Source organism: Lontra canadensis, unplaced genomic scaffold (assembly GCF_010015895.1).
Source record: "Lontra canadensis isolate GAN:19392208 unplaced genomic scaffold, GSC_riverotter_1.0 scaffold110, whole genome shotgun sequence".
NCBI lineage: Eukaryota > Metazoa > Chordata > Mammalia > Carnivora > Mustelidae > Lontra > Lontra canadensis.
In genome coordinates this window covers 1,985,375-2,054,628 of record NW_022631104.1, presented here as the reverse complement: position 1 = coordinate 2,054,628, position 69,254 = coordinate 1,985,375, and the positions used below count along the sequence as shown (strand labels likewise).

At 52.8% G+C, this 69,254-nt stretch overlaps 3 protein-coding genes across 3 annotated transcripts; all 3 read left to right on the top strand.

Annotated features, from left to right (window-relative positions):
- Positions 1–1,986: 1,986 nt before the first annotated feature.
- On the top strand, positions 1,987–5,315 carry LOC116856509 (asialoglycoprotein receptor 1-like). Its single transcript, XM_032839938.1, is given in 10 exon segments — positions 1,987–2,194; positions 2,408–2,491; positions 3,910–4,026; positions 4,147–4,160; positions 4,162–4,243; positions 4,323–4,394; positions 4,498–4,584; positions 4,674–4,825; positions 4,900–5,006; positions 5,108–5,315. Coding segments are annotated over 9 exon segments (855 nt in total). The 5' UTR covers positions 1,987–2,194; positions 2,408–2,424; the 3' UTR covers positions 5,265–5,315.
- A 24,989-nt stretch (positions 5,316–30,304) lies between these two features.
- Positions 30,305–39,997, top strand: ASGR2 (asialoglycoprotein receptor 2). Its single transcript, XM_032839939.1, has 8 exons — positions 30,305–30,426; positions 34,388–34,500; positions 34,703–34,798; positions 35,366–35,437; positions 35,570–35,656; positions 35,744–35,889; positions 39,489–39,595; positions 39,816–39,997. The coding sequence occupies exons 1-8, from the start codon at positions 30,308–30,310 to the stop codon at positions 39,970–39,972; spliced, it is 897 nt and encodes a 298-aa protein (XP_032695830.1). The 5' UTR covers positions 30,305–30,307; the 3' UTR covers positions 39,973–39,997.
- A 14,429-nt stretch (positions 39,998–54,426) lies between these two features.
- Positions 54,427–57,126, top strand: LOC116856508 (asialoglycoprotein receptor 1-like). The gene is made up of 9 exons (XM_032839936.1): positions 54,427–54,493; positions 55,090–55,206; positions 55,517–55,612; positions 55,705–55,776; positions 55,884–55,955; positions 56,122–56,208; positions 56,306–56,460; positions 56,713–56,816; positions 56,961–57,126. Exons 1-9 carry the CDS (start codon positions 54,427–54,429, stop codon positions 57,124–57,126), a joined length of 936 nt encoding a protein of 311 aa, XP_032695827.1.
- Positions 57,127–69,254: the final 12,128 nt, after the last annotated feature.

The window sequence follows — 69,254 nt, the reverse complement described above, 5'->3', positions numbered from 1 at the left end:
CTTTGCCTCCATTAAGAAGCCAGTCCTGCCAGCCCCATGATCTCAGCTGTGTGAGATCGGAGCAGAGGACACAGAGGGACTGTGAGCTAATAAACGAGTGTTGTTTTAAGCCCCCAAGTCTGTGCTCCTTAGTTACTCAGCAGCAGAGAATTAACACACGAGGCCCTAGGTCCCTGAACAACTTGCGTAATTTAAGTAAGATCCACAGTCTCTTTTCTTCAAAGCAGGCTCTGCACCCAACGTGGGGCTCGAACCCTCAGATCAAGAGTCACGTGCTCTATGGACTGAGCCAGCCAGGAGCGCCCAAAATAGATATTATTAAAGGAATAAATGTAAGGGGTGGTGAATTCTCGGCATAAACACACCACCACTGTGGCAGAGTTTTCCTTTCTGGCTATTTTGTACTTTCTGCGGACTGCATCTCTGGTGTCTTGCAGGAGGCTGGCTTGTAAATCAGGGGCCTGGTCGGTCAGCGCATTGTGTGGTTCGTCTGGCTTTCTTCATACTGTGTTACCACCTCGCACCTCTGTTCTAACACTGTTTCTCTGGAACGCATTTGCCAGCACCGATCTGTGTGTCTGGCTCCCTGTCCGTCGGTTTGGGGCTTGTGGTTATAGGTAAAAAACAGATTTCGGAAACATTGTATTCCAGGGTAACTTGCAAGCAGAGGGATGCACAAGTCCTAAGTGCACAGCTTTCCTCAGTTTCACCAATGGAACCCACCCATGCAACCGGGGTCCAGACAGAGAAGCAGAACGTTTCCGTTACCCAGAAGCCCCCTCCAGCGGCCTCCCAGTCACTGCTTCCACAAGAGAAGCCACTATGGCGCCTTAAACATCAAAGGTCTGTTGGCCTGAATAAACCAGATTGCGACTGATGATAGCAGAGAATGTCAAACTCACAGCCCCGTGGTCCCCAGGGGAACTGGTGACAGCCCCAGGCATGCAAACCACAGGGGGCTTTTCAGGACACAGACGAGGGTGCGCCCAGGCCTTTCGTATTTCATGCAAGGACTGTGTTCCCGAAGGTCTCATGTAACCTAAGACTCTCATGATAAAGTCTAGTTCTGTCCTCGAAGTGACTGTAACATCGGGTTTGCATACCTCTTCCTGTGGGGCCTAAAGCGAGACTAATTAACATCTTTAATATAGCCCAATTTCTAATTTAGCGTAATTTGAACCCGCATGCTCATCCCCGAATGCCCTGTGGGGCCGTAAGGGTCTGTACTTCAGCTTCCTGGGGACCCCAGGGCCCAGCCACGGTGATGGACAGGGTCCGGGTTCTTTGGGGCCAGAGTACAGGTCCTGGAGTCGGGACGCTTACCTTCCAGACCTCCCTCTGATCCTTCCTGGCACTTTATAACCCTGGGTAAGCTCTGACCTGCTGGGCCTGTTCCCTCATCAGCAAACGGGACTGTGCTCTGGGGTTCATGAGAGGAGTTCACGGGTGAGAAGCCCGGGCATACAGTAGGAGCCAATGGGAGCGTATTGGCACAAGTCCCAGCTGGGGCGGGAAAACCTGCTCTCCTGCCTCTCCCCCCCACCGCCCCCATACTGTCTGGAGGACTTTGCTCCCTGGGAGAGTGAAGCCAGTGAGTTCCAAACCGGAGAGCCTGGCCGCTGGGCCTCCACGGGAGGCTGGGTCCCAGGCTCGGATACCAGGGTCAGAGCCCGGATTGGGCAAAAGCAGAGTGTGGGGCTCCCTGATCCTGGCCAGGGATATTTGGAAACACCGACAATTCTGGGAAATGTAGCAGCAGGAAATGAAAGGAGGGAGGGGCCGATGGAAATGACAGGGTGCACCCCTGGCCTGGCTCCCCATCCCAAACCCTGCAGAAATTAGTGAGGTGACTGGCAGGGGCGTGAGGGGGAGGGGGACAGATCAGGAGAGTCCCCCTCCCTGGGGATGAGGGCAGGGGTGACCCATCCCCCACTCCCACTCCACACATCTCCAGAGTTCCAAATCCCTTTCCCCCTCTGTTTACTGTCCAAAGTCCCGGGCACTGGGGATGCCAGGTTCTGAGTGTTGGGACACACAGACACGCAGACACGCAGTGCTCGGGGCCCTCATATGGACCCTGCTCCGTCCCCTCCCATCGTCCAGGGCTGTCCGTGCACCCCAAGGCTCCAGGCTCTAGCTCCCTTCTTAGCCTAGGACCTGCACAACCGGGAGCCAACCTCAAGACTGTCAGCAAGTAAAAGGGGAAGAAAGTCAGGGGGACCTCAGAGTGGGGCAGAGGATGCCGGGTGGGAAGACTTCAGAGGATCAAGTTCAGATGTCAGGCCTGGGAGGGGACTGGAGAAAGTTTTCCTAGAGCCACCGATCATTTCGAAGCAGACTGGATGCCCCAGGCCGGCTCCATTCGGCTCCAGCCCCAGCCCTAACCCCCGCCTTGTCCTGGGCCCAGGTCCAGTCAGCCCTACCATGACAAATGACTATCAAGATCTTCAGCATCTGGACAGCGAGGACAATGACCATCAGCTCCGACAAGGTAAGGGGACGCCTCCTTCCGGTTCTGAAAGGTGAGCATCAGGTGGCCTTGGCCCCTTTGCCTCGGCTCCCGCTTCCTTCGGGGACCCCGGACCCTGTCTCTGGGTGTGCCCCACTCACCAGAAGCTGGTCTGAGCCGCCCTTCTTGGGGTGGGGGTGTCAGCTGTGGGGCTGGAGTCCCTTTCTTGGTGACAGGACTCCCAGGCCTCCAGAGGCCTCCGGATCCTCGCCGTGTCACCCACAGCCCAGTGGCGTGGGGGCGGGGGTGCAGATCCAGAGGTCCAGGAGTAACCGGGAAACCTCAGATCCCCCCTTCTTCCTTCTAACACCTGGAGAGCGTGTGTGAGCAGGAGTGCCGGGGTCCCTGGGACCATTGGGTCCAGGGGTCAGACTTCTGTGAGGAGGCTGTGGGACCAAGTACTCAAGGAGGGTGAGGCCCCTGGCCAACAAAGACATCCCCCTATTTCTCCTGCCAGCAGGGATGTCCTTTGGGCTGAGCAGGAGGGTCCTTGGGGATGGGTGTGGGGAAAGGCTGCCGGGGTCCTCTGCTTGGGGGGCTCTTTACTCGGTCTTCTCTCCCTGCGCGCAACCAGAAGAGTGGGGTTCGTGGGGAGAGGAATAAACCTCCTTATTCCCAGCCTTCCCGGGCTGGGGGCGCGGCCAGGGACCCCAGCCAGGCGCTCCTCCTGCTTCTCCAGCTGCAACCTGTTGGCGGGGCCGGGGTTCATTGGCGTCAGTGACACAGTTCGGCCACTAGGTGTCAGCAAAGGCTCAGGGCCCCGGCGGGCTGAGGCAGGACCAGGCTGGGTGCTCCCTCATCCTGCGGCCTCTGGCCCCTCAGGTCCCGGACCACCCAGATTTTTCTTTCTTTATTTCCTTTTTTTTTTTTTTTAAGATTTTATGTATTTATTTGACACACAGAGAGAGATCACAAGTAGGCAGAGAGGCAGGCAGAGAGAGAGAGGAGGAAGCAGGCTCCCTGCTGAGCAGAGAGCCCGATGCGGGGCTCGATCCCAGGATCCTGGGATCATGACCTGAGCCGAAGGCAGAGGCTTTAACCCACTGAGCCAACCAGGGGCCCCCGACCCAGATTTCTTTTTTTTTTTTTTAAGATTTTATTTATCCATTTGACAGAGATCACAGGTAGGCAGAGAGGCAGGCAGAGAGAGAGAGAGAAGCAGGCTCCCTGCTGAGCAGAAAGCCCGATGCGGGGCTCGATCCCAGGATCTGAGATCACGACCTGAGCCGAAGGCAGCGGCTTAACCCACTGAGCCACCCAGGCGCCCCTCGACCCAGATTTCTTAACCCATACGCTTCCTCGGAGCCCCGGAGAGGAGCCTTAGCCCGCTCTGCTCCTGCGACCCCAGAGCGGCCCAGGTGCCCCTGTGTCCCCGAGACCCTGCTGCCCTCTCTTGCTAGTGCCACGGCCCCCGCAGCCGCTGTTCCGGAGGTTCTGCTCGGGACCCTGCCTCCTCCTGCTCTCCCTGGGCCTCGGCCTCCTGCTGCTGGTGGTCGTCTGTGTCATCGGATCCCAGAGTGGGTGCCCGGGCAGGGGGCCGAGGGTGGACGGGGGTGGCAGGGGTGGGAGAGGGCAGGCTTCTGTGCTGGGGGGCGCGGGCCCCTCATTTTGGTCTCTGCACACCCTCTCCCGCCCAGACTCCAAGCTGCGGGGGGGAGCTGCAGGCCCTGAGAGAGACTTTCAGCAACTTCACGGCAACCACAGAGGTCGAGGTCAAGGCCTTGAGCAGCCAGGGTGAGGGGGCGGGGGCTGGGGCTGGGGGGCGGGCGGTGGGCGCTAGGGACGCGGGGGCGCTGAGCAGGTGTCTCCCCAGGAGGAAATGTGGGCAGGAAGATGAAGTCGCTCGAGTCCCAGCTGGAGAAGCAGCAGCAGGATCTTAGCGAAGGTCAGACACTAGAATGTGGGACTCGGGGTCCCTCGGGCCCACGCCGGGGTCTCGCGGCGCGCGCGTGAGCGACGTCGCGACCCCCGCCCTCGCTCCCCCCCAGATCACTCGGGCCTCCTGTTCCACGTGAAGCAGTTCGTGTCGGACCTGCGCAGCCTGAGCTGTCAGATGGCCGTCCTGCAGGGCAACGGTGAGGAGCGCGCGGGGGTGCCGGCGCGCTCGGCCGTCCCCCTCCCCGCGGGCCGCGCCTCAGCGCCTCCCCATTCCCCTGCTCCCCAGGCTCGGCGAGGACCTGCTGCCCCGTCAACTGGCTGGAGTACGAGGGCAGCTGCTACTGGTTCTCCCGCTCCGGGAAGCCCTGGCCGGACGCGGACCGGTACTGCCAGCTGGAGAGCGCCCACTTGGTGGTCGTCAACTCCCGGGAGGAGCAGGTGAGCGGCCCGGGGCTCGCGCTCAGGGTGGGGGTGGGGTCCGGGGAGGGCTCACCGCCCCTCCCCCTCCGCAGAAGTTTGTCCAGCACCACATGGGGCCCGTGAACACCTGGATGGGCCTCACGGACCAGAGCGGGCTCTGGAAGTGGGTGGACGGGACGGACTACGAGACGGGCTTCAAGTGAGTGTGCGCGCCCCCGGGCGCCGCGCGTCCCAGGGGCTCGGCTGGAGGGGGCCGGGGCGGGGGGGCGGTGGGGGGCGCACAGCAGCTGGTCTCCGCAGGAACTGGAGGCCTGAGCAGCCGGACGACTGGTACGGGCACGGGCTCGGGGGAGGTGAGGACTGCGCGCACTTCACCGACGACGGCCGCTGGAACGACGACGTGTGCCAGAGGCCCTACCGCTGGGTGTGCGAGACGCCGCGCGAGCCGGCCAGCTAGGAGCCGCCCCTCCCCTAATTTATTTCCTCAATGCCTCTGCCGGCCGCGTGACCCTCCTGTGTGGGGGGCCTCCTCCACCTACTTGTGGGGGGGGGGGCGATCTAGGGTTGCAAGGGAAAGGGAAAGGCGACTTCCGAGGAGCATACAGTCACCTTTGGAGGGGCGGGGAGATGGAAACTCTGTCACCAGCGGCAACCTGCTGGGTATGGCCAATCTTTTTTAGAGTAAAAAGAACAGAAATATTCTAAACGCGCCCTGAGTCGTCTGGTTATTGGGCGTTGGGAATCGGGAGTGGGCTGGTGGGTGGGAAGCCTGGGGCAGGCCGCGGGGTCTGGTGGGAACCCCTTGGGCTTTGGTGCTTACAGGTGTGGGAGGTAGGGCTCCTGTTCGGAGTCTCCCCTGTAAAGGTGACCCGTTGCTGGGGACCGCTGCACTTGCAGCAGTCCCCCAGGACCAGAATCCCACCCCCAACCCCCGCCCCCAATGTGTCCACCGCTTCAAGGGCTTTGAATGAAATTCATTGGTGTCTGCTGTGTGCATTTCAGTGGGTAGAGGCAGTGTCCACACACAGGCGACAAACACGGTGCATGCAAAGATGAATCCAGCACCAAGAACCACCAAAACTTCGAAGAAAGCCATAAAACCAGGAGGGTGGCTGAGAGGCCCCCCAAATAAGCAGAATCCACAGCCCAGGATGGGATTCCCGGAAACCTACAAGGGCAGAGGCGGGGTGATCAGCAAATATGAAACAGATGCAAAAGTAGAGACAAGAAGATCTATCGGTATATAGACAGCTCACCATCTTTCCAGATCATTTTGAGTATAAGAGAAGATAAAAATGAAACCGTCAGGCACTTGAGAAATGAACAAGGAGAGCACTGTGTGCATGGGACGGGTGTAAGGTGGTTCTCAGGAGGAAAGCTGTACAGACAGAAGCATGTTTGTTAAAAAAAAAAAAAAAAACAAGGTTGAATGGAAATAAGCTCAGTTTCAACTCCAGGGACTCGAAATAAGCTCAGTTTCAACTCCAGGGACTCGAAAAAAAGCCCCTCAGAATGGAAGGCAGGGATTTACCAACAAATCATCAACCATAGGGTATGTATTCTACTCAAGAGCTTGGAACATTTTGAAAAAAAAAAAAAATTTGAGCCAATACTGGCCCATCAAGGAGCTTTCACAAATTTCACATAGAGAATTTCTACTATAATGACCAGAGAGGTAAGATTCCTATCTACATGACTAGCAAACCCCACAAATGATATGGTAAAAAGATAACATGCTGGGGTGCCTGGGTGGCTCAGTCAGTTAAGCATCCTGCTCTGGATTTCAGCTCAGATCATGAACTTGGGGTCATGAGATCAAGCCCAGAATCAGGCTCTTTGCTCAGTGGGGAGTCTGCTTGAGATTCTCTCTCCTTCCCTCCTGCCCCTCTCAAATAAATAATTAGGAGCCCCTGCATGGATCAGTTGGTTACGTGTCTGCCTTCCACTCAGGTCTCGATCCCGGGGTTCTGGGATCGAGCCCCACATCAGGCTGCCTGCTCAGCAGAGAGCCTGCTTCTCCCTCTCTCTCTGCCTGCTGCTCTCCCTGCTTGTGCTCTCTCTCTCTTAAATAAATAAAATCTCAAAAAAATAAATCTTAAGGGGCGCCTGGGTGGCTCAGTGGGTTAAGCCGCTGCCTTCAGCTCAGGTCATGATCTCAGGGTCCTGGGATCGAGTCCCGCATCGGGCTCTCTGCTCAGCAGGAAGCCTGCTTGCTTCCCTCTCTCTCTCTGCCTGAATCTCCGTCTACTTGTGATCTCTGTCTGTCAAATAAATAAATAAAATCTTTAAAAAAAAAAAAAAATAAATCTTAAAACAAAAGATAACATGTTTCTCAAAGAAAGACAAATACCAAATGATTTCACTCCCATGCAGAATTTAGAAATGGAACAAATGAGCAAAGGGAGAAAAAGAGAGAGAGACAAACCGAGAACCAGACTCTGAACTTCCGAGAAGAAACTGAGGGCAATGGGGGGGGGGGTGACGGGGGTGGGTAAAACAGGTGATGGGTATTAAGGAGGGTGCTTGTGACGTATGGAGGCGATAAATCACGGAATTCTGCCCCCGAGACCAATACTGCACTGTAAGTTAGCCAGTTGGAATTTAAATAGAAACTTGCAGAGGCAAAAAAAGAATTCAAAGATGGTTTAACATCAGAAAAACCTATTAATAAAATAGACTTAGGGAGTACAGAAGACCCAGAGAGTACAAAAGGGAAAGTCACGTAATGTGGAAAAAGCATTCGGCAACATTTTTAAGGACTTTCTGTTGATCTACAATCTCGCTATATAGTTTCCATCAGTCTTCCAAGATATCTGCCTCGCTCCAGCCATGACGCCTTTTAGGCAAGAGAAGGGAGAAAAAAGGCAGAGAAAAGGACCTCTCTGGGAGGACACTTCTGGAAGCCGTGTGCACTTCCGCTTATATCTCTTTGACGGGGACTGGTCCCAGGGCAACAGCCCCAAATGGGGCTGAGAAGCGGACTCTATATTCTAGGTGTTCTGCTTTCAGGTAAAAGCAAGGGGATTGGGGCACCTGGGTGGCTCAGTGGGTTGGGTTTCTGCCTTTGGCTCAGGTCATGATCCCAGGGTCTTGGGATGGAGCCCCACATCAAGAGCCTGCTTCCCCCACTCTATCTGCCTGCCTCTCTGCCTACTTGTGATCTCTGTCTGTCAAATAAATAAATAAAATCTAAAAAAAAAAAAGCAAGGAGATTTTATCGATGTGGAGCAGAAGTCTGCAAATCCTGGCCCTCACCTGTTTTTGTAAATTAGTTTTTTTTTTAATTTGACAGAGAGAGTGGGAATCATTTCTGGATGTATATGTGTATGAAATTACCCCACTGCATGCTTAAAAAACACACTGTACCACCAAAACATAAATAATTTCTGTTTGTCGATCATACCTCAATAAAGTTGGAAAAAAATCACAAAAGTATATTTCATGGAAAAAACCAATAGTGACTACACGTATGCACAGCAGTGTGAAGAGCCCTCACATCAGCACTGAATGGAAAAAAGCAAAAAGCCAGAATGCAGTCTAGAGCACAATCGCATCAATAAAAAGCAACAACAGCCCACACAGTCCCAACAGCACTACACGATTTTCAAGGATCCTTACGTATTCAAGGACACGTGAAACCCATTCGAGTGTTTGCTTGAAGAAGGGAGGAGAAAAGGAGGTGCAGCCAGGGCGAAGGAAGGTGTACGGGGGACAGTGGGGACAGTGTACAGACTGGAGCTGAGCGCGGCGCTTAGGTGAGGGCTAGAAGCTGCAACCTCGCCTTTGGTCCAGAAGGAAAAGTGTGTAAGGCCCTCGCAGCCTCCATGCCACCAGGATCCTTAACGCAGACAGATGAGAACAATCCTCTGGTGCCAGGACCTAGACCATTTGGGCTACTTAGGGAGGTGGATTCAGAGTGAGTAATGACAATAAAAGTATTAGAAAGGAGAAGGTCAGTTTCTAAAAAAAAAAATTGCAGACACAAGGCATCTCCCATTGTGAGGCCGTGGGGGCCACCCAGCATCATCTGTGAAGTGCTCTTCTCAGGGATCCTTGAACCTGAAGCGTATTGAACTTCTAGCACCATCTATGGGTTTAGGGGACATTCTGCGGGGCAGGGAATGCACACACAGGCGTGCATTCCTTCAAATCCAGAAAGTGGGATTTTATCACATGCACGTCTGGTTTCTTCAACAAATAAATGAGCAGGAAAACAGACAAATGAGGTGGGGTGGGGGAGAATTTTTCTAGATTAAAAGGACCTTAAGAGACATACTTCGTACGTGCAAAGCAGGGACTTTGAATCCTGATTTGAACAAGCCAATTGTAAAAAGACTTTCTGGGAAAGTCTGGTGAACTTGCACTACTAATAGATAAGGCATTATTGTCAATGATTTCTGGTCTGATAATAGTATCGGGGTTAATTAAGAACAGGAGGCTCTATTTTAGAAATCCCTATGTCAAAAGACTTCTAGGTAAAATGGTGCATCTGGGATTTGCTCTGAGCTACATGAGTGGGCTGCAGGGTGGGGAGGTGGGGAGGGGACAGAAGACACGTCTGGCCACACGCTGGTGATTGCTGAGGCCAGCGGCACCTACGTGGGTGTTCGTCATACGAGTCTCTCCACTTTTGGACCTACTTTGTTCACTAGAGCGGAATAAAAAATGGCAGGGCCTAAAGATAGGACTTACCTGGAAAATAGGACATAATAGATTTGTCATAAGCGCCGTATGGGGGCAATCAGGTTTTGTTTCTACAGAAAAGAGGGACAGATTTGGGGGTGCCTGGCTGGCTCAGTGGGTGGAGCATGGGACTCTTAATCTCGGGGTTGGGAGTTCAAGCCCCATGTTGGGTGTAGAGAGGACCTAACAATAAAGTCTTGAGGGCGCCTGGGTGGCTCAGTGGGTTAGGTTTCTGCCTTTGACTCAGGTCATGATCCCAGGGTCTTGGGATGGAGCCCCACATCTGGGCTCTCTGCTCAGCAGGGAGCCTGCTTCCCCCTCCCCCTCTTCTGGCCTCTCTGCCTACTTGTGATCTCTCTCTCTGTCAAATAAGTAAATAAATAAAAATCTTAAAAAAAATTTAAGTATTAAAAAAAAAAAAGAGGGCAGGGGTCCCTGGGTGGCTCAGTCGGTTGAGCAATGGGACTGTTGGTTTCCACTCAGGTGGTGATCTCAGGGTGCTGGGACAGAGCCTCCTTTGGCCTCGGGGCTTAGGCTCGGGGGTCTGCTTGAGATTCTCTCCCTCTGCCTCTGCCCCCACTGGCGCTTGCTCTCTCTCTAAAGCAAATAAATAAATCTTAAGAAAAGAAAGAGCTTGACTTCATTAAAGTTAGAAACAAGCAGAAGACTTGGATGCAATATTTGCAACATTTATAACAAGTAATTAACATCCAGAATATAAAGAACTCCACAAAATAACAAGAAAAAAAAAACAACAATGCAACAGTGAAAGAGGATATTATAGTAAATATTTGTCCTCTCTGTCTTAGGGAGTCCATCGCGTGCAAACTTGGGGTGCAAGTAGCGAGAGGGGCCGCATCCTTCCTCCCTGCCCCCCTCCTTGTAGCTGGCGGTGGGTGTGGCCTGAGCCTTACAGCAGAGTGGAGGCTGCAGAGGGGTGGGGGGGGTGACAGCTGGAGCGCCCAGGCGAGCATCATGCTTTTAAGGTCTTCAAGGAACGAAGCTGAAAAGATTCAGCCCGCAACATAATATATACAATGTAATCCCATCTATGGCGCTTCCCCCTCAAAACCGCCCACGAGTGCTATATATTTCCTTAACTCGCACGCAGAGATGGTTGCTTTCTCCAGTGTGTTCAGCCTCTCCTTTCCCCTCCTTGCAGCTTCTCCGCGTTGGAAGACTTTCCTATCCAGAAAACCCCCGCTTGATCCTCTGGCCCCTCTCCAGCCGCTGGTCGAGGCTCACTACTGCCTCAAGCTAACAGTTTTTGGGAATTGGGGGGGGGTGCTCTGGGGCTGGATCGCGGGGCGGGAGGCGGGCGGGGGTGGGCTGCGGTGCTGGAGGTGGGGAGTTACGCGCTTATTAGAGTATTTCCGAGGGGGCGAGGCGCCAGAGGCTGGAGAACCCGGCGGCGGGGTTCGAGCGCGCGCACACCCGCGCTCACGGCCACCCGGAGTTGTGACCTCCCCAGCGAGGCTCTCGGGCCGTTCGTCACCCCTGGCCCAGGGCGGTGCTCACTCCCGCCTGCCTGCCGGGGCGCCCCTCTGTACCTCCGCCCCGGGCCCAGCTCTGCGGTCCGTGCCGCGTGCAGGTGGACGGGAGGCGCGGCTCCCAGCAGCAGAGAAAGCGACCGCCGGCCCCAGGGACTCTCCCCTAAACGTCGACTGGTCACAATGAGTCAGAATCCCCTAGGGACCTGTCTCGGCTTGAGGGTCCCCAAAGCAGAGCCTAGGAGGAAGGCTGGAGGGAAGGGGTTCTCCCGGCGCCTGGCGCGGGAAAGCAGTGATGCGTGCGAGCAGGGGGACGGGGCGCGCTTCTCCCGCAGCGGCTCGGGGCTGGTCTGTGCTGGTCCCCGGCCCCCGCGGGCCCTGGGCTGGACGAGTCCGGTCAGAAGGCGCAGAAGGCGAGCGGGTGGCTGGGGCCGACGCCGCCAGCCGGAGCAGGAAGGGGCACGGGTTGGGGAGCAACCGGAGGGGTCCACCTGGAGGCCCCGCGCCGACCTCCAAAAAGGAGGCTGGGAACACGTGGTAGCGGCCGGTACAAGGGACACCGAGGAACGACCTTGGGAGAGGCGGGAGACTGTGGATGAAGACGAAAACCTCCCCAAGGTTGTACAGGGACTTGAATGGGACTGACTTACTCCTGGCGACTGAGTCCCAATTGTGCGGCCATGGCCCTTCTCCCCAGGTTAATCTACAAATGCAAGGTTATCGGAATCAAAATTCCTATGCAATTTTTCTTTTCTCTTCTGGAATTGGACACCTGGATTCCAAATTTATCCGGAAGGACAGAATGTGTGGGAATAGCCAGCGAAAATTTTAAGGAGAACATTAATGGGATGGGGAGAGGTGCTTGTCCTATCACATATTAAAATATAAAGTAGGGGCACCTGGGGGGCTTGTCCTTAAGCGATTGCCTTGGGCTCAGGTCATGATCCTGGGGTCCTGGGATCCAGCCCTGCACAGGGCTCCCTGCTCAGCGACAAGCCTGCTTCTCCCTCTCCCACTCCCCCTGCTTGTGCTCCCTCTCTCACTGTGTCTCTCTCTGTCAAATAAATAAATAAAATCTTAAAAATATATATAAAGCAGGTAATGAGAGCATTCCTGGCCTAGGAGTGAGCGGACGGATCAGAGACACGAAACAGCCTAGAAGTGGATGCAGAGTTATCCGGGGGCTGCTTTGTTTGTGATGGAAATCCAGGATGATCCAGCGCAAGCAAAGGGAGGAGCATCTCAGCGTGGTGGAGTAGCTCACGGGCTCTCTGGGCATGGTGCAGAGATCAGCTGGGCCTCATGAGTCCGCACGCGGGGCTAGTGCCCTGCAGGCCAGTTGGAGGGCCTCTGTGTGCATCAGCTCTACTCCGTCTGGGGCTCCAGCCTCACTGTCTTCTCTCTGCAGACAGCTTCTCTGTGTTTCAGTTCCCAGTCCTACAACCCTTGCCTGGGTCTCATGGCTTCTCTCCCTGTCTCTCTCTCTCTCTCCCTCTCTCGCCTTCTCCAAACTCTCATGGATGGAAGAAACCGATTGGCTCTCTCTGGCTCAGCTAACGCTAGGCCAATAAACAGGAGAGCCAAGGACCAGGTCACGTCCTGGTGGCTGCCACAGGGACCCGTGGAAAGGAGAGGGAGAGATCACAGAAATATGGGGACTTGGGAGAATGGGGGTGGAGGTGGGCTTGGGCCAACCATACGACAGATAGCTATTACATCAAAATACAGATTCAGTGTAGTAGCTAGTTGGGTCATAATCAGAAATACGTTTTTGGTCTCCGTCCCCAGTTCCTGATGCCAAGCTCCTAAATCCTCTGGCATTTCCTGGGTGACAGGAGCATCTTTTATTCTCAGTGAGGTGACCTGGGTGGTCTCCCAGAGAGTTTCAGGGTGGGGGCTGGTCACCCCCAAGACCTAGGCACGTTTAGAAGCTTGGGGCTTCCAACTCACCACCATCCTCTGGGGAGGGGACAGGGGCCGGGGACCGAGTTCATAACTGACCACGGAGTTCGGAGAGCTTCTGGGTCCGTGGACGCCTTCACCTGCCAGGACAATGGTACCACTGGAAGCACGTGTGCTTGGAACCTTCCAGGACTTTTCCTTCTGTACCTCTTCCTCTCGCTGCTTATCTTTGTCCTCAGCCATATCCATTGTAACAAAGCAGTGCATGTAAGTGCTTCCCTGAGGGTCGTGAGCCATTAGAGCGAATGTCAAATCTGGGGAGGGCTCGTGGGCACCCCTGATTTACAGCTGACCGGTCCCACGTGCAGGTGACAATCTGGGACTGCAGGAGGCATCCAAGCGGGAGGGATGGGGCGCTGTGGGTCTGCACCGACTCTGGTAGTTACAGTCATAATGGAACCATAGGATGTCTGCAGAGTTGGAGAATCGGTTGGCGTGCGATCCCCCCTCCCGCTCCCCAAACATTTGGCGTCAGAAGTGCTGCAAGTAGAGGAAACGAGAGTTTCCTTTTAATAATGAAGGAGGAGTTTCAAACCCGAGAAGAAATGATGCCGCAAATGGTGGTGGGACAGGAGTTACCCCACCCACTGACTTCGTCAACTTAAAAAAATATTGGATGATGGACAGCATTTATTTTTTATGTTATTTTTCTCCATTCTTCATGGCTGGAATGATACTTCTCAAAAAGTCTGGATCAAATGAGACATTTCTTTCTTTCTTTCTTTTTAAAGATTTTATTTATTTATTTGAGGGAGACAGTGAGAGAGCACGAGAGGGGAGAAGGTCAGAGAGAGAAGCAGATTTTCCATGGAGCAGGGAGCCGGATGCGGGACTCCATCCTGGGACTCCCGGGTCATGACCTGAGCTGAAGGCAGTTGTTCAACCAACCGAGCCACCCAGGCGCCCCTCTTTTTTCCTCTTTTTTAATAAAATATTTTATTCATTTATTTGAGAGAGAGAGCGAGCAAACACGAGCAAGGGGGAGGGGCAGAGGGAGAAGCAGGCTCCCTGCTGAGGGGGGCTCAATCCTGGGACCCAGGGGTCATGACCTGAGCGGGAGGCTGACGGTTCTCCAACTGAGCACCCCCAGACGCCCCCTACTGGTGAACTTGAAACATCGGCGTGGAAATTAAAAGCCCAGGGAGGACAAAAGTCAAGCGGCCCAATGGTCACTTATGGAAATCGACCAAGATCTCTAAAACAGGAGCCTCGGTGCGGGGAGGTGGCCCAGCTCTTTATCTCACGGTGGGGCTAGCCACGTGTTTATTCGGGAAAGCCCTCTTTGAAGTGGATGCTTCTTTGCGGTGGGTTACTCCTTGAGTCGGGCCTCACCCCATCCCCTTCCCTCCCTTGAATGCCTTTTCTGCAGACCCAGCGTCCCTCTGAGAGCGTGGAGGCTGCCTTGGGCACGGCCTGGAAATGGGCCTGGAAATATCGCAGACAGGGAGGGAGCACAGGGCAGAGGGGATGCCGTGGGGAAGACAGGATCACTGGCCGGCCAGCCGGTCCTCATGTCCTGCTTATGAGCTGCCAGCCCCTTGCAGAGGCCTTTTTCCGCCCCTGTTGCGGGACAAGAGCCACTTTGTGTGAGGTGCTGGGCTGGGGCAGCGGGACCAGGAGACGCCAGGCAAGGTTAGGACCTTGACACAAGGACAAGGTTACCAGAGAGTGTGGTTATTTCCTGCGTTAGTCAGAACTCCCAGCTGGAGAGGAGAGAGTGACAGAAGCAACAAGAATTTATTGACTCATAAAACCAAAGCCCAGCAGGGCAGGGAGGGAGCTAATCCTCGCCACTCCTGGGAGGAATGGCAGGCGGCTGGGACCCTCCCTGTCCTCTGCATGTTGGCATCGGTCCCCCAGGCCTGCCTGGCCACGAGCCCGCCGTCACTGCACCCTGTGAACCTCTGGACGTCTCCAGCAGGAACACGTCTGCATAAGTCAGCTTTAAACTTGATGCCTGAAAAGCATATAAAAGGAGTAAACAGCATGGAAAAAAAAAAAAAGAAAAGAGATTCCATTTTCGGTGAAACTGGAAACTAGACATATGCTTGGACTCCAAAATCAGACAAGGCAGAAGCTGGGGTTAGGAGGAAGGGAAGGGGGCATGGCAAGAGGGCGTGGGGCCTGCAGCTTTCGGGGTGTCTGAAACCCGTCCTGGTCCCTTCCTCTCTCTCTGTCTGCCTCTCTGCCTACTTGTGATCTCTGTCTGTCAAATAAATAAATAAAAATCTTAAAAAAAAAAAAAAAGGACTTCTGAAACCCCTCCGGGGGGTGGGGGGTGGTGGGTCATTCTGGCATCTCCCTGGGGTAAAGCAAGAAGCCAGAGTTGCAGAAGCAAGCTCACTAAGGGGAGGGGTTTGGGGCCCCAGAAAAAATCCCACAGTTGAGGGGCGCCTGGGTGGCTCAGTCGGTTAAGCATCCGGCTCAGGTCATGATCTCAGGGTCGTGAGTTCAAGCCCTGGGTCAGGCTCCCCACCCAGCAGAGTTGGCTTCTCTTCCTCTCCCTCTGCCCCTCTCCCTGCACACACACACACACACACACATACACACACACACACACACACACACACTTACTTTCTCTCTCTCTCAAAATAAATAAACAAAATATTTTTAAAAATCGCACTGTTCAGTCTTATCTGGAAGAAATAGCCTAGGAGAGCGCCCCTGGGCTATGACGCTGGGGGCCGCTGTGCCATGAGCTGGCCCAGGACCATCCAACCCATTCTGTCCAAGCAAGTAGCTGGCATGGCCTTGCTAAGAGATGCCCGGACAGTCAGATGTGGAAAACGACCGTAAGACTCTCGAATAGATGAAGAATGCCTTCCGGAGAAAATGCGGGCTTGGAGCCGTTGAAGACGGCGACTAGATGTTTTGCTCTGAATTAGGAACAGGAGTTAAGCGAGCTGGCTGATGAGGGGAGGTCACTGGGCCGAAATGCAAGGGCTCAGAGAAGAGATTATGGGACTGTGGGAGCTACCAACTTGCTGAAAGATGTGGGAGACAAACATCACAAACAGCAAAGGAATAAAAATGCAGCTGGAGGAAGCATGAGGGGGGACAGACCTTGCAGAATATACCACAGGACTTAACGAACAGAGGGGATAAAAGTAAGCAAATGAAGTGGGAATGAAGGTAGAGCTAAAAGGAATGAGAGAGAAATTATATATATGTAATTACACAGATATGGAATATGTGTACTATATCTCTATATGATACACACATGTCCTATATTCCATACATGACATGTAAAGAGGTCTCATAAACACAGAGTTGGGCTCTCTGAGAAAGAAACTCCAACCGACTGATAGAACATACATACAGTTCAATAATTATTCAAGAAAGTCTTCCTCAGGTGATGCTATGTATTGAAAGAGAAAATCATATGCCGGGGAAAACTGATCACTGTTTTTTGAAATTCAAAACTGTTGAATTTCAAAATTAAAGAACTTTTTGAACAGCCAGGGGGGATTAAAAGGGGGGTCAAACCCCTTACCAGGGAATAAAGATCATGCCAGACCTGCCCGTCTACGGACCCACACGCTAGAAGAGCTGACACAAGTTTCTCAAGGAAGCAAGGGGAGTCAGGACTTTACAAAAAGTCCACTGTTTTCTGTCCTCCTCGCCCCCCCTGCTTCTGGCAAACGCTGATGTTTGTTCCATCTTAAAGTAGTTCTGCTTTTTCTAAAATATCATATAGTTGGAGTCCTGGGTGTGTAGGTTTTCCAGAATGCCTTCTTTCTCTTAGCAATATGTATTTAAATTTCTTCCATGGCCTTTGGTTGCTTAATATCTTTTTTTTATTATTATTATTCCATTGTGTGAAAGCTCTCCAGTTTGCTTATCCATTCACCTCTTGAGGGATATTTTGCTTGCTTCCTATTTGGGGAAATTATGAATAAAGCTGCTATAGATAGTCACGGGCAGGTTTTTGTGTGGACATCAGTTCTCTGCTCATTTGGATAAATACATAGGAGTGTGATTTCTGAATTGTATGGTAAGTCTACATTTAGTTTTGTAAGAAACGGCCAAATTATCTTCTAAGGTGGGGGGCATTCCCAGCAGCAGTGAACGGAACTTCTGTTGTCAGTGCTCTGGATTTTAGGCATTCTAATAGGTGTGCCACGGTGTCCCACTGGTGTTTTAATTTTAAGTGCCCTCATGATATAGGATGTGAGCATCTTTTCATACGCTTACCTGCCATTTGCTTGTCTTTCGGGAGGTGACTGTTCAGATGTTTTGTCCATTTCCCAATTGGGTTGTTTGTTTTCTTAAGTTGAATTTTTAGAGCTCTTCACGAAATTTTTAAAAATATTTTATTTTTAAGTAATCTCTACACCCAATGGGGGGGGCTCAAACTTACAACCCCAAGATCAAGAGTCACACGCTCCACTGACTGATCCAGCTGGGTATCCCAACTCTGTAAATTTTGAATAGAAGTAATTTATTAGATATATATCATTTATTAGATATATATTTTACAAATTCTCTCCCCTAGTCTGAAGCTTGTCTTTTAATTCTCTAAGCCATAGACACTTGTGGACATGCATGATTTGAGAACAGCCTCATGAGCTCTCCTTGAAGAAATCACTAGAGGATGAACTCGGGCCAACCACGGAATAACTGAGTGCATTTTAGTAAAAGGAAGGTAGTGGCAAATATATTTATCACACAACTAACACGAAAGTTTGGTGGTAGGGTCAGGAGACAGAAGGAAGGAAGGTGAAGATATAGGCTAATTCATTCATCTTCATTAAAAAACTTTTTTTGAGATCGATCATTTTCTGGGAAAATGTTGCCAGAAAGATCCCAGAAGAGAGAAAAATGGAAACGGGGGCTCTTATAAAAGAAACACAAAAGTTTTCAACAAGTCACTAGCTTCCCCCGAAGGATCCATATTCTGACCATTTCACAACAAATTCTCACAGAGGAGATTTTGGCATAGTGGTCCAGGGCATGGAAAAAGAAGAAAAATCTCCAAATTATTTTAATTAAGTCAGTACAATTCCAATGCTTGATAAAAATCACACAAATATTGCCTTTCTGTCGCCCACCTGGCTGAACTTCAGCTGGGTGGAGGGACGTTTGGACACAGATGCACAGGGGTAAAGACGATGTGAAGACATGAGGGGAGACCACCGCCTGTGAGCCAGGGAGACAGGCCTGGGACAGAGCCTTCCTCACGGCCTCCCCGGACCTGCCAATGACATGACACCTTGACCTTGGACTTCCAGCTTCTAGGACTGTGAAGAGTTACATTTCTTTCTTTCTTTCTTCCTTTCTTTCTTTCTTTCTTTCTTTCTTTTATTTAAGATTTTACTTATTTATTTGAGTTAGAGAGAGAGCATGCACAAGCAGGGGAAGCAGCAGAGAGAGCTGCTGAGCAGAGAGCCCCATCCGGGGCTTGATCCCAGGACCCTGAGATCATGACCTGAGCCGAAGGCTGACTTCACAGACTGAACCCCCAGATGCCCAGGAATTAAACTTCTGCTGTTCAAGCCCCCCAATCTGTGCTACTCGCTTAGGGCAGCCCTAGCAAATAGAGATTGCTCCCCTCGGGCATGGATGCCCATAAAATACGCCGCGAAATAACCAAACCCACCAACAAACATTCCTGTGCGCACAAATTAGGACGAATTCGCAAAACCCCACAAGGGAGGACCGCTTCCCGCAAGAGCCGTAGTAACGAATTCCGGTTTTGGCAGACAAGGCCAGGGTGCGACAGGATCACTGCTTTGAACAGTGACACGCACTGAGTGATGGCCGTGAACTTGCCCCTCCCAGGACCCCTCTGGACCACCCCTGCAGCTTCTGAGCCGAGAAATTCCTTCTTTCCTGCTGCTGGAGACCCCATCCCGTAGGGACCACTCTGCCCCGGCCAGAAGGCGGAGGAGGGCCTTTCCCATCAAACGAGCTTTTGTTGTATTTTTAGCGGCTTGTTTCTCTGTCCCCGAAAGGCCTGGGTGAAAGGAGCAAAAGTTCACGGGGTGGCTTTCAACTTTCGCTTGGATTTTGTCACCTCTTTCTTCTTTTCCAGGCCTTTTTCTGCCCGCTGGGGGCTGAAGGCTTCTCTGCCACGGGTGACCATGACCGCTGGGCGTTCCCACTGGCATCCTCAGCAGGGGCCTCCATTTCTGCTTTTGTGCGGGGAAAGAGAACAATTCACAAACATGAAACGCCAAATGAGTTCTTTCAAATTCAATCCAATTGACAATGACCTTTTTTTTTTGATTTTTTTTTTTTTTTGATCTTGCAACTGGCGTTCTTTGTCTTGGATCCTGTTCAGGAATGAAATGAAGACATTCTCATGTCCTTCACAAGAGGACGGTTGTGATGAAACAATATGGTTTGTTGTTCAAGGGAGGTGCTAAATCCTTAAACAAACAGGCCATTTTGGTTCGCCGATTAATTGTATTTTTATTGCAAACACCGAAGGACCTCAAAAAAACGGAAGGTCATGTTCCCACTGGTAGAATAAAACCTTAGGTTTGTTTTAGGAACAGATTAAATCTTCCTTATCAGCACTTTCTGGTTTGGGGGAGGGGCCGGTGAGGAACACGTTTAAACCCAAATTAGCCTGTTACAACCTGTTAGAATCACTTAAATTCCACATCAGAATAACAAACCTACCGTGGTTTCCAACGGGGACATTTGTATTTTTCTTTTTCTTTCTTTCTTTCTTTTTTTTTTTTTTTTAAGATTTTATTTATTTGAGAGAGAGAGAGAGAGAGAGCACAAGCAGGGGCATCAGCAGAGGGAGAAGCAGGCTCCCCGCCAAGCAGAGAGCCCGAGGCGGGGCTCGATCCCAGGACCCTGGGACCATGACCTGAGCTGAAGGCAGATGCTTAACCGACTGAGCCACCCAGACATTTGTATTTTTCATAAGTTATGCAGCTGCGTGTTTAAAAGAAAGTCATTTCCTCAAATCAATTGTAATGGCCAAGTTTTTGTGTCCGGAAGACCACTAAGGAGCCAACACCGATGCAATCACACGAGGGTTTATTTGACAAGCTTAAGCTTGGGCCCAAGTATACCCGACACAGCGGAGTAGGGACTTGGACCCCTAGGCTAGTTAAGGCAGGGTTTTTATGGGTCATTACAAGAGGCTTGGGGGGCGGGAGGAGGAGAAGTTTCAGACTTTTCTGCAGTAAGCTGATTAGCTATTGCCGGGGTGCTGCAGGGTGGGGTACTTTCTTGGAACTAAAGCAGGGTGGGGGTTCCTGGAACTAAAGTAAAGTAGGCGTAAGTTCAGCCCTTGGGTCTGAGATGGCTGCCAGAGCTAAGATGGCTGTACTCGTGCTAATGCTAAACTCGAGGTGGGATGGCCTTAATTTTCTCGGCCTCCACACAATGAAGACTTTTGGTCTTGCCATTTGTGAAAACACAGCTGGACCTTGAAGGCATTATGCTTAGTGGAAGAAGCCAGACGGAGAAAGGCAAATACAAAAAAAGTACTTTTCCTAAGAGAAAGGAAGCAAAGGTCTGGCAGGAGCTGCAGGGTGCATTGGGTCCTTTCGTGGGAAGGAAAGCCCAAGGGACCTCTTTCTACCAAGTTTTTACAAGCTCAGGATTTAGAAACCCCACTGTCCTGGTTTCTGACCCCAAGGTCCACAGATCCCGGGATTGAACGGGGGAGAGAAACTATCACCCTAACCCTAACCCTTTTGATATCACATGACCTGACATCTTCGGGTCTTTGCAAACTTTTCACTCATCGGTGATCCGTCTGTCCCAGAGGAACCGGAAAGTGCAGGATTCCAGCTAGAGCAAGTGAACGCAAATGAAGAAACACAAACAATGATCAGAGGGAAAAAGTTGCCAGTGATTGAAACCTTGTAGCTCTAAGAATGACCACGGACTGTTTATGAAGTCTGGCTTCCCTTCTTGGGTGGGAGACATGGTCTTAAAGAGTAGGTGGGCAGCAGGAGAGTCTGGGTCCCCGCAGGAGCCTCCCGCGGCTGTGACCATGAGGTGGCGCTGTCATCCCACGTCTTGGGAGCTGAGAGCCCCAGGAAAGAGAGACCCAGTTTCTTCACCGGTGAGAGTCCTGCCCCCCCACCTCCAAGGGACCTGAGTTGCCTCCAACAGGGTTGGAAAGAAGTTTTACAGAAACGCAGGGGAAACCCCAGTTCTTCTGATACTCCTGGTCCCCAGGTGGGTGGAGATGTCTTGTCCCCCCCCCCAGCAAATCTGTGACACCTGCTGGGTGTCTACATGGAGGTGGCATCAGACCCTACAGGTCAGGGGCTCAGTCCCTCGAGGCTGCCCGTTCCTTCCTCCAGATCCAGCCCAAGCCCAGGACCACCCGTACCTCTGACCCCGGGCTCGAGATCCAAGGTTCCCACCACCCCCCTGCCTGGGTTCGGCTGGTGTGTGACCGTGGCTCACAGGACTCAGGGAAACCCTTGCTCACAGTTCCCGGCTTATTAAAGGATGCGATGAAGGCCACGGGTGAGCAGCTGGAGGAGGAGGTGCACAGGGCGAGGTCTGGCAGGGTCCCGAGCACGGGAGCTTCTGTCCCCATGGAGCTGGGGTGTGTCACCTGCCCTCCACCCTGGTGGATGTGTTCCCCAGCCCGGAAGCCCCCAGTCCCCGACTATTGTGGTTTTATGGAGGCGTCCCGCGTGGGCAGGATCGATTTTAATTGTTTCCGGCTCCTCTCCCCTCTCTGGGGAACGGGGGGGTCAGGGCTGAAAACTCCAAGCTTCCAGTCCCGTCCGTCCGTCTGCGGGTCAGCCCCAGCCGGGAGCCGGCCAGGAGCCCACCCAGAGTCACCTCGACAGGACGAACGAGGCTTCTTGTGTTCTGGCCACTCGGGGGTTTACAAGGGTTTCAGGAGCCTTGTGTCAGGAATCGGGAACAGGGGGGGAAAATATATATATATATAATATCTCTATGATCTCACACATGCATATCCAATTGCACAAATTGAACACACGTGCAACAAGAAACCCAATCTGGGAAGATCATTACCAGCCCCCGGAGCCCCGTTCAATCAGGGCTGCCATCTGGGACTTCGAGCGGGATAGGTTAGTGTTGCCCCTTTTTGTCCCTGAGTAAATGGAACCTCCTGTTCGTGCTCCTTGACTCTGGCTTCTCCCATTCTTTGCCCAGGGTGACAGTCCCCCAAATGTGTTGCCCACGGTGTCCCACCATGTGAAGACACCCCAGATTGTTATCCCTGGGCTGCCCGAGGGCGTGTGTGGGGGGTTTCTTGCTTTCGGCTGCCGGGTATAGCGCCGCCATGGACACTGAACATGTGACTGGTGGGAACGGGGGCGCATTGGGTTTACCCCTTGGCCTGGCATTCCTGGCTCATGTGTCCGGATTTAGCAGATGCTGTGGAGTAGACGGCCGCATTCCAGCGCCCCCGGCAGGGTGGGGGAGCTCCGGGGCTCTTCCTACCACGATCACGCAAGAATGTCTCCTCTAACTGAAGTCCTTAGATCAACTAACATTTCTTGAAGGCCTCCTGGGTACCCGGTGCTGTTCCAAGTGGTGGAAACCCAGCACGGAGCAAGACCGCCAAAGGTCCTACGTCTCTGTGGTTTGGGATCTCAAGGGTCCTGTGGGGTCCTGTCCACACAGCGTGTTGGGTGTGTGCCCGGGACAAGAGGGAGCCGGGGAGGGGGAGATGTGGCTCGTGTGGTCTCCCCAGGGCCTCTCAGGCTGGAATTCTGCCTCCCCTTCTCCACCCATGATTTCTGCCCAAGTCCCCACAGGGCAGGGTGGAGCAAGCTAACAAAGGATAGGGACACTGGTGGACGGACGCACCCCTGCACCCCACGCCCCAGCCCCACACCCCAGGGGTGCATAAGCCGAGGGCATCGCGTACTGCACCCTGACTCTGCCGCCGGCTTGTGAGTGACTATAGGGAAGTCGTTCGACTTCTCCAAACCTCAGTTTGCTCATCTGGGAAATGGGGATGATGGCAGGACCTTCTCCCCAGGCCATTATTAGGCTCTACTGAAGTCCTGGGCGCAGGGGATGTCCTCCAAGGCCTGGCGCATGACGAGCTCCCGACAGACATTAAGCTATTACGACTGTGTTATTACGTAGTAATGCGTCAGGTGCATTCTTTTCCTCCTGGAGACTCCATCTGACTCAGTAATATTTACGGTGACTTTTATATTAAAATAACGCAAGGGGCGCCTGGGTGGCTCAGTGGGTTAAAGCCTTTCCCTTTGGCTCAGGTCATGATCTCAGGGTTCTGGGATCAAGCCCCACATCAGGCTCTCTGCTCCGCAGGAAGCCTGCTTCCTCCTCTCTCTGCACCTACCTCTCTGCCTACTTGTGATTTCTGTCTGTCAAATAAACAAATAAAATCTTAAAAAAAAATAAAACAAACGCAAATGCATGACAATGGACACTAGACAGTGTGGCAAGAGATCCAGAGTCTGCTCGGCTCTGACATCCGCGGAAAGCCGGGAGGCTGAGGTTTCAGACTGGAGGTTCCCAAGGGCAGCCAAGCTGCTGAGCCACCAGCTTCTCCAGAAAACCTGTCCTGAATGTCCTCCTTCATTGTGAAGGGAGTGTGTGTGTCTCTGACAGGCCTGTCCCCATTTGTTCCTGTACTCCCTGCACGAGGGCTGAGCTGCACGCCTCGGGCACCCGACGTCATCACCGGGACCCTCTCGGTGCATTTGGCCCACGGGATCTTGTGGCCACGTCGAGAAGACAGAAAGCACCATGGTTCGAAGACTCCAGGGAGGTTCCCGGGGGATGGTCATCCATCTTTAATACCCCAAGGGGGTAGGCAATTCCAACCATTCCGGTTCCCGGTGCCCTTGTGACCTTGTGAGAGTGTCTGTGTCCCCTTAGCAATGCTCACCCTCTCTCCCCGTCCTCAGGTGGAGGTGGTGAGTCAGGCAGGGGTGTCCTGATCCCGGGGGACAGTCCAAACCGCTGGGGGTTTCTGGCATGGAGGGGCTCTTTTGGAGGTTGTAGGGGCAGATTCCTATCTGAACTCCTTGTTGCAGTGCCCTCAGCCCCCGAAATGCAGAGGCCTGGGAAGGAGACCCAGCCCGGGCCAGGAGGGCCAGTGTCCAGGGAGGGGCTGGCCTGGCAGGAGCTCTCGGGGACCAGGGTGAGTGTGAGTCACCCTAAACCCCATCTACACCTCGGGGCCCAATAGGCACCTCGCACCGTGTCCCAGGTTGGGCTTTTTCCTGTTCCTTCTTCCCTGCTGATGAATCCACACCCCTTCTGTCTCCATGCCTTACCCAACCTACCCACTTTTCCGGCCACACCCAAGGTCCCCTTGTTCTGCCCTCAGTCAAGGTCTTCCTCTGAGACCTACCTGCGGTCCACTTCTCCCCACTGTCACTGCCTCCTACTAGTTCTCCCCCATCACGTGCTTGTGCACCCTAATGTCGATGTGAATTGCTTTTAAAACATTTAATTAATTAATTGATTGATTGATTTGACAGAGAGAGGAGAAGAGAGCAAGTGAGCACAAGCAGGGGTAGGAGAGAATCTGCAGCAGACTATGATGAGCACAGGTCCTGACACAGGGCTCGATCTCATGACCCTGAGATCACGACCGGAGCTGAAACCAAGAGCTGGACGCTCAGCCGACCGAGCGACCCGAGTGCCTCTCAAGGTGAATTTTTTTTTAAAGATTTTATTTATTATTGTGTCAGAGAGAGAGAGAGAGAGAGAGAGAGAGCTCGAGTTTGCATAAGAGTGCAGCAGGCAGAGGGAGAAGCAGACTCTGTGCTGAGCAGGGAGTCCAATGAGGGACTCGATCTCAGGACCCTGGGATAACGACCTCAGGCGAATGAGCCAAAGGCAGACGTCTAACCCACTGAGCCACCCAGGTGCCCCCTCAGAAACATTTTAAACACTTTATTTAAAATACATTAAATAATTTAAATAATAATTTAAATATTTTAAACTTCAGGTATTGTATTTAAAAGTGCCTGACCCAGTAAGCACGACTAAGCCCATACGTTAAATTATTAAATATTCATAATGAGTCTCCAGGTCTCTTAAACAATTCCAAGACTGTGACAGAGACCATCAGATTATTTTAGACCTTCTGACTGAAGCCACAAGTCTAAACTCAAGTATTTGATTTTAGATTTTATCTTGATATCCCAAGGCTCACTTCAAATTCTTTGGTGTACAAAATTCCCTCACACACTATAACACCAAATGCAGACGGTTCTCACATTTAACACAGAACCGTTCGTAGCACGTGTTTGGTTTACTTTGTCATTTATGCCTGAGTTTCAAATCTTCCTGGGTTTCCAGTGTACTTCCCTGGAGGAGAGCCTCGCCGTGCCGTGTCGCCCGGGGTGGAGGCTTCTTACTGGTCGGAGCTCTGAGGCTGGGAGAAGGGGCCTGGAGCCGCAGGGAGAAGTTCTGAGCCCCTGCTCTAGCTGCCAAAGTGGGATTTGAGTCCCAGCTCCCATGCCCTGGATCTCATGTAATCCAGTGCACATTTTACACGGCCGGATTTGAGTAGATGGAATTCTGCACAATGGAAGGGTTGAGAAGACCTTCTTTCACTTGGCTGCTGGGGTGAAGGCGGATTCCTTTACCTTTCATTCCTCTCATTCATTCATTTCAGACCCAGCCCTGCCAGGAACCCGCTCAGTGCTTGACAGACTTGGCCACCGCTGACCCCATGTTCCTCAGGACGACTTGCATGTTCAAGGACAGGCCCTTGAATTTCACTGGTCTGTGTTCACCCGTAGGCAGACAGTCAGAAAGAGTTGTGGAAGACTTTCTCTGAGAATAATGGAAAAGTCTGAAATGGAGATGGTAAATGCTCTGGCATAGACAGGTCTGGAAGTGGCTGATTCTACTCTCTGACCCTGATGGTCATTTGACTCTGCCGTTCTTGGATGAAGGCAATTTCCACCGGAAGCTGGAGCGCGTGCACCACTGCAGTGGCATCCCCCCGGGTTGAATGTAACAGCTGATGAGCGCGTTCCGTGCTCATCCTTGTTTCTTTGTAGCTGACTTTTCTCCCTCTCCAGCAGCTTCCGGAACCTTCTCCCCGTCCCCAGGATTCTGAAATTTCACGACGGTGCGTGCTGGGTCATTCTTTAGTGGAGAGCTGAGCCATTCGTAGCTTATCTGAATTTGGAGCATTTTGATTTTGATTAACATTTTTTAATGTTAACTAAAAAATTAAAAAAAACATTTAATTTAACATTTTAATTCGAATGAACTTTCTTGCATTATTTCTTTGGTAACTTTCCTGCTTCAACTTCCTGCTTTTCCTACTAGAACTCCCATGAGGGGGAGGTTGGCTCCCACGCTGGTCCTTTATGTTACCTTTGGAGGTCCTACAGGGCTAATGACAGAAGAGCCTGTTCTCCTGCGAAGCTTGAAACCAGCGGAGAGTGTTGGCTTTATTGCTGATCAGCAGTGAAAGGTAGATTTGGCTTAAAACCTAAAATCAAAACCAATGAACCAACAAAACAAAGCAAACCTTAAATCAAAAGGACTATTTAAGATTTCATCCAAGAACTACGTAGCGCTGTTGGCCCTGTGGCCAGGTGCCCCCACCCCCGCCGCCCCGGGCAGAGGGCAGATTACACAGTGGGTGGAAAGCAGCTCCCCAAGGCAGGCTTTCTCCCTGGCATGGGAGTGAGGGGCTGGGGGAGGCGCAGAGACTTTCCCTGCTGAGAAATAACCACAGAAGCATGAAGCCAAGGAAAAAAGTCTCCCAGTTTAGCTGTTTCCTCATTTTTTCTTTTTGTCTTTGTCCTTTTGGTCATTCTCGCTCCCTCTCTCTCCCTCTCTTTTTCTGGAACTTTCTGAAAATGTATCTTCCAAAGCTCCTACTGACTTTTTAGTTAGTAGCAATATTATTATCTTTTTTTTTTTTAAATTTTCGAAAGATCTTTCTTGCTCTCTGAACAAGTATCTGGAATAGAAGTTACCAGAAATTCTGGTTAATCCACAATGTGGGTTCAAGAGGAACCCAAGAGGAAAATAGGTATGAGACAGTGACACACACAAGGGGAAACCCAAGTGACTAACGCAAAGATGAGGAAGTGTCCAAGCCCTCTCTTCTCTAGAAATGTGGAATAAGGAAGCAGGGGGACAGCAGAAGACTGGCAGCAGCTGGGAAGTTGTGATTCGTTAACTTGACCCTGGGTGTACTTTGCTGGGAAGGTCTCCTCCAGAGCCGCCCAGGAACATGATGAAGCCTTTATAGCAGAGAGAAGACAGAAAGATAACTTCTGGCTTATTAATATTCTCATAGAAGGAACAGGGATGGACGATGCTCTGAGGGGATGTGTAAGGGAGGCAGAGGACCAGGCAAGCAAAGAAAGAAAGGGAGCAAAGACTACTACTACTACAAAAAAAAAAATACTGTGGATACGATCTCATAAATGCAAAAATGTGCCTGTGCTTGGAACGAGGCGGAGGAATTGTCTGGGACCCAGTGATTTCATTCTTGGATATGGTTCCAGGAGAACTTCTCGTGTAGGTCTTCATGGGAGCATTATGAGAACCTTCACCGCAGTGTTAATCGTGGTGGCCGGGGGTTGGTGACATCTTAGGGTTCACGGCTGGGGCATCGTGGAAATAAACCATGATGGATCCGTGCCAGCGCCTACTACGCATGGGTTCCTGGCAACAAGCCAGATGTACAAATAGCAACACGGACAGATCTTAGACATTTGTTGCTGGGTGAAGAAGGTTAGGAACAAAAGGTTTATGGGAGGTCCTATTACATCTAGAGCAGAGACACACAAAAGCCACCCCATGTTTTAGAATGATTCTTACTGAGACATAGAAACACTTTGTGTTACCTACGGATATATAACACACCAGCCCCAACGTCAGTGGCTTAAAATAAAGGACTATGCATCATTTCTTAAGATTCTCGGAGGCCAGAAATTTGAGCAGAGCGAGGCCTGGTGGCCCACGTTGTATTGGCCTGGGGTTACATGCTTGGGGGCACTCAGTGGTTGGCGGGGCTGGGCTGGGAGCTCCCAGAAGTCCCCGGGCCTCAGGGCTCCTCTGTGTGGTCTCTCTCTGTCTCTCTGTCTCTGTCTAGCAGGAGAGCGGGACTTCCTTAAAGCCTGTGGCTGGTGTCCAAGACTGAAAGCTGGACCTTCTGGGTCTCTGAAGGCTGGGCCCAGAACTGGTAGAGTGTCCCTTCTAGCACTTTCTACTGGCCACGGCAAGTCATGCCGTTAGCTCAGATGCAAGGGGAGGGAAAACAGACTCTAGCTATGGATGGGTGGTGGGACTTGCATATATAGTGGGGTAGGAAGCTGATGGCCACCCTCTTCGGACACTGTCACATAAGCAAGCATGCCATTTTGGCTGCTTGTGGAGAGTAGAATTGGTTTGGGAAACTGGATGGAGGAAGGAAAGTAGGACGGGAGATGGGAGACTATGGCGTATCATGAACTCAGGAGTAATAAAACAGGATTCCATAACCCAAATCAGAAAAACCCAACCAAAAAAATGACAAGACCATATGAAACCTTCAGAAAGTTTACGTCGACTTTTGGTAAATTAAGATGCTGCCTTTCAAACAGGAAGAAAGAGAAGGAGGCAGAGGATGTCTCTCATGGTCCTTGCCCTCTCTCCCCAGGAGGGGGTACGGGGATCGAACCCCGCAACTCGGAATCAGTTCCATTGAAGTGTGTGGCCAGTGAGGAACCCTCCATGCCCACATGGCCTTCAGTCAACCTTGGCCTGCAACAGGAAATCCACTTGGTGTGTTCTTACCTAAATCTTGGAACATGGGGCGCCTGAGTGGCTCAGTGGGTTAAGCCTCTGCCTTCGGCTCAGGTCATGATCCTGGGGTCCTGGAATTGAGCCCCGCATCGGGTTCTCTGTTCATCAGGGAGCTCGCTTCCCCCCTCTCTCTGCCTCCCTCTCTGCCTACTTGTGATCTCTGTCTGTCAAATAAATAAATAAAATCTTAAAAGAAAAAAAAAAAAAGATTTGGAATGAAAACCACATCCCGCTAAGACCGGGGCCTCCTAGCAGTGTTTTCCAGACTTCGAGTAGTGGCCCATGAGTGGACTGGGAAACTCGCTTCGGCTGGTCATGAACTAGGACTCAAGGAGCAAAGGTGACATTGCTGGACGGACCCCTCCTGTCAATAACGTGAGACTCCGTTCTCTCCCTCATTCCTGCCGTAAGTACTCGTAAGTACTCGTTGAGTGCCCACCGTGCACCAGGAGCCCGGGATTCAGAAGAAAGTAAAACACACAAGTGCGTGTGCCTGTGTTCCTCACGGAGGGTTACTGTGTGTGTCAGAAAGTTACCACCAGAACACACAGGCCTCTCATTCCCTTTTCAGCATGAAGGCTTTGTTGAACAGGAGAAACTCTGCCCTTGGCCAGCAGCCGTTGGGCGAGGGTCAGAAGGTTCATGTTGCCAGAGCCACGGAAAGGGCTTGCTTGGTGAGGTCGGATCCCTAGGCCCAGGGAAGGATGCCTCCCGCCTCCTCCCCCACAAGCTCCGGGCCCTCGAGGAGCTTTATTCTCGGGAGAGCGAGGTGACCCCGCCCAGAGCCCGGCTGGGAGCCTGGCTGCAGACCCCGCACGCACGCTGGGCAAGAGCAGAGAACCGACTCCTCGGATCCCTGCCGGGGACATCTGGAGACACCAGCAATAATGGCAAATCCGGGGGCAGAGAGGGAGAGCGGGGGAGGGGCAGGGGGACGGGTGACCTGCATCCCAGCCCCTCCTGGCCTGGACCGCTCCGAACTGTGAGGTGAGGAGCGAGGTGGCCGGCACGTGGGGGTGGCCGGGGCAGGCCAGGAGACCCCTTTCCCTGGGAAGAACAGAGACCGTCGTGTCCCCCGCCCCCGCCATGCTTTGCCCGAGTTCCAACCCCGTTTCCACTTCTGTTTACTGTCCAAAGTCCTGGGGGCGGGAGACGCCAGGACACACAGGCTCAGGGACCTCACGGGGACGGCCCCTCCTGGTGCCACCTGCTCCACTTCTCGCCTTAGCCCCTCCTCGCCCTGGGGCCCGGGCCACCCGAGGGACCCGGGAGTCAGTCCTCCGCACCTCTTCCAGGTAACCCCTGCTGGGCAGCCGGTGGGGCTGGGGATACCGGGTAACGAGGAGACCCTAGTTCGGGGACGGCGGGGCTGGGTGCAGGAGGGGTTGGTTCAGTCCGTGGGAGTATGGGGGGGGGGGTCCTGGCCATGTCAAGGCCCGAGCAGTCTCCTGAGGAACGACCGGTCCCAGCTGTATTTCCGCCCCAAACTGACCTCCCCCTTTTGGCCCAGCCCAGGTGGTGGCCTCGGCCTGCTCGCCTCCAGCCCCATCATCGGCCTCTTCCCGAAGCAGCCTCTTAGCACAGGCCTCAGCCCCGAGCTCAGCCCCTGCCCCAAGAGAGCGTCCGACTCCGCTCCAGCTCCGGGCGCGGCATGGCCATGCGGCAGCCGGACGCCGAGGACGATGACCAGCAGCTTCCTGGAGGGGAGGGCCCGGGCCCGCGTGCGCACAACCCCAGGAGAGGAGACCAGTTCTACGGAGGTGAGTGTCCGTTTCTGGGGCTTCGCTCCCCTCCGTCTGGCTGTAGATCGCTCTCTGTCCCTCTGAGGTCACATTGAGCCGAGACAAGGCACCAGGCTTCTCTAGGTGGAGGAGGCCTGTCTCCTCTGCGGGTCCCCTGTCCTCACCTTCCTCTCCCTCGGGGATCCGAGGGAAGGAGGGAAGGGTGTTTGCCCTGAGGGTCAGGGCACACTGGAAGCTGGAGATGACTCTGTCCTCCTTCCTCCCAGCCTGAGCAGTGTGTGTGCATGCGTGTGTGCACGTGTGTGCCATGTGTGTGCATGTCTGTGTGTGTGAGGAAAGCACATGCAGGCAGGACAGTGTGTATGTGGGAAGGTTGGTGGACGGGGGGAGGGGCACCGAGAGTTCCCAGAAGACCCCCACTCCCCTAAGCGCCCTGCCTAGATCCTTCCCTAGCAAGTCCCGAAGGAAGGCTCCAAGTGTCTAGGAAATGTTTTCCGGCAAGAGAGATCTGGGCTGAGGGGCAGGAGCCAGGAGCCTGGGAGGGGGTCTGGTGATGGGGTGAGGCTCCGTGGAGACCGGAGGGTTGGGGCTCCGAGCTCAGGGCGGGGGGTTGGTTACCCTAGGTTGGTAAGGGGGCCCTCATGCCCGAGGCTGGCACACAGCAGGAGGGTTGGTACTGCTGTAGGGGCAGGTGGGCGCTGATTAGGGCGAGGGCAGCAGCGGGGACAGGCATTCCCACCCACAGCTTCTCCTTTCCCAGGGAGTGAGCTGGGGGTGGCCAGGGGCCACATGAGTCACTCCCTATGTGTCCTCAGTGCCCATGTGATGCCAGGTGTGTGGTTAACTCTCGGAATGATGTCGGATGCTATCGGATCTTCTGAGGGCAAGAGGATTCACGGTTTAAGCAGGAGGCTTGGACAGAGTCAAGAGGTTTTGGATTTCACAGAGAGGGGGAGCTCACCCCAAAAGACCCGATGGGCCGCGAGGCAGGAGACCGAGGCACCTGCTTTTCCAAGACAGGCTTCTGCTCTTCCCAGCGCTCCAGAAGCCCGGGGCTTTCCGCCAATATGGAAATGTTTCAGACACTGTTTCCTCAAAACCCCCTTTTTTGCCCTCCACCCTGCTCCTTCTCCTTCCAGAAATGTAGTTATGCTGGGATCCATGGCCCCAGAGTTCACGGATGCTCCCTCTGTTGTTTTTTTTTAATTCTTTTCTCTTTCAGTGTTTCTTTTTAGATAGTTGCTATTGCTGTGTCTATACTGACGTCTAACCGTCCACTAATTCTACCCCATGTATTTTCCATTTCAGACATTGTAGTTTTCAAGCCTAGAAGTTCAACCTGGGACTTTCAATATCTTCCTTGACTTGTACATATGTTTCTGAACAACATACAGTTACAATGTCTGTTGTAAAGTCCCATGTCTGTTAATTCTCACACCTGTGTCCATTCTGGGTCTGTTTTGATACATTTATTAACCTTCCCAGTACGAGTTGGGTTTTCCTGTCTCATTGCATGCACGGTAATCTTCGACTGTGGGTTAGACATTGTGAATTTTACCGCTCTGTGTGCTAGATATGTTTGTATCCCTCTAGATATTCTCCAGCTTTGTTCTGGGATGCCGTCAAGCAACATGGAATCAGGTTGATCCTTTTTGTTTTGCTTTTGTGACTTTTTTTTTTTTAAAGAAAAGCTGTTACTTTTTTTTTTTAAGTTTATTTAACTTTTTAAGTAATCTCTACACCCAAATTGGGGCTTGAACTCATAACCCCGAGATCAAGAGCTGCACGCTCTTCTGACTGAGCGAACCAGGCGCCCCCGTTTTTATGATTTGTTAGGCGGCCCGAAGCTCCCCCATAGCACCGTTCCCCAACCTGTATGAGTGCGAGGCTCTGTTCCCCAGCCCTTCTGGGTTGGTTTTTGTCCTGCCTGCAATAATTTTCCCGACATGTTGGTCAGTACTCAGCGGTTCCTTGGGATGGGGGGAACCCTCTGCAGACCTCCACGATTCTATGGGCAGCTCTCTCCTCTCTGACACCCTGTCCCATGACCTCTGCCACCATGGTCTCCCCTTACTTTCAGTTCCATTTCCTCAGCTCGGGGAGTCTGCTGGGCTCTGCTTGGATTTCCCTCCCACTGCCCGGCTGGAAACTCCCCTAGCAGTGGCCGGGGGACCATCGGGCTCATCCGGTTGTCCCCCATCTCTCAGGGATCCATGCCCTTTGTTGCCTGCGGTTCAGGTGTCTTGAAAAAGATGGCTTCTCATAGTTGTCTGGGTTTTTTGTTGTTCTTGTTTTTTTGTTTTGTTTTGTTTTTGTTTTTGTTTTGGTCTCAGTTGTTTCTGGTGGCGAGGGGGATCTAGCCTCCATGTTTCCATGTCTGGCAGACCCTTTTACCTTCCAACCTGCCTGGCCAGCGCTTTTTATGTGTGACCTCATTTTGTTCTCCAGACAGTCCAATCAGGTCGTTACTCTTTTACCCCCGTTTTGAAAAGCTGTGGTAAGAATTACCCAGCATGAGTCCTGCCACCTTCACCAGCGTCTCCATGTGCCATAGCACCTGGTTAGAGACAATGCGGGCGTAAGGATGGAACGGCAGATGTCTGGACCTACCTCGTCTTGCATAACCAAAACTTCATACCCATTGAACGACTCCTGTTTTCCCAGACCCTGTCTGTGAGTCTGGCTATTTTATTATTTATTTATTTATTTTATTTTTTAAAAAGATTTTATTTATTTATTTGACAGACAGAGATCACAAGGAGGCAGAGCGGCAGGCAGAGAGAGAGGAGGAAGCAGGCTCCCTGCCCAGCAGAGAGCCCGATGTGGGACTCGATCCCAGGATCCTGGGATCATGACCTGAGCCGAAAGCAGAGGCTTTAACCCACTGAGCCAGCCAGGTGCCCCCAGTCTGGCTATTTTAGATACTAGAAGTGGACATGAGAAAATCTGAGGCACCAAATGGTTGAGTGACTTGCCCATGATCTCAGAGCCAGTTGGTGGCACGGCTGGACTCAACCAGAGGAGGTCTGGCTTCAGAGTGGAGGTGCGGGCGGCCCGGAATTGGGGTTTATAGATCATAGGTCAGGTTGGGAAGCAGGGCAGTGGCAGTGGGACACAGCTGAGAGAACGGTCGGGACTCAGCCATGGGGTCCTAGCTGGGTGGGGAAGACCGTGGTCAGGCAGGGCTTCTGCATGGAGAGATGCCTGGGGAGGAGAGGGTGTGTGGTCTCTCTGAGTCAACGTGGGGTCCGGCTGTGTGATCGGGTCCCAAAGCGAAGGTGGCAGAGGCCGTTTTGGGGGCCACGAGTGTGCCTCAGTGAGTGTGTGCACAGCACTGAGCGTGACAGTGAGATGAGAGAAGCATGTGCACGTGTGTGGGGGGGTCGGGGTTCCAGTGGCCGAGGGCAGGGAGAGGCTTCTGTGAGGAGGCTGAGGCTAGAGGCGAGAGCTGGCCACGGAGCTGGGGGTTCTGGTGGCCCCAGGGCAGAAGGAAGTGAGGGGAGACAGAGCGGGGCTGGGAGGGCGGATCCTGGGGAGCCATGCGCAGCCGCGGTGGAGTGAGCCGCACAAAAGGAATGAGGAGTGTGTTGTGCTTTGGGACGTGTCTGAGGGGCCCTGGCATGGACCGCAAGAAGAACACGGTGCTGGCCTCCAGGGCCCCCAGGTGCGGCTGCGGGCTTTGCACACAGATGATGTGAGTATTGTGGGCCATGAACTTTGTGTTGCGCACACCTGTGTTGGTGTGTGTGCATGTCTGTGTGTGTTCATGGGGGCAGCGAGTGTGCAAATGCATGTGTGTGCGATGCCTGACCCCTGGGGTCAAAGCACCGGGACTCTGCCACAAGTAGCACCTCTCCCAGTCTACTTTCCTGCTGCCCGCGCGGGCTGTGCTTCCTCAGACTTCTGGTCCCCTGGGTGCTCCTATATGTCCCCTCTCCAGATTCCCCACACCCCAGGCCCCTCTTCTGAAACCCCTTCCCCGCAGGGAGGCCTCAGAACCCCGCCCTTCTGCAGCACGTCTGCTCCACGTTCCGACTCAGTCTGCTCGTCCTCGGCTTCAACGTCCTGCTGCTGGTGGCCATCTGTGTGATTGGGTCCCAAAGTGAGGGTCGCAGGGGCCAGCAGGGGCGGGGGGGAGCACAGGGTCCAAGAGCTCGCAGAGCTCAGAGAGGGGCAGAAAGGGGCAGCGCTGGGACAGCTGGGGGCAGTGATGGGGCTGGGGGGGGTGCGGGCGTGGACAGGCTGGGGCTGTCCGGCAGAACGCAGCTCTCCTCGCTTTGTCCTGTTCCCTGCCTCCTGGCCAGGAGCACAGCTGCAAGAGGAGCTGCGGGTCCTAAAAGAAAACTTCACCCACTTCTCCAATGGGGTCCTGTCGGAGATCAGCACCCTCCTCTTCCACGGTGCGTGGGGCTTCCATGCCGCAGCGGCTGCGGCTTCTCCGCGCGCGTGGGTTTGCCACGCTGCGCGCTGGGTGCCCGCTCGCGGGGTCTGCAGGAGGGGCTTGTGCGGGCTGCCCGGGCCATCGGGAACCCAGCCTGAGAAGCGCGCCGAGGCTTCCAGGGACGCTGACCACTGGGCGGACGGAGCCGGAAGGATGACTAGGCGGGTGAAAACCATGGGGGTTGGTGCCAGGTAAAGGGAACAGAATCCGCAAAGCTAGGAGGTGAGAAAGCCCACCCTCCATTTCAGGAGTGTGACCCCTTGCGGCATGGCAGGGGCGAAGGGGTGAGGGCTGGGCAGAGAGGCGGGTGAGGGCCGGTTTCCCCGGCGGGCACTGCGCTAAGCAAGGAAGCAAGGCTCTGTACCAAGAACACGGGGACCTGCTGCAGAGGCCTCCGTGGGGTGGGGGCGAGTGGGGAGGCCGGGGGCGGAGGGAGGGGCAGCCTCCTTGGGTGCTCCGGTGGGCAGGATGCAGGGGAGTGAAGGAGGCAGAGGGAGGAGAATGGCTGAGCCTTCATCCTCCTCAGGGGGCAGCGCGGGTCAGCAGCTGACCTCTCTGGAGGCCAAGCTGGAGAAGCAGCAGAAGGATCTGAAAGCAGGTCAGAGACCCCCCCCCCCATGTGTGCACCCCGCGTGTCCCCAGCCCGAGGCCGGCTCGCCCTGTGGGGTGGGGTCCCGGCTGGTGGGTCCCGCAGCGCCAGCATCCCGCCCCCCACCGTGCGGTGCCCTAGATCACGCCGCCCTGCTGCTGCACATGAAGCACTTCCCCGTGGACCTCCGCATCCTCACCTGTCAGATGGCCTTCGTGCGCAGCAACGGTAGGGACGGAGGGGACCCCCTCCGCAGCAGGCCTGCGCCCGCCACCGCTGTGTCTCACCTCCCTGTCCCCCCCCCCCGACCCCCAGGCACACAGTGCTGTCCTGTCAACTGGCTGGAGTACGAGGGCAGCTGCTACTGGTTCTCCCGCTCCGGGAAGACGTGGGCCGACGCCGACCGGTACTGCCGGCTGGAGAGCGCGCACCTGGTGGTCATCAACTCTCGGGAGGAGCAGGTGGGCGGGGCTCAGGCTGCTTTCTTCCTGGTCTCTAACCAAAGGGAGAGTCGGGAGGCAGAGGCCTTGGAGAGCCCCAGGAAGTTCATGGTGAAGCCGCCGCTGATTCTAGCACGTGGGACATTGTTAAGGCCAAGAGCTCAGGGCAAAGGGGCAGGAGCCAGGTGAGCAGGTGACCCGAGGCAGGCGAGGGGACAGAATTCCAGAAGCAACGAGCTGCAGGGTGACGGGCTTGGGTGGAGAGCTCAGTCTCTTCGTGTTGGATGTGGGCTGAGTGGTCCCTGGGAGCAAGGGACGCAGTGGGCATGGTTCCCAGGGACACACCTGCTGCAGATTACTGGGTGCCTCCAAGGCGTTCCAGGTCTCCCCCGCCCATGGCCACCACCGGCCACAAGCCTGAACACCAGAGCTCACAGGGGACAGCCAAGCTGTTAGGATAAGGGGGGGACATTTTTTCAGAAAAGGAAGATGTGATGGTAACAGTGGCTGAGGCTTTGCTCTGTGCCAGGCACTTTCGTAAAATAACCCGTAACCCTCACGGCCCCATGGGGGCGGCCACTCTTACCCCTTCGAGGGAGGGAGACATGAGGGGACCAAGGAAACTGTGTGTGTGTGTGTGTGTGTGTTTTCTCCTATGGGTTGTGAATACATTTGGTTTCTGATTTTTTTAAAAACCGAAGAAGTGTCTTCTCCTCTTTTAATAGAGGTGTCTCTCATTTGCATTTGTTTTTAACAGGCATGTTTCATCTCCAGCCTGTCTTTTTTTTTTTTTCCCTGTCGATATTCTTCTCTTTTCTCGCCTTTGCTGTGTGAGATGTGTTCTATTTGTTTTGTCCCCTACGGTATGTTGAACTAGATGTAGCTTGTTTTGGGCCATACTAGCGATTACTTCTATCATTTTAAAGGATGGGCTGAAATGTATCGGCTTCTGAAAATCAAAGAGTTCATACAACTTTCCGTATGAAAGACGAGGAAACTGGTCCTCCTGTGTTCTTCACGGGTCTCCTGTTTTTTGTTTGTTGGTAAGGCGGCTCCAGGCCCAGTCTAGGGCTGGAACTCATGACCCTGAGATCAAGAGTGGCTCGCTCTAGTGACTGAGCCAGCCAGGCGCCCTGCCTTGTTCTTTTTTAAAAACGGAGATGTGACTGACATAGAACACAGAAGTTCGAGGACACAATGTGTTGGTTTGATACTCATGTTGCAACAGAATCACTCCAGCACCATCCGCTAACACCCTTAGCCCATCTCAGAACTCTCACTTTTTTAGTGCAGAAAGCAATGGAGATCTAGTTTCTTAGCAACTTTGAAGTTTATCGTGCCTCCTTCTCTTCTCTGAGATTCCGCAAGCGTTTCGCTGGAGTAGTTGGAGTCTTTTCTGTCTCTGAATCTCATTAGCCTCGCCCAGATATATCTCCGTGTTGCGCCTTCTCTCAGCGGTTTCCCTCCAGGGCCAGGAGCAGCCTCTAAATTTGTAAATGTAGGTTTTCTAAATTCTCAAATACAATTTTATTTATTTTATTTTTTTTAAAGATTTTATTTATTTATTTGACACACAGAGAGAGATCACCAGTAGGCAGAGAGGCAGGCAGAGAGAGAGGAGGAAGCAGGCTCCCTGCTGAGCAGAGAGCCCGATGCGGGGCTCGATCCCAGAACCCTGGGATCATGACCTGAGCCCAATACAGCAGCTTTAACCCACTGAGCCACCCAGGTGCCCCTATTTATTTTATTTTTTAAAGAATTTATTTATTTATTTGACAGAGAGATCATAAGCAGGCAGAGAGGCAGGCAGAGAGAGAGGAGGTAGCAGGCTTCCCGCCGAGCAGAGAGCCCGATGTGGGGCTCCATCCCAGGACCCTGGGATCATGACCTGAGCTGAAGGCAGAGGCTTTAACCCACTGAGCCACCCAGGCGCCCCTCAAATATAATTTTAAATACTTGAACATTTTTCTCTTATGCGGTCTCTTCGATGAACGGGTCATCCAGATGTCGCTCTGCCGTGTCCTGTCCACAGCCACCAGCCTGTGCTTCTTTCTCTGTCCCTCTGCGCTGCGGTCCTGTTCTCCAGCCTGTCGTCCACGCCCCAGACTCTGCTTTCTGCTGAGTCCCTGGGCTTTTTCGAGTGGCTCAAAGCTTTCTCTTGGGTTTTGCTTCCCTTCCCTTATCATTGTGTTCTCTTTCTTCTTGGATGTCTTCTTTGATATTTTCTATCATCCGTCTCCTCTTTGATTTTGCATAAGTTTCCTGATTATTTCTGCCCCCCCCATGCCACCATTTTATAAATGGGCACAATTCTTTCTTGCCTGTTACTTACCTAGGAATAGGGAAGATGAATTCTCCTGGGCCATCTTCTCCAATCACCTGGCACTGTTTGATCCCTCCCCTCCGTCTTCACCACAGAGGGCTGGATAGCCCCCGGAAGTTTGGTGATTTGTACTCTGTTCAGCTCATCAGCTGCACAGGTGACAGGAAGAGGGGGCAGGGGCAGCAGGTGGCAGCAAACAGAATATCTGGTCTCCGGCACTTTCCCTCTGGCTCTGTTGAGTCCTCTGAATTTGTGAGGCAGGCCCGCCAGCCTCTGAGGGTCGCTCCTCAGGCACAGGACACTGTCCTGTTGGCAGGATTCTAGAATTCGAGGGTGTTGCCATACCTGTGCTCCAGTGAGGTTGTCCGCAATCATGATCGGATCTCTAGGAAGTGAATGGAATTGGGAAATTTCCCCCCAAATGGGACTGTAGACCCTGCACATCAAGGGAAGGGCTTGGCGTGTATGTTAGCCGAGCCAAGCCTGTGTTTCCTCTATACCCTCCCACTGTTATCCTCCCAAACCCTGGGACGTCAGTCCCTTCTGTAAGAGAAAGCCACGTGGGGGTCTGTTGTCCTTGGGGGTGTGTGTGAGTCCCGGGGGACTGTCTCAGACACCACCTCCTCCCCCCCCTGCCCTGCCCTCACACATTGCCAGCAGACTGTGGACCCCAATGTAGCCAAGTCATAATGGGGCTCTGGGCAGTGGGTCCAAGCTTAGAAGCCCCCGCCCAGGAAAACTCCAGAGAGCACAGCTACCCAGAGAAGCCAGACCAGGGGCACCTGCCCTTGAGAGGCGAGTGAAGTTGAGATCCACAATGGGTTCTGGAGTCCATGGGGGCAGCAGGGGCCAGAGTCAGGATTCTGAGAGTCCAAGGTCATGGGCAGAAGATGTCAGAAGATGGGAGTCCGGGGTAGCAGCTCTGCGCTGGGAATGAAGTGGGGCGCCAGGTCAGGGGACAGCGGTCACGAACCCCGGTACTGGGATTCCTGGGCTCGACCAACTGCCTCGAGTTCCCTAACCTCACCCGTGAAGTGCAAATCGCCAGGCACCCAATGTAGAGAGCTCTCGAAGGATCGAAAAAGACAACCTTCCCAAAGCACTTAGCACAAGGTGTGGCCCCGCCAAGTTCCACTCAGCGGTGGCTCCAGTTCCAGGAGAAAAAGCAAGAATAGTTGTGTTGGGAGCGGACTCCTCAGCCGGGGGCAGAGGGAGCTCGACAAGGCGGAGGCAGCCGTAGCTGCTGCCTGCACAGACATTCAGTGTACCAGAACCTTCCTCCTCGCCTGTTTTCCAGAAGTTCATTATGCAACACACGAACCCCTTCGATGCCTGGATAGGTCTCACGGACAGCGACGGCTCCTGGAAATGGGTGGATGGCACCGACTATGAGCAGAGCTACAAGTGAGTGGCCTCCTTCTGTCTTGTTGGTTTGGCCTGGGGCCAGCCCCCTGGTCTTTCGCCCCAAGACACTGCCACCCCCCCACCCGCGACCGGCTCCCCGACCCTCTCCCTCCTAGGCTGCTGCCTCTGCTCCCTGAACCCCTCCTCCTCCGCTGTGCTTTTCTGAGGTGGGGGTGGCAGGGTTAGGGCTGGGAGCTTGAGCTCCGTCCTGCCTTCCTAGGAACTGGGCGGCCACTCAGCCTGATGACTGGCAGGGGCACGAGGTGGGTGGAGGCGAAGACTGCGCGGAACTCCGGGCCAACGGCCGCTGGAACGACAACTTCTGCAAGCAGGTGCAGCGCTGGGTGTGCGAGATGAGGCGGAACATCACGGCCTAGGGGTCCGCCCCACCCCTGCCCCGCCCCCTGCCCCGCCCCCAGCTCTCTGCAGCCGGACTGGGGATTTTGAAGAAAGGAAAAATAGAGGGAAGGGGTCCAGACGGATCGGAGGGGGAGCTGTAAGCATCCCGGACCCCCAGAGACACTACCTTCTCTAGGATAACCACACTATGACATTCTGGAAAAGGCGAAACTCAGGAGACAGACGAGTGGGTCCAGGGGGTTCCAAGCGAGGAAGGGAGGGATGAGTATGTGGCACTCGGGGGATTTTTAGGGAGTGAAACGATCCTATAGGATACTCTACTAATGGATACATGTCATTACACATGAGTCAAAACCCACAGGATTGGGGCGCCGGGGGGGCGCTAAATTGGTAAAGCATCCGCCTTCAGCTCAGGTTATGATCTTGGGGTCCTGGGATTGAGTACCGCATCGGGCTCCCCACTCAGCCAAGATCCTGCTTCTCCCTCTGCCGCTCCCCCTGTTGTGCTCTCTCTCACAGTGACCCATAAAGCAAACCACAGACTTTAGTTAATAACAACATATCAAGGGGCCTCCCCCTGGTTCACGCGGTAGAGCATGTGACTCTTGATCTCGGGGTCTTGAGTTCGAAACGGTGAAGATTTCTTTAAATCAAAAAAAGAGGGGCGCCTGGGTGGCTCAGTGGGTTAAAGCCTCTGCCTTCAGCTCAGGTCATGATCCCAGGGTCCTGGGATCGAGCTCCGCATCAGGCTCTCTGCTCAGCGGGGAGCCTGCTTCCTCCTCTCTCTCTCTCTCTCTGCCTGCCTCCCTGCCTACTTGTGATCTCCATCTGTCAAATAAATAAATAAAATCTTTAAAAAAAACCAAAAAAAACACCAAAAAAAGAGTCAATATTGGTTCATCAGGGTTATCAAAATCACCTTTATATTAAAGGCAAGATGGGAAAGTAAAGGAAGACAAAAATAAAACGGAAACGGCCACACACAGAATCTTCTGTTCTTTTGAGTTATTAGGATGACTCCTTGTGGAGAGAGTAAACCCGAGCGTGTTTCAGTTGTGAGCGGAACTCTCGTACGTAGAACCGTCTCTGAGAGATGCGCGGAGTGAAAGTGTAGCGGCGCCAACAGCTTCCTAGAATTATAATAAGCAAAAACAAAACTTGCTTATACTGTGCTTTTAGAGGCAATTTTGCCACAGCAATCTATCAGAGGAAGACCTGAACACATGCCAAAAGGAAAGATAATTTTTTTTTAATTTTTAAAGTTTTTTTAAATTTAAAGTTAAATTTTTAAAGTCAATTTTTAAAAAAGTAATCTCTGTGCCCAACATGGGGCTCAAACTCACAATTCCAAGATCAAGAGTCACACTTCACCAACTGAGCCCTCCAAGCACCCCCAAAAGGAGAGATTATTTTTTAAGGTTGCATTCTCTTATTAAAATTAAAATTACGTATAAATAACAAAAAGAGAACCATGACAGCTTAGCTGTTTGTAAATGAAGAGCCGCTATCCTATTATCACCAAGATGCAAAGTGAAAATTATCTAGAAAAGAAAGGACACAGAAAAAGCCTGGCCCAGAGGAAAATGTACAACCTCATTTTTAAAAAAGATCTTATTCATTTATTTGAGAGAGAGCTAGCGAGCGAGAGCGAGTCAGGGACAGAGACAGAGGGAGAGGGAGAAGCAGACGCCCTGCTCAGCAGGGAACCCAACAAGGGTCCTAGAACCCTGGGATCATGACCGGAGCTGAAGACAGATGCTTTCCTGACTGAGCCACCCAGGTGCGCACAACCTCATGTTTTTATAGCTGAAAACTAAACACTGAAAATAAACCAAATATTCAACTTAAAAAATCAGAAAAAGTCAATTACAATATAACCCAAATATAGTAAGAGGAGGGAATTAATATAAAATATTAGAAGATTCCCCAGACCGGTAGAATGGGTAAAGCTAAAACCCATTTTAAGAATTAAGCTTTTGGGGCGCCTGGGTGGCTCAGTTGGTTAAGCGTCTGGCTCTTGATTTTGCCTCTGGTCATGATCTTGAGGTCTTGGGATTGAGTCCCGGGAAGTGGGGCTCCCTGCTCAGCGGGGAGTCTGTTTCTCTCCCCCTCTCTCTGCCCCTCCCCCAGCTCTCTCTCTAAAATAAATACTTAAAAAATTAAGCTTCTTTAAAAAAGATTTTATCTATTTATTTGACAGAGAGAGAGAGAGCAGAAGGCAGAGGGAGAGGGGGAAGCAGGCTCCCCATTGAGCCCGGAGCCCGATGCAGGGCTCTATCTCAGGACCCTGGGACCATGACCTGAGCTGAAGCCAGACGCCTAACAACTGAGCCCCCCAGGCTCCCCTTATGCACAGATTTTTATGTATACACAAATTTTCATTTTTCTGGGATAAATATGCAAGGTCACAAGGTGGTCACATGTTGAGTTCCAGAAGAACGTGCCCAACTGCTTTCTCGAGTGGTCACCTCATTTTCTGTCCCGCCCGGCCACCAGCACGTGAACGATCCCTTTGTCCATAGCCTCCCCTGCGTTTGGCTGCTACCATTCATTTTTTAAATTCTGGTAAGTGTGTTGGTTCATCGCTGCCCTTTCTTGCGTTTCCTGGATGGCTGATGGCACATGCTCATTTCCCATCTGCATATCCTCTTTAGGGGAAATGTCCCTTTGTGGGTTTTTGGCCCATTTTTCTAGTCGGATTCTTGGGTTTTCCTACTGTTGGATTTTGAGAATTCTTTTTTAAAAGATATATCTCACTGTGTAATTGTAGTTGCATGAATTTATTTGAAAAGCTTAGAAAGTCTTTTTGGGCCATTTGAATAATTTCTTTCAATACCTATATCTGAGCGTCTTCTGAGAGCAAATCAATGAGTGAATGCGACGGGACGGGATGTTAGAGCCTCCACGCGTCATCTCCTCACCGAGTGGGGTTTGGAGAATTCTTTACGTATTCTGGTCTTTTGTTGGTGTGTGGTCTGCAAATATTTTCTCCAAGTCTGTAGCTTGTCTTTCCTACCCTCTTAGCAAAAAAAAAAAAAAAAAAAAAAATCTGTTTACCAAAACACTCATGTGAAAAGAATAAAATCTTGGCAAAGCCCGATTAAGGAAGTGAGAAAAGTGACACGGCCACATGAGAGATTAAGGGACACTTTTCCTGTTTTTATAGAAATTTGGCGGCATTCCCAAAGCTGAGAGGGATCGTTGATCATGCCAGGCCTTTCCAGCGGAGAGGAGCCGAATGCCTCTGGGCAGGGCTTGCACCAGGGGTCTTTTCTGCCTCCATCTGGAACAGGGAAATGCTTCTGCATATGCCATTAGCCAGACGCTGGAGTCCCAAGGGAACCACAGGAGAGCTGGGGTGTCTTCGAGGGGAGGAGCTCTCGGGGAGCCTGTGGATGTGTCTCCAGGAGTCTCGAGGGTGATCATGGAGAAAGAGACTCACCCCTGCCAGGAGCCCTCTGCAGGCAAAGAACCAGCTGGAGCTGCCCCGGGCGGGAGTGGGTCAGGCTGCCCTTGGTTATTGGCAGGGACAAGGTGGAGAGCCTGGTGGACTCCAGGGGCGCCAGCAGCCATTCAGGGAGGACCCCGCCCGGGAGAAGGTGGGGTAGAAGGAGGCTGAAGGAGACCCTGGGGAGGCAGCTGCTCCCTGGGGCGGGAGCCGATGGCAGCCGTTGCAGCCACGTAACCCATCTTCCTCTTGAGGGACTGCTCTGGTGCAGAGGGTCCCCTCAGAATCTCAGGGACACCACCCGCAGACCCCACGAAAGGCCGTGTTGGATGCTGCTGTGAAGAGCATCTTGGCCACCGGCCACCGCAACACGAGATCACCGGCCTGTCCTCGAACTCCTCTGTCCTTCGCCCCAGCTCTTGAGCTCTGAGAGGAGAGGAGGAAAGAAAGAGGAAGGGGGACCAGGGCCGCCTATGACTCCTGTCCTAGATCGTCAGTGGCGGGCCCCGAGATGTGCACGCGGTGTGTTGAGACAGTGTTCCTAGGAAAACACAGGATTGGGGAATGGGGAAGCGGGAGGAGGAAGAGGAGGAAGTCACCCGAGGGTTCGGCCAAAGCTGGCCCAGAGGGGAGGCTGTTGTGAGAGGGACCCATTAGAAAGTGTGTCCAGGTAACGTTGGGCACGGTCCTGCGCCCGTGGGGGTGGTCGGGTCACGAGCCCAGTCCCCATGACATGCCAGGAACAACGGATCTGGAGTATGGCTAGTCTTGTACCCGATGGCCATCGGGGGGCGAGCGAGGCAGTCCCAAGGAGCTCCTGCTGTCTGTGCATCCCACCGCAACGTGTCTCTGCGGCTCCCACGGGACACAGGTGCTGGCTGAGAAGGACAAGTGTACAGATCTGGACGGGATCCGAGCCCAGGCCAGGCGGTGTCTGCCCCCGCCCCGTCCTTGCAGACCCCCAGGCCCGTACATAAAGCTTCGCTCGAGTCCAGCCTGGACTTGCAGACCCGGAGTTAAGCCCCATCTTAGAGCTAAATGTATGTGGCAGAAAAATCCAGGAGAGCTTGTCCCTTAACAGTGGAAAGACGCATCAGTCATCCTTAACCAGGGCGAGGAAATTCCCCTCTATCCCCGGTTTGCAGAGAGTTAAAAAAAAAAATAATGGGAATAAGTCTCTTTTTTATCTCGTGCCTATTCTGGATGATGGGTCCGGTGCTGTGGACTTTCTTCTGAGATCGTTGCTGGGGCGGATGGCGTCGATCGAGTTCTGAATTCTGAGCCTCGAATCCCGGGGAGAGCTTCCCTTGGTTGTAACTCATGACACTTCTTTTTTTTGTTTGTTTGTTTTAAGGATTTTTTATTTATTTGACAGAGGGAGATCACAAGTAGGCAGATAGGCAGGCAGAGAGAGAGGGGGAAGCAGGCTCCCCGCCGAGCAGACAGCCCGATGCGGGGCTCGATCCCAGGATCCCGAGATCATGACTGAGCCCAAGGCAGAGGCTTTAACCCACTGAGCCACCCAGGCGCCCCAACTCATGACACTTCTGAGTCCTGCTCTTTTGAGTCTCTGAGGTCCCGAGAGATGCAGACCTGTGGTTCGCTTTTCTTATCTTTGGTTTCAGCAGCCAGGAAAACGCAGACCTGATAAAATGAATTGGGGAGTGTTTCCCCCTCTTCTACTTTCTGGACAGGATTCCATAGAATTGGTGGTTGTTTCTTCTTGCAGCGTTTGGTAGGATCCTCTAGGTAAGCTATCTAGGCCAGAGATTTCTTCTTGGGAAGACTTTGAACTATGAATTTGGTGTGTTTATTAAGGGTTATAGAACTTCTCAGTTGATTTATCTTAGGTAAGTTTGGGTAGTTTGTGGTCTTGGGAGAATCGCCCATTTCACTGAAGTCGCTAAAATTTTGTGCATAGACTTTTCCAAAAGGTTCCTTTATTATCGTTTTAATCTCTACAGAGTCTAAGGGACTTTCCCTCTTTCATTCCTGGTGTTAGTAATTTCTGGTTTTCCCCTGGTTTTTTTTTTTTTTTTCCCCTTTGTCAGGCCTGCTAGAGGCTTATCAATTACACTGATCCTTTCAAAGAACCAACTTTTGGTTTCATTGATTTTCTCTATTTTTCTGTTTTCAGAACAAAATTTTGATTGATTTTTGCTCTTTATTTCTTTTCTTCTTCTTGCTTTCGGTTTGTTTTCTCCTTTTCCTAACTTCTTAAAGTGGGATGTTAAGTTGTTGACTTGAAACCTTTTTTCTTTTCTAAAAAAGATTTGACTTTTAAGTTATCTCTGTACCTGATGCAGAGCTCGAACTCACAACCCCGAGATCAGGAGTCACGAGTTGTATTGCCTGAGCCAGCCGGGCGCCCCAGGACCGTTTTTCTTTTCATACATAAGCATTTTATGTTACAAAATTCTCTTCAAGCATTTCTTCAGCTGCATCCCACAAATTCCGATTTGTTGTATTTTAGTCATAGTTCAGTTTAAAATAGTTTCTAATGTCTCTGGAGACTTTGTCTTTGACCCTTGGATTCTTTAGGAATGCATTGTGTCATTTTTTTCGGTGTTGGAGATTTTTAAATGATCTTTCTGTTTTCTATCTGATTGTTTTCTGGCTTAACTCCATTACGATCTGAGGACGTTTGTTGTAAAATTTCAACTTGCTTAAGTCTGTTCAGGTTTGTTTTGGGCTACATGATCAGGTTTATCTGGTGGGAGTTCCATATGCAATTGAAAATGCCGTGTCTTCTGTCCAACCCATTGTGGCTGGGTGGGGTGGTCTAGAAATGCCTGTTAGAGAAATGATAGATAAACATAATACAATTTTGACCTGAATGCCAACGATGGAGGGGGCAGAATAAAATAACATTAATATTCACATAGAGGAATACAAGCCTAAACATGTATAAAATTTTATGGTTAAAAAATTGTGAGAGATAATGTTGGGTTATCCCATGATGTGGACGGCAAGGAATTGCATCAAGATTAGACCAAGAAGGGGCGCCTGGGTGGCTCAGTGGGTTAAGGCCTCTGCCTTTGGCTCGGGTCATGATCCCGGGGTCCTGGGATCGAGCCCCGCATCGGGCTCTCTGCTCGGCGGGGAGCCTGCTTTCCTCTCTCTCTCTGCCTGCCTCTCTGCCTGCTTGTGATCTCTCTGTCAAATAAATACATAAAATCTTAAAAAAAAAATTAGACCAAGTAGTAGTACGAGTTGACTCAGTTTCCGAGGGAGGAGAGGGGCCAGATGTTGAGAGAAATGTCAGCTCTGCGATCTGGTCTGGCTGGGTCTTTTAAGGGGTTTCTAAGGACTCAAGAGAGTTGCAGCTGTGCCAGTGGTGGGGGATGTGGGAAAGGGGTCTCTGCTTGGCCAGGATGTGGGTCATGGTCAGGCTAGAGAAGGGTATTTCTTGCAGCTGGGTCTCTTTTCTGAGAACGTAGGGTGCTGGGACCTGGAAAAACAAAGGTAGGGCCAAGAGCAGACACCTGTGAGCTTTGTGCGCAAATGTGGTTTGGGGTGGGGGTTGTGGATAGATCCCTTTCAGATAACTTATTCTAAATCCTCTGAAATCAAATCAGTGTGGTATGAGCACAAGAAGAGAAACTGCATTGGTGGCACAGACTCCCAGCCCAGAAATACATATGAATATAGTTAGGAACTTAACAGAAGTCTTATTTCAATCTGTTGGGAGAAAACACAAAACAGAATATAGTTTATAAATCAGTTTTTCGTTTGGCATGAAACCAAGCCAGAGTTCCATCTCACACTACCCAGAAATGACAGACTCCAGATGGATTAATTATTTAAATGTAAACATTAATCATTAAAAAATATTGGAACAGAGGCACCCTGCTGGCTCCGTCTCAGGAGCATGCGGCGACCCTTAATCTTGCCCTCGTGAATTTGCGCTCCATGTTGGGCGAAGAGATTACTTAAAAATAAAATCTTAAAAAAAATACTGGAACAAAATTGAAGAGAATGTACAAAATTGAAATCTCACACAGCAAATGTGAGAAAAAAAAGATATTGACAGGAAAAAAAAAGATAGGCTTGAGATTAAACATGTCTATTAAAAACAAATGTAGGGGCACCTGGGTGGCTCAGTGGGTTAAACGTCTGCCTTCAGGATAGGTCATGATCCCAGAGTCTTGGGGTCGACTCCTATACTGGGCTCCCTGCTCAGTGGGGAGCCTGCTTCTCCCTCTGCCCCTCCCCCTGCTTGTGCTCACCCTCTCTCTCTCTCTTAAATAAATAAATAAAATCTTAAAAAAAAGAAAATATGGTAGACTGAAAATGTGATATCAAATGGCAGGATAGAATTCAAACATATCAATCATTACAATAAATACGAACGGGTTTAATTCCAACAAATGATGGAAACTCTTACATTGGGTTAGAGAAATCCAGTGACATGCTGTTTATAAACCATGGCCATATATATATATTTTTTCATGATCCTGTGTTTAAAACAAAGCGACACCAACATGTTGAACGAAGACAGGGAAATACAGTCTAGACAAACGCTAATAGAAATAGAGCAAGTGAAACGTGACAGAAGAGACCTTCAGATAAAAAGCACGAAGGGTGTAGAGTGGGTATCACCTAGGAGAAAAGGTGAAATGCCGGGAAATAAGTGACAGGTGATTGTGTAGCTGAAGGAGTACATCCAAACCACGGGGCTGGAAAGCTTACGGAAACGGAAGGGAAACTGACAAAGCACCACTCATTGAAGAGAAAATTCACCTCTTCTATGGAAACAGAATGAGGCAAGCTCCCATCTTTGAGGAAAGGAGAAGCCTTCCTTTATAAAGGGAATCCACTTGAAGCAAAGATGGGAGAGACGGGTAGAAAGCCCATCCCTTCGGACCCAAAACAGTGCTGTGCTCTGAGAATCTGGGTTCTTACAACACATGGCACTAAAGAAACAATTATTTGGGGACATGCAGGTCACAGCAAGTGTCTCCACGTGAGATTAAAATCAGTCCTGCTTTGCATTTTATTGTGATGGGCTTCTTTTCTGTGGCTTTTTAGCCATTTAACATAAAGGGATAAGAAGATAAGGATCCTGGGGCACCTGGGTGGCTCAGTGGGTTAAAGCCTCTGCCTTCAGCTCCGGTCATGATCCCAGGGTCCTGGGATCGAGCCCTGCATCTGGTTCTCTGCTCCAGACGGAGCCTGCTTCCTCCTCTCTCTCTCTGCCTACCTGCAATCTCTCTCTGTCAAGTAAATAAATAAAATCTTAAAAAAAAAAAAAGAAAAGAAGATAAGGATCCTCTGGTCAAATCATCGTGGTCAGACGCCGCCTTTTCCTGTAGAAGGTGTCCATCTTTCTGTTTGTGTGGACATCAAGGTTTGTGAGAAATGTTTCAGTAATGGTGGGAAGTCATAATGTGCTGACAATGTGGGAAACTGTCATTTTCTTGACGTGTACTTACTGGTTTGTTTGTTTGTTTGTTTGTTTTTGAGATTTTATTTGAGAGATAGAAAGCATGCACAAGCAGGAGAAAGGGCAGAGGGAGAGGGAGAAGCAGACTCTCTGCTGAGCAGGGAGCCTGACTTGGGGCTCGATCCCAGGATGCTGGGATCATGACCTGAGTCGAAGGCAGACACTCAAGGCACTGAGGGCCCCAGGTGCCCCACGGGTCCTGCTTTAGAAGAGCTGTTACACATTTGTCTCCTGGTTGTGGGTGCTCATAATGAACTTTAATTAAATAAAAGTGCTTCGGACAGTTTCTAAACTTAAAATACAATGCAAAGCTTTGTTTCTTCCAAACCAGCCATTGGGTCGGTGCTAACTGAAATAAGACAGAAGGAACTTCTTGAACATCACACTGGCGAAAATGCACAGGTTGGTCGGCAAAGGTGTGGATAAGTGAAATCCTCATTCATGTGGAGAGAAGGTGACTTGGTAATGTCTTTTGAGCGTGCCTTGGCAGTGTCCGTCCACTTGTAAATTTTAAGGTCGATGTTTCTGCTCATTTTGCTTCTGGATATCTAACCAAGAGCAATTATGTGTTCTTAGTGCAAACAGGCAAATAGGAGCCTGTCCACTACAACATTACTTATAAAAGCCAGGGATGCCGCATCCCCAAAATGCACAGCCAAGGGAGTCACTAGATAGGGTCTGGCACCTGAATGCTCCGGAGTCCCATTAAACAGACGGCCGTGAGCAGGGGCATGGGAAAACCCTTGAGACCCATTTTTAGGCAGACGCATGCCGTGGAGAAAAATTTTGGTAAAAGGAAAACAGCGACTGGCCCCATCAGTGTGCGAAGCCCGACAGGTGTACAAATATGCAGAGAAATTGCTCTGAAAAGACCACTCATCATGTCTCTGGGTCTGGGGGCTGGAAATGGGGTAAGTGTATTGATTTACTTACCTTTCCCTGACCTCTCCTGCCTGAGCCGCTGGGGGCGGGGTGTGGGTAGACCCCTTCAATCTGTGGCCAGTATGGTTCCTTCTTCCCCACCTCTCAACAAAGGGACAGGGGAGGGTGACATCTCCTTTCACCAACGCCTGACAGTCCATGGTTGGAGCGTTTGCCCTCCATCTGCGCCATGGGATCATTGGCCTTTGGGAGTCCTAGTGCCCAAGGAAAGGAACCCCCCCACCCCCCTCCCAGGGAAAGCAGGTTTGGTTCTGTGGCGATTTGAAGATGCCTCTTGATTCCTGCCTGATTTGGGCTCCTCAAAACCACCAGTAGGTAGGGGGTGGAGGTAACTGTGCCTTGGAGGTGACTGACGGATTCTGGCTAAGGAGGGACATGGCTGTGCTGCTTGGCAATGGGGAGGGGAGAGGATGGAGCCTGTAGCCCAGGAGGGTGTCTGGGGAGCTGCAGAGCTCCCCTGCGTGATCATGAAATGGTGGGTAGCAAATCATGGTGACCCGGTAAGACAGGACCGCGAAGGACTTGGATGCTGTGGACATGACGTTCTGAGTCCCTGCACCAGGTAAAAGGATCCTGCCCAGCTGAGGGGCTGGGAGAGGGCTAAGGCTCCACAGGGAAGCCGTGCCCGTCCACTGAGAAAGAAGTCTCAGAGGCAAAAGCATTTAGGAGAGCAAAGAAGGTTACTGGCAAAGTAGCCGTGAGGCAATCAGCCTTTGGGAGGACAGGCTTAGCGGAGTGGGGGTGGGGGACCACAGCAGGTGTTCAGAGGAAAACTGCGCGGTGATCAAGTATTTTATCCGTCAGCTCCTGATGACAAAACAGCACTGTCCTCACAATTATCACGTGCGCAAAATGCTGTGACTTATCTTCAGGCGTTGGCATTACAAAAGTCAGGGATAAAGCCGTTTTCTTTCCTAAGGAGTCAGCAATTTATGGAAAATGCTCAAAGTTTACTTTTTTGGGGGGACTGGAAGGAGAACTATTGTGCATGCGTGTGTGTGTGTGTGTGTGTGTGTGTCCGTCTGTCCCCGGGCATATCTGTCACCCGGATATAACAGCTCCTTACTGGGACTCTCAGTTTCCACCCTCATCTTGTTCATTCCCTCCTCTGCTCCGATCCCCTCCGCAGTCTGCCCCTCTAACTCAGAGTAAAAACAGATCCTTAACAATAGTCTGAGGGCCCTGGAGAACTGGTGCTCCATGCTTTCCCCGTGATCATCTCTCCTTGCCATTCTGGCTCACTTCTCCAATAAAATCTCTGGCATCTCTGGCAAAGGGATGATCCTTGTACACGCTAGACATTCTACCACCCCAGGCCCTTTGCACTGGCTGTGCCTTCTGTCTCGAATCATCTTCCTCCCGGAGCTCCTTACAACTCGCTCCCTCATGTCCTTGTGACTTTTGCTTGGACATCACCTTCCCAGTAAGGCTGACCCTGATACCTTACTCTTGATGGCCTTGTTAAAAACAGATCCCACCTCACTTCCCAGCTGTATTTTCTTCCATATGTCACCATGTGACAATTCCAACATCTACCGTGTGACATTATATAGATTTCACTCATTTATTTTGTCTGTCACCTGCCGGGATGTAAATTCTGGGAGGGCCTGGCCTTTTCTGTCTGTCTGTTCCCTTCTGAAGTATGCGTCTTGGAAGGAGGGCGCCTGGCATATTGGAGATGCTTGGGAAGTGCTTTTGGAATGGATGAGTAAAGGCACGTTCTCTGTGGGACAGATCCAACAACTCGCAGATGTGAAGTCTGTCCCGATGACTGCACAGGTACAATGCACCGCTGTCGGGGACACAGACATGAGCTCCCTACATCCTCCACCTCCTTCCAAGAAGGACTGGGGGCCCAGTTGCAGGGAGTGTGAACTGTGCAGACAGTCGCTTCCCCGGAGGTCAGGCCCCTGCTGGGGTGGCGGGGTGGGGGGTGCCTGGTGCCTGAGCCAGGTGGGGTGTGAAGGTCCCGGCTCAGCCCGAGGCCGGCAGCTGGGACAGATGGCCAGATTGATTGCCCAGAGTGCCTGCTGTGTAGGCTGCACAGCTGTGCACTTTCCCCCCTTGTCCCCTCCTCCTTCTTCCCCCTTCCTCTCTCTGGTGTTGGTCATTAAAAACATAGCTCACCCTCCAAATTCAGTCTCAGCCTTGGCTTCCAAAAACCCAACCTGTGACAAATACCGACCCGAATACCAAATAATAAAAAGCAAGTAGTGGTGCCCGGGCGGCTCAGTCGGTGAAGCGTCTGCCATCAGCTCAGGTCATGATCCCGGAGCCCCCCGGATGGAGTCCTGGGTCCGGCTCCCTGGTCGGCAGGGAGTCTGCTTCTCCTCCTGCCCCTCTCCCTGCTCTCTCTCAAATAAATAACATCTTTAAAAAAAAAGCAAGTAGAACGCAATCTCACTTATATAGAAAATGTAGTGTGAGGTTCATTTGCTTCCCTTCTCTACCTTTTTCTTTCTTTTTTTTTTTTTTAAAGATTTTATTTATTTATTTGACAGAGAGAGATCACAAGCAGGCAGAGAGGGAGGAGGAAGCAGGCTCCCCGCTGAGCAGAGAGCCCGATGCGGGGCTCGATCCCAGGACTCCGAGATCATGACCTGAGCCGAAGGCAGCAGCTTAACCCACTGAGCCACCCAGGCGCCCCTACCTTTTTCTTTTTTAAAAGATTTTATTTATTTATTTGACAGAGAGAGAGAGATCACAAGTAGGCAGAGAGGCAGGCAGAGAGAAAGGGGGAAGCAGGCTCCCTGCTGAGCAGAGAGCCCTATGCGGGACTCGATTCCAGGACTCTGGGATCATGACCTGAGCTGAAGGCAGGGGCTCAACCCACTGAGCCACCCAGGCGCCCCCCTTCTCTAGCTTTTAAGACACTAAAGCTCCTTCCTATGGAGAAGATTTTGAGTGTGAAGTCGGGGCAGCCCCCTTCATGAGATTTACAGGTCATGGGAGTGGAGTGAGTCCCTTTCTTGCAGATCGTTCGCATACCGAGCGGCAGCCCAGGGTGTCAGGGAGTGCGGAGCTTGGGACTTGAATTCTGGCCCTCGTGCTCAGCAAGCCCATGACCTTGGGCAGCCCACACCCCCGGTCCAAGCCTCACCCCGGGCCACTGTGCCTTGCAAGATTCTTGTGGGAACCAAATGCTGAATGTCTAGCACGGGTCCGGCCCCATCCCTGTTAGTTAGTTTTTTTTTTTTTTTTTAAAGATTTTATTTATTTATTTTTTTTGACAGAGAGAGAGAGGTCACAAGCAGACAGAGAGGCAGGCAGGCAGGCTCCCTGCTGGGCAGAGAGCCCGATGCGGGGCTCGATCCCAGGACCCTGAGATCATGACCTGAGCCAAAGGCAGAGACTTAACCCACTGAGCCACCCAGGTGCCCCCTTGTTAGTTAGTTTTTGATCAGTACCTTTTTCCTCTCCTGGATCCTCCCTCCCTTTCCCCGCCAGGAAACCCCACTCTGCCATCTCCTCTTCCCTCCTGCTCGGAGCGCAGCGGCCGAGGCTCCAGAGGAAGCTCCTGAGCCAGGACTCAGTGGGATTGGGCAAGAGGTGAGAAATGGGCTCCTCTGGACCCAGCTGTGCGGTGCTGGGGACACAGTTCTGGGAACTTGGGAGGCAGGAAGTGAAAGGGGGTGTGGGCGGAGGAGATAGGCAGACTGCACCTCTGGTCCCTCTGGCCTGGCTCCCTTCTCCGGAATGGTAAAAATGAGGAAGTCAGGGGGCTCCAGAGGAGCGGAAATGGAGTAGATACACCCCGGAGGAGGAGAGCCAGAGCTGCCCCATATCTACCTCCCACCTCACGCAATCTCCCTGAGTTCCCCTCCAATCCTTCCTCCACTCACTGCCTGAAGACTGGGACACACCAGAACCCAGCATAGAACCTGCTGGGCTCAGGTCCCTTAGAGGACTCCTCCCTCACTACCCCCACGACCTCCACTCTCTAGGATTTCGTGTTTTTCCAACTTGGGTCACTGCTGCACAAGGAGTGCAGGCTTCAGACATTCCACAGGTAACGGGGCTGGGTGCTTAGGGGAGGTAAGGGGCAGCCCAGGGACTGAATGGCCAAGTGTGGACGTCAGCCTCCACTCCCTTCCCTGCACTGGGCTTGGAACGGGGTGGCCCAGCCTCACTCACAAGCCGAGACTTGGATTCAGCCTCGTTCCAGCCCCAGCCCAGCTGGAGCCCTGACCCTGATACTCACGCAGCTCCCCCTTAAGCCCAACCACAGCTCTGACCCCAAAGTCAGCTTGAATCTTCGCAGCAGCCCCAACCCGAAGTCGACCCTAGACTCGGTTTCTGGTTTCAGAGCTAGGCCTAGCCCAGCACACCCACGGCTCCCACAGGAACCCCCGGCACACCCCAGCAGATGTCCCTTGGGGCCAGGACCGGAGGTTTTACCTCCACCTTCAATCCTCTGCTCGACCCGCCCCCTGCCCAGTGCCTGGCTCTGACCCCACTCCCAACCTCACCTGTACACCCAGAACCACCCCCAAGCCTCTCTCCAGCCTGGGCTCCTCCTTGGTTCCGTCCGAACCTCAACTCCAAGTCCCAGCCCCCCCGGCAGGTCCGGCCTCTACCTCTGCCTGGCCCCTGGTCCTGCCTTTCGGCTCCGCCGGCCCCAGTCTCCGTCCCAGCATGTCGTCACAGTACGAAAAATTCCAGCACTCAGAGTGCGAGAAGCAGAGCCAAAGGCCTGGAAATGGTAAGCGGAAGGGGAAAATGTTCCTGCCTTAAACTGCCCCCCATCGTGCGGAGGATTCCTGCTGTGATGTCTCATCTGTGCCCCTACTGTGCGCAGTTGGAGGGTCTCCTATCGGAGGGGGCCCGGCCCCAGCCTTGGGGACCCCAGGGTGAAGAGGATTCAAGGTCTTGAGAAAGACGAGGACAGGGACAGGGAGAGCCACAGGGGGCCTGGGTTCTTATACTCTGGGGGAAGAGCATCGGGGTTTGGAAGGAAACCTCACCTGTGACCCTGACCCTGCAGATGAGTTGAGCCTTCGAGGGCCTGGCTGCCTCAGCTCCGTCTGGGTCCTTTTGTCCCCTCCCCCAACTGTGATGGGACCTTGAGTGTCACCATCATCCCCCATCTGTGGGTCCTTGTGTATGAGTGTCCCTGTGGGCGTGTGACTGAGGACTTGTGCTGGTCCAGGAATGGCCAGAGGCCTGGGTGTCCCCTGCCCCACAGCAACCCGGGGCAGCCTCCCACCAGCGTCACCTGCACCAGCCCACCTCCCCGACGGGTCCCTGGGGCTCTTTCCTCCCCCCAGTCTCCTGCCCTGACGCCCTCTCCTCTCACAGGGCTGCCTCCGCCTCGGCCCTTCCTGAAGCAGCTGTGCCCTGGGCCGCGGCCTCTGCTGTGCTCCCTGGGCCTCAGCCTCCTCCTGCTGGTCGGCATCTGTGTGCTCGGATCCCAGAGTGAGGGTCTAAGGGTGGGGAGGGAGGAGAGAACGCATGGGGCGCTGGGGCAGGTGGGTGGCTGTGAGGGACCGTGGCCTGTAGGGTGGCTGCTGGCTCGGTCACTTATGGGCTGGATAACCTAGCCAAATGGCCTGACCTCTCCGAACTTTGCTTCCTCATCTGGGTTTCTGGATAAGGATACTGCCTGTCCCCTCGGGTTGGGTCACGTGAGGACGCAGGGAGTCAAGCCATGTCAGGTGCCCAGCTCAGCGCCAGCTCTCTTAAAAGGGCCGTAAATCTCAGCCCTGCTTGTCCCCTCCCTGCTCAGATTCCAGGTTTCAGAGGGACCTGGCGACCCTGAGAGCAACTTTCAACAACTTCACTGCGAACACTGCGGCCGAGGTCCAGGCGCTGAGATCCCAGGGTGAGCTCCGCCGGGGAGTGGCTAGGGACTGGGGGGCTGTGGGGGAGGCGGCACCGAGTCCCGAGCACCCACCAAGTCCCCCTGTCCTACAGGAGGCAAAATACAAGAAGTGATAACTTCTCTGAAAGCCGAGGTGGAAAATCAGAAGCAGGAGGTGCAGGCAGGTGAGCTCCTTCAGGAACCCACGCGGGGCGCGGAAGGAGCCCGGGGGTTCTTCGAACCGAGGCGGGGGTGGGGGCAGCTGCGGGGTCCTGAGTGCCCGCCCCTCCAGCCCGCAGCTTGAACGACAAGGTGTTCTCCCTGGAGAGCAAGATCGAGAAGGAGCAGCAGGAGCTCAAAGCAGGTCAGCAACCCCCACCCCGCTCCCCTCCACCGGGGCGGGGCGTGTTGTGCGTGGGAGGGCACGGGGGGGGGCGGTTCTGGGGCGGGACCCGGGCAGGGCCATCGGGCTACCAGGGACTCGCTGAGCCGCAGGCACTGCCCCCACCGCGCACCTGTGTGTGTCCCAGGTCATTCTGATACGCTCCTTCGGGTGCAGCAGCTGGCCAGAGACGTGAGATCCCTGACTTGCCAGATCGTCGCTCTCCAGAGCAACGGTGAGGGGGGTGAGGGTGTGCGCGTGGGCTGGGCCCCATCTCCTGCTCGTCCCTCCCGGCGCGGCGTCTCAGACCCTCCCTTCCCCTGGCCCTGCAGGCTCTCAAAATACCTGCTGCCCCCCGAACTGGCTGGAGCACGAGGGCAGCTGCTACTGGTTCTCCGGCTCCTCCCAGAAGATGTGGGCGGACGCGGACCTGTACTGCCAGCAGGAGAGCGCGCACCTGGTGGTCGTCAACTCCAGAGCCGAGCAGGTGAGTGCCGCAGAGGCGAGGGTCCCAGGACGTGTCCCATTTAAGGAAGCGGTTCTCAACCTCGCTTCAGGGCAGAATCACCTGGGGGGCTTGACACCCGCCCCCCCCCCCCGCCTGCTGAGCCACCCTCGGAGGGTTCATGGCGGGTTATTGGAGGAAACAGCCCCAGCCTCAGCAGATGGAGGGGACATGTCAAGCGCAAGGAGCTGGCTGAGCTGGGGAGACCTCACCCTTGGCTTTCTGTCGCCCCAGACTTTTGTGCAGGAGCACATCAGCTCACACACGTGGATGGGACTCACTGACGCTGACGGAGCCTGGAAATGGGTGGACGGGACGGACTACGAGACCAACTTCAAGTGAGCGCGCCCTGGCTGCCTGTCCCCTTCTCCCGCCTGGAGCTCTTGCTCCTGCAGGGTCTGGCTCTCAGCCCCTCGTTCCTGGCCCCCCCTCCCCGGGGTGCCCTCGGACCGTCCCAGCTGGCTGCGGTCTTCTCCCCACAGGAACTGGAAGCCAGACCAGCCGGACAACTGGGACGGGCACGGACTGGGCGGGGGCGAGGACTGTGCGCACTTCAAAGCTGACGACGACGACGGCAAGTGGAATGACAACGCCTGCCAGAGGGTCTTTGGCTGGGTGTGCGAGACCAGCCTGGGCGCGGCCAGCTAGCGCCTCGGGGGTACCTCCTGCAGACCTCCGGGTCCTGGTTGCCAACGCGCAGGGAGCGGGAGGGGCCTTCCCTGACACCCTCACCCGGCGGTGGGGAGAGGACCAAGCCCGTGGAGGTTGGGCTGCTGCCACCACAATGTTCTTCTCCTTGGCGTTCAAAAGACTCTCTAGAGTTCCTCAAGGGTTGGCCTTTTTAACGTCTGGCCCATCGAGGTGTCATTGACATATAAAATTTTAAGACATTTGAGGTGTCCATCATTGTGATTTGGTAAACATATACCCTGGGAAGGGGTCCCCCATCCAGTTAATAACCTCACATGTTTGTCTCGTGTGCGCGTGTGAACACGTAAGTTCTGCTCCCTTGGTAAATTCCAGTTATACGATATGTCACCTGTCATCACCGTAACACCATCAGACCTTATTCAACCAACAGCTGCAAGCTGGCATCCCTTCACCTGCCTCTCCCGATCTCCCCACTCCCCGGCCCTACCAACCTACTCTCTCTTTCTATGAATTTGACTCCTTTTTTCCAATTCACATATAAATCCTACAGTGCAGTATTTGTCTTTCTCTGGCTCATCCGCTCCACATGATGCCCTGGTCCTATTGTTGCAAAGCATAGAATTCCCCTGTTTCTTGTGGCTGGACACGGCTGTGTTGTGTACACAGCACACACCCTTATCCAGGCATCCACTGCGGGACATTTCGACTGTTTCCACATCTTGGTTGTTGTGAATTAGTGTTACAATGGATATGGAAGGGCAAATACCTTTTTGATACTCTGTTTTCATTTCCTTTGCCTGCATGCCCTGAAATGGCGTGGCCAGATCACGTGGTAGTTCTATGTTTCATTTTTTGTGGAACCTTCTTACTATTTTCCAGAGTGGCTGCACCAGTTTGCGTTCCCACCAACGGTGCATGAGGATTGTAATTTTTTTTTAATCTTAAAAACAATTTTATTGCCATCTAATTCCTACATAAATTAATATATAATATAAATATAAATACACCCATTTAAAAAAAGATTTTATTTATTTATTTGACAGAGAGAGAGATCACAAATAGGCAGAGAGGCAGGCAGAGAAAGAGGGGGAAGCAGACTCCCTGCCGAGCAGAGAGCCCGATGTGGGGCTCGATCTCAGGACCCTGAGATCATGACCTGAGCCGAAGGCAGAGGTTTCACCCACTGAGCCACCCAGGCGCCCCAAATACACCCATTTTTTAAAAAATGTTTTTTTTATTTGACACGGAGATAGAGAGTACAAGTAGGCAGAGAGGCAGGCAGAGGGAGAGCAAGAAGTAGGCTCCCCGCTGAGAAGAGAGCCTGATGCGGGGCTTGATCCCAGGACCCCAAGATCATGACCCGAGCTGAAGGCAGCCGCTTAACTGACCGAGCCACCAGGCACCCCAAATATACCCATTTAAAGAGTAGAGATGACTTTTGACAAATGTGAGTATCTATGTAACTCCTGCCCAATCTAGATACAGAACGTTTCCATCTGCCCAAAGTTGCCTTATGTCCCTTCGTTGTCTACTGCTTCCTGTCCCCAGGCAGCCAGTGAATGACCCGCTTTCTTTCGCTATTGATTGGTTTTGCCTGTTCTAGATTTTCACACTATATGCTCTTTTGTGAAACCTTTTGTAGCTCACATGGCCTGATTTTCAGCAATCTTAACACAGCAGAATGGAGAAGGCTGAGTGAGGCCTCGGACAGTCTTCTGTAACTGTGAAAGGAACATTTCCTTTTTACAAGCATTTGAGTTCAGTTCTTTTCTGTCGGTTAAGAGCTGTGTACACTTAGGGTGATAAGGAAAGGCAGAGCCGAGAGCTGTCATGAAAAGCCGGTAAGGTGTGTTGGTTGGCGATTACTATATAACCAACCACCCTGACTAGCAGGGGCTCAAGGCAAAAACCACCGTGGAACTGATGGAAAACTAGAGGCAGAAGTTACATTTGAAAGAAGTCTTACTTCAAGGGCGCCCGGGTGGCTCAGTGGGTTAAAGCCTCTGCCTTTGGCTCAGGTCATGATTTCAGGGTCCTGGGATTGAGCCCACCTTTGGGCTCTCTGCTCAGCGAGGAGCCTGCTTCTGTCTGTCACTACCTGTGTCTCTGCCTGCTTGTGATCTCTGTCTGTCAAATAAACAAATAAAATCTTTAAAAACAGAAATAAATACCATAAACATAAAGCATGGCCGAGGTAGGGAGTATGGACTTCGGGGGAGAGCGGAATGCAAAGGGACAGGCGGGAAATGAGCATGGATAAGAGGGAGGGGGAAGGAAGATCTGGTTGTTGGACTGGAGGGACCACGTTGGGGTGATGGTCTTCGAGAAGAAAAACAGAAAAACAAATGTATGGAAAAAACCAGTCCCATGACACGAACCTATTAACATGAAAACGGGAATCTATTTTACCCACAATAGTTTCAAAAACTGAAATATAGACATTGGACGTCTTTGAAGAAAACCTTGACACTGACTGAATGACAGAAAGCAAGACCCAAACGCATGGACAGTCATGCCTGCCACTGGAGTGGGAAGACTCAGTTTCATCAAAACGTTGGTTCTCCCAGTAATTTTAATGCCATTTCAAGTCAAACCCCACTAGGGTTCTCTCTCTCTCTCTCTTTTTTGAATCAAAGTTTTATTTTGAAATAATTTTAGATTCACATAGAAGTTGCAAAAATAGGGCCCCTGGGAGGCTCAGTGGGTTAAGCCTCTGCCTTCAGCTCAGGTCATGGTCTCAGGGTCCTGGGATCGAGTCCCGGAGTTTGCTTCTCCCTCTGTCTGCTGCTTCCCCTTCTTGTGTGTTCCATCTCTCTCTCTCTCTCTCTCTCTGTCGATAGATAAATAAAATCTTAAAAGAAAAAAGGAAAAATTGCAAAAATAGTAAAAAGAGTTCTTTTGTACCTCCTCCCCTCCCCCGATGACGACATCCTATGGGACGGTAGTAGAATTCTCAAAACCGGAACATTGACACGGGTACAATACTATTAACCAAACCACAGGACTTTCGAGGGGTTTTCACCAGTTTTGTTTTTATTTTTTAAATATTTTATTTATTAGAGAGATAGAGAGAGTGGGAGCACAAGCAAGGGGAGCAGCAGCGGGAGAGGGAGAAACAGGCTGAGCAGGGAGCCCGATGTGGACTCGATCCAGGACACTGGGGATCAGGACCTGAGTTGAAGGCAGGCGCTCAATTGACTGAGCCCCCCAGGGGCCCCGGTTTCTCCAGTTTTAAATGCATTCTTTGATTTGTCTTTGGTGGAGAGTTCTAGAAATGTTACCACCTGTGTAGATGAAGTAGCTATGACGGGATTCAGGATGCAGCTCGGTCAGAGCAACTGAGTCCTTCTCCCGCAGGACTCCACCCTGGGGGGGTGACCGTCCATTCTCTGCAGGCTAATCATGTCACCTTGCCAAGGTTATATAAGTGCAATCCTGCAGTATTAACCTTTCGGGCTTGGCTTTTTTCCCTTGGGCGTTTCCCACCACCGGGTTGAGTGGCAGCTGAACCCCAGGGACTCCGGGGCCCACCCTGAGGTTCCCTCTGAGTGGCGCCGGGGAGACCTTAAGAGAACACTCTGGATGCGTCCTGGGAAATTTGAGAGCCAACATGCCTTTATTGGCAGGAAAAGGCTAGAAGCAGAGATCCGGGACTGGAGCTGCCCTGGGTATCGTGGGGTTAGGCTGCCTCTGGGGGCAGGGATGTCAGAGAACCTGCAAGCCTGGAGGGCTTCATGGAAGGAGTGAGCTTCCGCAGTGGTAGCGGCATCAGCCATGGGAGCGGTGCCTAAAAAGCTTAAGGGTCCGTGTAGGTTTACACACTCCTGCTCAGGCTTGAGACTTGTAGGGATGACCCTGCAGGGGAGGAGTGGGCAGAGCTGGGGGTGACAGTCCCAGGGAGGGCCGCCTCCTCCTCCTGAGGGCCGCTGGTGCGGGTGCGTACCATGGGGTCTTGGAGGCACCAGCAGCAGACCCCACGGAAGAGCCAGTGTTTGGAAGCCCGCCTTGAAGATCATCCAGACCCCACAACAGCGCCAGTCCCCAGTCATGTATGACCGTGGGCCCCTCCCCTTTATTTCTCTCCCTCCTTCACTTCAGCCCTGGAGACAAAGAGAAACACAGCAAGGGGACGGGGAGCCATGTCACCCAGCGTAGCCCCCCCTGCCCCGCCCCCAGTGAGCAGAACAGGGCGGGCAGGGAACGGTCCCAATGCTTAGGAGTCGAGGTTTGGGTTCCGGCTGGCCTGGGCATGTCACAGCTTAAGAGGAGACCGTGCGCAAAACTTAAAGGACCACTTAGTTCTCAGCAAACCCAAGACACTCTCCAGCTGTGTGGGGAAGAGAGCCTGAAGCAGGTGTGTGTTTGGACGGTTGGAGGGAGACAAAGAAAGCTGTTTCTTGATTGTTCCCTACCATGTAGCACCTACTTAATGAGCGAGTCGTACATAGATATGGGAGAATTATAAGGAGAGTTATTTGCAACTCAAGGACAACAAAATCTAAAAGCTGGTGGAGACGGATGGCAAAGCAGCAGCAGGTCAATCTGCTAAGGTCGTCCATGGGGACAGGAAAGCGACACAGACTTCAGATCAGAGATGATCGTGTACAGACAGTCCAAGGAGGATATACACGGCAGTGGATAAGCCGATTCTATGGATCGTATGAAGTTGCCTTAGAAGCAAGGATATCTAGAACGAGGCAAGTTCTAGAAAAAGAAAGTAATGTGGGTAGATTATTCGCAATAGTTAAAATAGTGTGGAGCTGGTACATGAACAGACAGTTCAAAAGAGCTGAACAGGGGCGCCTGGGTGGCTCAGTGGGTTAAGCCGCTGCCTTCGGCTCGGGTCATGATCTCGGAGTCCTGGGATCGAGCCCTGCGTCGGGCTCTCTGCTCGGCAGGGAGCCTGCTTCCTCCTCTCTCTCTGCCTGCCTCTCTGCCTGCTTGTGATCTCTCTATCAAATAAATAAATAAAATCTTTAAAAAAAAAAAACAAAAGAGCTGAACAGAGAGCCCAGGTATACAGGGGCTCAGTACATGTTAAAAGTGTGGTTTACTCCACGGAGGAAAGAAGATTCTACAAGTAATGTGTTAGCAAGTGGATGGCACGTGGAAAATGAGAATCAGATCTTTCTCTTGGTCCTTAACGTAAACGAGTTCCAGGTGACTCAAGAGGTCAATGTAAAAATGGAAATAACAGAAGCATTGAAAGAAAACTGGGAATAATTCTCCCATAATCTCAGAGTGAGGAGCCTTTTAAAGGTATGACACTGGGGGTGCCTGGGGGGCTCAGTCGGTTAAGCATCTGCCATCGGCTTAGGTCATAATCCCAGGGTCCCAGGATCAAGCCCCACATCCCTGTCCCTGCTCAGCGGGGAGCCTGCCTCTCCCTCTCCCACTCCTCCTGCTTGTGTTCTCTCTCTCACTGTGTCTCTCTGCCAAATAAATAAAGAAAATCTTTAAATAAAGTGCAAATGGCTCTTAGACACATAGAAAGATCCTCATCCTCACTTATAATAGGGAACATGCAAGTTAAAATGACCATAAGACAATATTTAATCTATCAAGCTGTCACAGAATAAAAAGCTTTTTTTTTTTTTTTAAGGTTACTTATTTGAGAGAGAGAGAAAGCACATGAGCAGGAGGGAGAGGGAAAAGCAGAATCCCAGTGAAGTGGGGAGCAGGACCCAGGGCTCGATCCCAGGACCCCAAGATCACAACCTGAGCCGAAGGCAGACACTTAACTCACTGAGCCACCCAGGCACCCCGAGACCAAAAGGTTTTTTAAACTCACTATATCCGTGGGGGTTTGGGGGAACCAGGAACTGGCCCACAGAGCTGCTGGGAGTGTTGGTACAACTCCTCTAGAAAACACTTTGACAAAAGCAGTTAATGTGAAACAGCAAACAATTCCACCACTCATGTCTCCCACAGATACACAGTGTGTCCTTCCCAAGCCAGTTGACAACCTAAACGTCTACCCGGTGACAGCAGAGCTGCCAAATGGAATGCCATGCGCATGAGAAAGGAAACCGCTCGACAGAGGAAGATTTCCAAGGTAAGTCGTGAATGGGGAAATCCAGGTAGGGAGGAGTGTATGAAACATGCTACTCTTCGGGTAAAAAGTAAGCAAATATTTTTGTGAATGCATAGGGTCTCCCAGGAGGAGTACACGTGAAAGGATGACACTTGGGCTTCCAGGGGAGACCGAGGGGTAGGCAAGAAAAGGAAGGGAAAATCTCCATGGTGTCCTTCTCTGTCTTTCAGCCTTGATGTCCTGCGCCAATGTTACTAATTTAAAACAAACAAAACAAAAATGCAGAATATCTAGGAGCTGGTCTGTGTGTACAGCTGAGTTTTCTTGATCTTAAAAATAACTAGGTTATTCTTTTGTTTTTTTGAAGATTTTGTTTATTTATTTGAGAGAAAGAGAGAGCAAGAGCACGAGCAGGGGGAGGAGTGGAGGAAGAAGCAGCCTACGTTGAAGAATCGATGTTAAGTGATATCTGAAATCCGAGCAGAATTTATTATTTTTTAAGATTTATTTCTTTATTTTAGGGGGGAGGGGCAGATGGAGAGGGAGAGAGAGTCTGAAGCCGATTCCATGATGAGCGCAGAGCCCTGCAGAGAGCTCGATCTCAGGACCCTGAGAGCGTGACGTGAGCAGAAATCAAGAGTCAGGGGCTCAACAATGGAGCCAACCAGGCCCCCCAAAAGATGAGCGGATTTTGAAGAGGGGTGGAAGGAGGAGAGGCAGGAGGAGATCTGGCCACACACAGGAGAGATGTGTGCGTTCAATGTTGATCATTCCCCTTTCTGAGAAGAGGACGCCTAGGCTGAGAGAGGCTAACCAACTCTCCAGAGGTCACACAGCATTGCAGTTGGGCTGTTACCAGAGCTCATTGCTCATTGCTCAACTCAAAGAATTGACAGCCCTTGCCAGTGAGCCTGTCGCCAAGGAGCCCAAGCAGGGGCAAGGGCCTCGGCTCCTGGAGGGTTGGCCCCTCCCACCCTCCCGTCTTGGTTCTCCTGGGGCATCAGGTGTCCAGGCTGGGAAAGCCTCAGGATATTCATTCATCCTTTTCTTTACAAACCCTCAGCACAGCCAGCCCGTAGGTCACTGGCTGTGATGGGGGGGGTCTTCCTGCAATGTCCTGCTAGTCTGTTGGGGTGTCCATGAGGGCTCGTGGATCTTGTGCACTGGCTGGGAGGTGGCTGTGCCAGGCAGAGCCCTGAGCCAGGCGCCACAGCCACGAACGAGCTCTGTAATAAGCACTTGCACTGGCGAGAGGAAGGGGAGCGGCTCCCCTGGACCCAGGCAAACTTATCTGGAGCCATCACAGTCCAGAGACTTCAGGGTCACGAAAGGCAGAAGGCAGAGGAAGGGTAGACGGCCTCTGGCCCCTTCCAGTCCTGCTCCTTCTCCCCGGGGGGCCCCAAAAGGAGGAATCAGGGAGCTGGGAAAGGGGGAAAGGAGAGGAAGCGGCCCCAGAGGGTGGTGCCAAGTGTCAGCCACCGGTGGAGGTGGAGGTGGGGGGAGGGGAGCGGCCCCACCTGCCCCCACACCCGCCTGCCCCCTCCCACCCCCACAGACTGCAGGACACAGGACAGGGTGCCTCAAGAAGCAGACGGGGTGATCCAACCCTATAAGGGGATTTGACTGCCTTCTTTCCAAGCAGCCATGGCCCTGACCTGGGACGGTCACGTGGCCATACTCACACCCCGGTCACGTGTGGCCTTCCCTCCTTTTCCGGCTTGGTGAACTCTGGGTTCTTTCCCTTCTTTCTTCTCCCCCTGTGGGTCCAGGGGCTCTATCTTGTCGGAGCGGGGCTTCACAGTGTTCTCACTAGGGTCTGCTGGGGTGCCCATACCCCACCCTGGGATCTGCTGAGCTTCCTCGGGCTGCTGGTCCACACTCTTTACCCTGCTTTCTCCCAGCCCCAAATCCCATGGTTCCTGGGTCTGCTGGTCACTCTTAGCCTCCCACACATTGCTTTAAGGACACAGAAATCTTTAGATAACTGTCCTGATGGGAGACTCAGGGCTTGTCCTCAGCTCCCTTTGCCCGCACACACCGGCTGCTACATCTACTTTGGTGGGGGGCCTTTGTGGGGGCGTTTCCCTCTGCGGTCCTTTGCCAGCCCCTCATCTGAGAAACACAGATTCTCTCTGATCTGCTGAACCGCCAACCCAACGCGCATTCAGTCTTCCTGTCCCCAGAAATCTGACCCCATCAACGGTCCAAGCTCGGATCCCTGGGACAGGACCCACAGCAATGACTCCCTGCTTCCTTTGCAGGTCCCCCGTCCCTGGGTGGCACCGTGTCTCTCCAAGCCCAGGGGGGCTGGCTCTGTCCCCGTGTTCTCTCTGGACTCAGGTGCACAGTCAGTCCTGCGGCCTGTGTCACTGCCATTGTGGTCTACTCATCCTGAAAGTCAAAGTGCTGGAAACAGAAAACAGCTTTTCTCTCCTCCACAGCCTGCTTCTTGCAAATTTACAGTCACCTTGCCCTTCACAATGTGGCTTCGGTCATGAGCTTTGTAAATACATTCAGAAATCCAGCTGAATTTTTTGTCTTGGTTTACATGCATATCTGCCCAACTCAGGAGGGAGAGACCGTGGGGAGCGGTCACTGCTGCCTGGGGGGTGGGCAGGACAGTAGGTAAGCGGGGCTTGATGGGGACAGAGAGGTCTCGTCGACTGCTCCAAATGGTATCGCCTGCTTGCAAAAGTTTCATTTAATATCTTGGATTTTCTAACTGCATAATATGTGTTTTCTAAATTTTATTTATTTGTTTGAGATTGAGAGTGAGAGAGAGCACACAAGCTAGGGGAGGGTCAGGGGGAGAGGGAGAGGGAGAGGCAGGCTCCCTGCTGAGCAGGGAGCCCAATACCGGGCTTGATCCCAGGACCCCAAGATCATGAACTGATCCGAAGGCAGACGCTTAATGGACTGAACTACCCAAGCTCCCCTAAAGTGTATTTTTTTTTAAAATTAAGAACAATAAATATATGATGTTGAAATTACTAATTAGAAATTTTCACCAGTTCTTACAAGCTCTTACAAGTCCGGAACGAGTGCATCAGGGTCATGCTGTAACTGTCACACACACACACACACACACACACACACACACCAACAACAAAGATAAAATCAAGTACAGCCCGGTCGTGAGAGGCAGTGTCACGGGGGCCACGCGGGAGGCTGCCCCAGCTTCGAAAAGTCGGAATCCTGGGGGTGGGCTTGGTTAGGTGAGCGTGTGTGATTGGTGACAGGGTCTGGATATTAGGAATATTAATGTCCGGAAGGTGGGGTAGGGACTAGGAGAAGCTCAACTTATCTGGGACAGCTGATGCATCAGAAAGCTCAAAGACTGAACAAAAAAGTGTTATGTTAAAGCTATGCTTTCACAAAGCAAAACAATAACAATCAGCACCCTGAATTTTCTTCTGAGTGGCAAGAATATATTTCAAAAGAAGACTGCTCCTGGGGCGCCTGGGTGGTTCAGTTGGCTGAGCGTCTGATTTTGGCTCAGGCCATGATCTCAGGGTGCTGGGATCGAGTCCCACCCTGGGCTCCCTGCTCAGTGGGGAACCTGTCTCTGTTTCTCAAACAAACAAACAAACAAACAAATAAATAAATAAAATCTTTAAAAAAAAAAAAAAGAGAGAGAGAGAGATTGAGAGAAGACTGCTCCTTAATTTTAAGAGCTGGCCCGTGCTGGCTCTCTGATTTTGCAAATAAACCCTCTGCATTCGGAGTTACCCGAGACCCTCTTCTGATAAAGGGCTTGGGTTTGAGAAAGATAGAACTGCTCGTCGGTGATCCTGCCGGCTTTTCTAAGTTGTTTCTGGAAACAAGGAGGCTTAGGTGAGGAGGGGATGAGACTGCGGAACAGGGTGTGGCCCTTGTATCTTTGGATTCGTTGGAACCCCCGTGACAACCCTACCTTAGAAGGACTGTCTGGTTAAAAGCTGCAGGAAACCTGTGGATTGGGTGATGCAGAAAAGCCATGCTGGGACCAGGGTGCCCCAAACACCTGTTCAGGGCTGAACTGTGTCCTCCCAGAAGGTGTTGAAGTCCCAGCCCCCCGCACCCGTGACTGCGGCCTTATTTGGGAACAGGGCGGCTGCGGCTGCGGTTAGTACGATGGGGTCGCGGTAGCTTGATCCAGGATGGCCGCGGTCCCCGGGGGAGGGCAGACGCAGACACACAGGGGAGAATGCCAGAGGCCACCCAGACAGCCCGGCAAGGACCGTCCGCGAAGCACGGGGGCCTGGAAGAGGCCAGGGTGGGGGTGTCCCGTCCGGGCTGCGGAGGGAGCCGGCCCCGCTGGCCTCCGGGCCCCGCGGCTCCGCCGGCCCGGGACTGGAGGCTGCAGCCTCCGGCACACGGCGGTCCACTTCTGAGGATCTGTGGCTCCTCGGAGCCCTAGAGACCAATAGCCCACCCATGGCTGGGAAGCTGCTGAAGCCGAGACAGGCCGGAAAGCGGCGCTGGCGCCCGCGGGCCTCGCCGCCCTCCACGCGGCGCGCTCACCTGCCCAGCCCCGCAGCCCGGCATGCCCCGCAGCCTCTTCCCGCGCTCTCTGGGACGCAAGTCCGGGCAGCCCCGCACCCTCCCGGGCCAAGAGCCGTTAGGAATGGTTTAAACCTAGCAGGACACGCCCACTCTCTTTTGCCGGTGATTGGCTCAGGCGTAGACACGGGACTCCATTATGGCCAATGGTACGCGAGGGTCTGGCACTGGGCGGGGGCTTGTGTGAAAGCTTGTCTTCCGGGTGGGAAGAGGGAGACGGCGGGGGATGGGGGCTGCGGGCGTCGCGCCGGCTCCTACTGGCCAAGGCCGCGGGCCGGGGGGGGGGGGGGGGGACCAGCGGGGCCCCAGTTACTGGGATTGCGGGTGTCTGAGGGGCCCGACCCGGCCGCTCTGGCCGCGGCTCCTCCGCGTGCTGCTCGGTTGCGGCGCGGGGCCGCGGGATCGGGCGTTGCCGCGGGATTGAGCCGCTGCGGGGCGGGAGCGAGACGGTCCGGTGGCTGGGTCCGCGGGCGCAGCTCCGGCTCTATCGCCTTCCGCAGGCTGCACCCGAGAATCGGGGCCCGACACCACCTGCCCTCCGGGGCGCGGCCGCGGCTGCCTGCAGTGACCCAGGTCGGGAGTCCGTGCGCGACCCTCTGGCTTCACGCCCTGACCGCGCGGCCGGGAGGGGAGTCGCGCCGCCCTGGAAGGCGGAGAGGGCCAGCTGTGTGCGACACTAGGCCGCGTCTGGTTGTCCTCCGTGGGCAGCACGTCTCTCCAGCTCTGCCGCAGCATCCCTGGGCCCTGCGGAGCCGGCGGGGAGGGGGGGACAGCGGGGAGTGGGAGGGAGCCGGCCTGCAGGGCCCATGGGACCAGTCCCAGCGTCCCTCACTGACCACCAGTCACAGCCTGTCCTGAGAGCCCAGCAGGTCTCTATTAACCGCAGGGGCTGGGATTAACCCCCTCTTGCCTTCCCTGTCCTCATTCCAACACTGCTCTAAAGGTTTTTTTCCTGGATTCTCAGGATGTCTGTTTTCTTCGAGGTAAGGTCTGCTCCATCACATTCGGTGAAGCCAAAGAAGGATTGGGTTACATGCCCTCTGCGTCTTCCTGCTTGAGAGTCACCCCATTTCCTTACCTGGCCCTTGGAAGCTGCTCGTATCAACACGGTCACATCCACATGGTGCATTTTGTAGAATTATGGTAAGGCAGGCAATGAATCAAACTCCTGATCTGTTTGGGATCCGAGAGGACTCAACCCATCTCTTGCACTCCTCTGAGGGGAAGCCACCCACCATGGCCAGATCCACACCCGCTTGGTGACACACGGTCCACACACGTAGCCCCTGCAGGGGACCAGCTCAGGTCTCAGCCTCACTGTTGTGCCCAGAGTGGGGGATGCTCACTCCTGCTGTGGGCGCTCTCAGCTGGAAATATTTCTAGTAATTTTAAGTTGCCTTTTTATTCATATTTTAAAGATTATTTATAAACTTATTTGGGGGACAGAGAGAGGGTCCCAAGCAGACTGCTCATTGTGGAGCCCGATGGGGGGCTTAATCCCACGACCCTGAGATCACGACCTGAGTCGAAATCAAGAGTCAGACACTCA

Coding starts and splice junctions, on each gene's coding strand:
- ASGR2 (XM_032839939.1), top strand. CDS start 30,308: ATGGCCATGCGGCAGCCGGACGCCGAGGACGATGACCAGCAGCTTCCT. Junction 34,799..35,365: donor CAGCACCCTCCTCTTCCACG/GTGCGTGGGGCT, acceptor CATCCTCCTCAG/GGGGCAGCGCGGGTCAGCAG. Junction 35,890..39,488: donor TCAACTCTCGGGAGGAGCAG/GTGGGCGGGGCT, acceptor CCTGTTTTCCAG/AAGTTCATTATGCAACACAC.
- LOC116856508 (XM_032839936.1), top strand. CDS start 54,427: ATGTCGTCACAGTACGAAAAATTCCAGCACTCAGAGTGCGAGAAGCAG. Junction 55,207..55,516: donor CTGTGTGCTCGGATCCCAGA/GTGAGGGTCTAA, acceptor CTCCCTGCTCAG/ATTCCAGGTTTCAGAGGGAC. Junction 56,209..56,305: donor CGTCGCTCTCCAGAGCAACG/GTGAGGGGGGTG, acceptor CTGGCCCTGCAG/GCTCTCAAAATACCTGCTGC.